Source organism: Xiphophorus hellerii, chromosome 21, assembly GCF_003331165.1.
Source record: "Xiphophorus hellerii strain 12219 chromosome 21, Xiphophorus_hellerii-4.1, whole genome shotgun sequence".
Classification (NCBI taxonomy): Eukaryota; Metazoa; Chordata; class Actinopteri; order Cyprinodontiformes; family Poeciliidae; genus Xiphophorus; species Xiphophorus hellerii.
Window position 1 is genome coordinate 13455475 of NC_045692.1, and position 52722 is coordinate 13508196.

Genomic DNA, 52722 nt, shown 5'->3' on the forward strand with positions numbered 1-52722 from the left:
ATTTCAAAAGTCTGGGGAATGATAAAGAGAATGAATGGAATTAGAAGGGAATATGGATATCCAGTTCTGAAAGATGGAAATGTTATTGCTGTGACTGAGGAGGAGAAAGCAAATATGTTAGTTAAAAAATTTGTTAAAGTTCATAGTTGTAATAATTTAAGCGCAGAAGAAAACCGCAGAAGAAATTGTACAATTAATGAAAATGTAAATTTATTAGAAGAAAATGTAAGAAATAATGATGTATTGAATAGTCCCTTTTCTTTATTTGAATTAAACAATGCCTTAGGAAAATCAAAAAATTCATCTCCAGGAAAAGATAATATTTCTTATATTATGGTTAATAAGCTTAGCAATTCATCTAAGAAGGTTTTATTGGAATTCTATAATAAGATATGGGAAGTGGGTATTTTACCTGTGGCATGGAAAGAAGCAATCGTAGTTCCAATCTTAAAGCCAGGTAAAGATCAGTCAAATCCAGCAAGTTACAGACCCATTGCTTTAACTTCTCATATTTGTAAAATAATGGAGAGAATGGTAAATGAAAGATTGAGCTACTTTGTTGAAAAGAGGGGATATTTATCAAAATGTCAAAGTGGATTTAGAAAAGGGAGAAGCACTATGGATCCTTTATTATGTTTAGAACATGAAATCAGAAAAGGGCAAGTTAACAAGGAGAGTGTAGTGGCTGTTTTCTTTGATATAGAGAAAGCTTATGATATGATGTGGAAAGATGGATTTTTAATTAAATTGAAAAAAATGGGAATTAATGGATCAATGTTTTATTGGATAAAAGATTTTTTACAAGATAGATCAATACAAGTAAGAATAGGACAACAATTGTCAGAAAAGTTTTTTGTTGAGAATGGTACACCTCAGGGAAGTATAGTGAGTCCTTTGTTTTTTTCTATTATGATTAATGATATGTTTGACAATTTGGAAAGTGGAATGGGGTGTTCTTTATTTGCTGATGATGGAGCAATATGGAAGAGGGGGAAAAATTTAAAGTTTATTGTTAAAAAGATACAAGAAGCAATTAGTATTATAGAAGACTGGTCATTTAAATGGGGATTTAAAATTTCTATAGACAAAACAAAGACTTTATTTTTTACAAGGAAGAAAGCATCTGAAAATTTAAAACTGCAAATATATAATCATGAATTAGAAAGGGTAAGGGAATTTAAGTTTTTGGGTTTATGGTTGGATGAAAAACTTACTTGGAAAAATCATATTCAAAAAGTAGTGAACAAATGTAAGAGAGTTTTAAATGTAATGAGGTGTTTGGTGGGAAGTGAATGGGGTGCTGAGAGGAAGGCATTGAAATCAATATATACTGGGTTAATAAGGTCTGTATTTGATTATGGAAGTATTGTATTTGGGTCAGCATCAGAAACACTATTAAAAAAATTAGATAGTATTCAGTATCAAGCCTTGAGGTTATGTACAGGAGCAGTTAGAACAACTCCAACATCAGCTTTGCTAATAGAAATGGGAGAGATGCCACTTAATCTCAGAAGATTACAGTTAAAGTCCAATTATTGGTGTAATTTAAAGGGCCATGATGGAAATCATCCTTGTCAAGACATTTTAAAATCTAGTTGGGAAAAAGAAAAGAAGAAATTAAATTCTTTTGGATGGGAGATAGAAAATGTTATAAAAGATTTTGGTTTATCTGATATAAACATTAGTCAAACAGTTCCTCTTTCACCAGTTTATCCGTCTCTATTTCATAATAATGTTGTTGATTTAACTTTGTTGGAGAAAAGGAAAGGAGAAAACATTTCAGATCCATATTTGGTTCAATCATATTTAGATAGTAAGTACTATGGATATGTCCAAGTTTTTACAGATGCGTCTAAAAACTCAAATAGCAGTAATGGGGTATCTTTCATTGTTCCAGAATTCAAAGTTAAAAAATGTAAAAGAATTACTGATGGAGTATCAGTTTATACTGGAGAGATGATGGGAATTATTTTAGCTTTAGGATGGATTGAGGAAGTCCGTCCATTAAGAAGCATAGTATGCTCTGATTCAAGTTCTTCATTATATTCATTAAAAAATAATCATGCTATTAGTAGACTGGATCTTTTATTAGAAATTCAGTTAATAACATATAGAATTCAAGCAATGGGGTTATTAGTTATATTTACATGGATACCATCACATATAGGAATAAGAGGGAATGAGTTGGCTGATAAATATGCAAAACTAGCTTCAAAATATAGTGATATTGATATATTAGTTCCATTTAGTAGAGATGAAATCAAATCTATTATTAAACAAAAGGTTAAGGAAAGATGGCAGAGACAGTGGGAGGAAGATAGAACTGGTAGATGGCTGTACAGTATTCAAAGAAAAGTTGGTGCAATGAGGAGAACGGGACGAAATAGAAAAGAGGAAACAGTTATATCTAGGCTGCGTTTTGGACATACAAGGTTAAACAGTAATTTATTTAAAATAGGAAAACATCGAACTGGAAGTTGTGATTTTTGTGGTCAAGAAGAGACAGTAAAACATGTTTTGTTGTTCTGTACCAAATATTCTGTTGAGAGAAGGAAATTAGTTAGCCGGTTACAAGAAAATAAATTACAGTTAAATTTACAAGATATTTTGGGAAAAATTTCTAATTCTAAAGATATAAGTTATTTAATTAATTATCTTAAGAAAACAAAATTGATAGAAAAGATTTAAGTGTTGTTATTTTATTATTATTATTATTATTATTATTTTTTTTTTTATTATTTTTTTTTTTATTGTTTTGTTTGTTTTGTCTGTTTTGTTTTGAGGGGGGTGTATATAGTTAGCGTCCCGATCCACACTCCATTCCAGTAGATGGCGGTAATGCACATCTAAAAGTTGCTTGCCAACCGCCATAAAAAAGGAAAAGAAGAAGAAGAAGAAGAATCAGCTGTTCTGGAATAGAGGCACAACTAAGACATGCAGAGCAGGGGGGCCTGAGGACTGGAATTGAGAAGCACTGGTTTAATGAGATGCTTAGTGGCCAACAATATTGAGCCGATGTCCCATTGCTTAAATATAGAAATGTGGCGCTAATTTCAGCAAGACAAGATCTTGAGAATGTGTTGCACAGCTGAGTGCTTAGGACATCCCTTGAGGCTATAAAAACAGCACAAGTGGGCAAGCTATAATCTGAGTTGGGAAAATATGCCACTTTGGCTCAGTAAAGCTGATGTCCAACTATTCAAGGCTTACTGAGAGCTTTAAAGTAATAAGAAGAGAAAGAGACAATCATTACATTCATATGTGTTGTAACCTTTATATGATAGAGAAAAGATTAAATAACTGAAGTGTTTAATTTTAAAGCCAATGTGAATATGACACACTTGGTACAAAAATACTAAAACAAAACAAAAAAAGAGAAATTGATGTAATCAGGCTTTAAATACCTATGAGTTTCAATAGGAACAGATTATTACTAAAAGCAATTTGCTTGTGGTTTGTTTGAATTTTATGCAGTATCGTCAGACAAATCCCTGCAGATTTCAACTATTGTTCCTGTTTGAATTCAGCAAATGTGTTTCAACTACAATTTAGTCCCTGAACAAAGTAGAATTTCCTGCAGATCTCACCCAGAGGATGCTCCAGCTATTACTGACCACGCATGCAAACATTGAGACACTTCAAACAGCAGTCCCATTTATTTTATTCCTCATCTCATCTTCTGTTTTTTCTGTTCCATTTCTCCTCAGTTTAGTTAAGTAAAACTAGCATAATAATAATATTAAATATTCTCTTGAAAAAAGAGAACTTATCATTTTCGGAGATATAACTTTTTTGTCTTTTTGAAGAACTAACATTTTACTTCTCTATATCCTAAATAAAGAAAAATAGAAAACCTTTACAACTTTTTTCTCTGTAATATTGCTGTTTATGAAAACTAATGTAAATAAAGCCCCTATTTTTCTAAACCTTCTGAGAAGACAAACAAAAAAATAGTAAAAAATAGTACTGTGCTTTTAGTGTCATTCTATTCCACTGGTAAAACATGCATTTATAATTATATTTAAAGAAAATCTTAGTTGATTCTTTGTCGTTTTTAGCCAAAGTTTTTAAGAGCCATTGTAGAAGGTCGAGAGAGCACCAGGTTGCAGACCCCTGCGCAAGTCTGTAACCGACCAGAAGGGGCAGTGTTGCAGTTTAGTCTCGACAAAACACAGAAGTGTTGAAATATTTCCAAAGAAGAAGAGCTTGTTTACAATAATACTTACATTAACTATTTAGGTGATGATCGTGTCGCACAGCAGTCTGTACAGCGTTCCTGCTCTCACCATGTTGTCCCTCCTGTTGTCGCGAGGTTTCTGTCAGGCTGTCACTGAAGTCAACCGAAGGTCTTACCCGACTGTAGCTTCATTTATCCGGACTTACACGACAACCAGCCCAACATGCGGAGGAACATACGACGACGGTAATTTCACAAAGAGAAATTACGAGTCACTGCTAAACCCATTTTTATAGGGCCTACATACACAAATGTGACAGTAAGACTGGACACCTTACTACCTGGTTTTAAGGCTGATAATTTATTTCATGGCATGTCTTTATCCTTCAAGACACCTAAAACCGCTTAAAATGGTTCGTCCTTCATTTTAGGATTCTGACATCTTTGGTTAACTTGGAGAAACAATGGTTCAGATAACCTACTGTAATGCAGCTGAGGCTGTTGAGTCATGAGTTACAGTAAAACTGAATAAGTGGTGCGTTTTGACACCGGTGTAGTATCTGGTTTAAAGTTTCACGGTTTTTTTCACTCCATGGTGGGTTCAAGTCCGCTTGTACACTAGACTATTTTGACAATGACAAAAAATATACATCATGCAAAATCCACTTGGACTCCTTGATATGTTTTACGTTAAGTTGTTTTTTTTTTGTAACAGCTACTGTGTATTTAAATTTCATGACATTTAGGCAGGGTGTATAGTTTGCATTTCACCTGCTTTTTGAACTAAATTTTTCAAGTTGTGTCCCTTCCTCATTCTTTTATGCATTTTCTGGCACGAAATAAAATTTTATCCATATTTCTGTGTCAATTTGATCCTTCTTCATTCTTTTGTGTTAACATATTGCAAAAAAATGACATGGTTTTTGCTTTCCAGTATGTAATCCATGTTTCTCATTTCCAGCACCTTCTTTTGAGCAAGGTGTCCTTGGACGCTTAATTTATATGGAACTCCAGCAAGCACAACAACTACAAGCACGGTTTGTTCCACTGTCTGCATTTTTCTATTTACTCCTTTACCCATTTCTTCGTAGAAGCGTCGGTGGTGAGCCCCTCACAGCTGAAGGCCATGCTGTCAAACCGTAACGTTCAGCTTTTTGATGTGAGGAATCCGGATGAATACCAGGGTGGCCACATTCCTCAAGCAGTCAACCTCCCATGTAGGTCACAATACATGTGCAGTCTAGTTCCGAGCTGTTCATCTGGAAATTTACATTTCCTTTTCTTTTTGTTTTGTTTTTTCCTGTGTGACATTACAAGTGGATACCGTGGAGGAGTCTCTGAAGCTGCCTCCTGAGAGCTTTAAGCAGAAGTTTGAAGTGAAGGCTCCTGGAAAAGATGACGATAATATAGTGTTCAACTGCAGGACCGGCGTTAGGAGTGGCGAGGCCCTGGCCATTGCCCGTCAGATGGGATTTCACAGGTAAAAACAGGCAGATTTCTGTTTGCAAGAAACTTGACAAACTGGATGTTCACTTGGAGGAAAGGCAGGAAAAGAGATTATCTTTTTATTGCATGTGTCTTTTTCTCAGAGCAAGACACTTGAAAGGAGGGTATGTTGCATGGGTCGAGCAAGAAGGAAATTGAAATCATGCTAAAATCTACTTCCTGTGAGATTATGTTTTTAAAATATATAAAATCATTAAACAGAATGTCATCATTGTTCACTTTGGCAGCTTGCAGTGTTTAGGCTGTTGAAAGTTAGCTTTGCATGCTTCTTATTTTAGTTACTGAATTTTATTAAATTCAGAAATAAAATTCAGAACTAAAGTAAATACAGCAAGTGTCCTTTTTATTCAAAATAAAATCATTGGCGGTGTGTTAAATTTGAACAAGTTTCATGTTAATAAAAGGTTTTAAGTAAAAAATGTCTCTTTCTAGTCTTTTACTTTGAGGGAATCTTACAGGAGTTTATTGTAAGCATGTTTTGTTTCAGCTGTTGAAAACTACATAATGGTGCTGAAGGATTTGAGAATGACCTGCAGGACTTTGCAAAAGTATTCATATGCTTTAAACTGTTTATGGTCTAAAGTGTATGACGTTTGAGATTCTCACATTAGAACCACAAAGGTCACTATACACTATTTTATGTTGGTCTATCACATTAAAATTTAAAGTTATATTTAGATCATTTGTTTAACCCTCTTTGATAGACACAAGAACTAAGTTAATTAATTTGGTCTAAGTTGTGGCTTTTCATAAATTGTCAATTTGGGGGGAAAAAAGTGAAAAAGAAAAGCTTTACAAGTGTAGAAGATTCTGTATTTACCTCACTGGGGTTTGTAATGGAAAATTTTATAATGTGCTCCTCACCCCTCTTCTGCTTTAGGTTGTCTGCATAGTCTTATCATGAGACTGGTCAAGTTGCTTTCAAGAGCTCTGCACTGTCATATAGCAGCAGGGGAGAGGTCCTTAGTCCTGGAGACTATCTAAGTCTTACTTCCCCAACCTAGAACTTATCTGCCCTCCTTAGCATCAAAGAACAACCCCTGTCCTTAACAGTAGACAAATGTCCAGAACATATGAGTTGGGCTCCAAGCAATCCCTGGTACATCACAATCAGGGATTCACACCTATAGTCCAATCAACTCCCTCTTCTCTGACCAGAACCTATAAAAGGAAGCCAGAGCCACTGTTAGTCAGAGCTATTACGGAATGGAGGAAGTCAATGTAAGACAACTTGGTAGTGATACCCCGTATGCCACTCGTAGCTTTTAGGCCAACATTAGCATTTTGGCTAATTTTAGCTTATACACTGATTTTAAGTCCATGTTACTTCAACATGCTTGTGACTCTCCACATGCTATTGAGTACATTGTAGTTTACTTTAGCATTGATGCTAATTTTTAGCATCAGAAGACTGAGTTCCAACCAACGGGCACACTTTTAAATTTCTTCAGAAATTTTCTAGTTTTGTCTTACTATGCTGAACTTATGTAGGAGAATCATTTTTTGAAGTGCAAGTTTAATCTTTTGATGTCTTCTGTGCCTATTGCAGTGAAAAAATTCAGGGCTGTCCAAAGTTCAATACACAAATGATTTGATAGCCACAGCATAATGGAAGTTGACCTTTCAGGCCCCAGTGGCAGTGCATTACAAAACTTTTCATTTTAGATCAGCCACGTAGGATCAGGGGTACTTCAGAAAACCACTGTCAATCATCATGTTTCAGCACAAAGTCCTGGAAATGTCACCTGAAACTGGATCAAACAAGAACAAATCCATATATCATCTCAAGTGGAAAGGCATAAGTGCTCTACAGGTGGACAGAAAGAGTCTATATCTGATTGATGATCAAATGAGTCAAAATTTAATTGTGGACAGTATCCATTGTGGCAGTAATGCTAAAGGGACATTAGAACACTTTTAGATTAAGTTGCCCAAGGCATTTGATTCACTCACAATTTTGCCTAAGAGCAAAGTCATGAATAAAGAATTTGATGTTGGCAAACCGAAAATGTAAATTTTTTGATCAAACTCTACAAATATTAATCCAACTAGGAACCTGTCGACTCTTTGCATATATATTTATTAAGACTGTTGTGACATACCATGACAGTACATTGTAGACAGATAATCTGTGATAAAGTCTTCACCTTCTACCAGCAAGATTATAATGAAAAATGCACCGCTCTGGTTAAAAAACAACCAATCAGAGGCAGGAGTGTCTGACCGCTATCGATCAACATCCCTAGCAGCCTGCTCAGTGTGCTAATGGTAGAAAAACAACTTACTGAAACCTTTTATCTGCTGTCTTCAGTGGCTGTGCTAACTAGCCTTAGCTTTGGTGGCAGGCTGTGTTGTAATGAACCAAAAAGCAAGTGGGAGGGGGTGAGCATGTGAGTGATTGACAGCACTGAGACCCCCCCTCCTGACTAATTGGTTGCTTCTGACTGACTGGTGTATTTCTGCAGTTAGTACTGGGAGCACTGGGAGAAGACAAAGGAGCTTGAGTTTTTTCACAGATTATGTATTTTACATTATACTGTCACAACATAAGGATAATTATATCAAATATGTAGAAAACATATTTTTAAAATAAAAGTCACATCCTGCAGCTTTAATGTTTTCCCAATAAAAGTTTGTAAAACTTCTAAAATGTTTTTTATTGAATCTCAGAATACCATACAATGATGCAGAAAATATGGTAAAACTATATCTTTGTCTGTTTAAAAACTTTTATTCATAACGGTGGTGTTTGATAGATAGAAAATAGTGTTTCAACCAATAGATGGCAGCAACGTGTAGGCAGATTTAAATACACAATCCCCCCCCCCCCCCCCCCCCTGCTCCATTCCTTTATTATTCTTGCAGCATTGTTCTCTAAGGCCTGACCTTCCCACCGTCATTATCCCAGACAGATATAGATCCTGACAGTAACGGCTCTGTGAGGAGCTATCAGGGGTCTGATCTTCACAAGGTCCCTCCTCATTCAGGTGGACATACCTTCCTTTGTCCCAGCCCTCTCCAGCCTCGTACTTCCATGAGAACAGTAGGAAGGCTGCCAATGGCCACATTTAAGGTAATTAGCTGGGAAGAGAATCAATTTTTTTTGCTCCCGTTTTAAATGTTCAACTCATTAAGGGAATAGCAAGTTTAGGACAAGTTGCACACTTCCACTGACTCCCACTAATGGGGGAGACTGGGATCGATCTACTGAATGTTGCATGATGTACCAGGGCGGAGTCAGAGTTTACTGGATACCGGTTTCCAGTGTTAAGTTCAACTTAAGCACGCCGTATGGGTCTCTAACACCACCACTTTAAGATTCACATTCCCCTCTGCTACGGCACACATTAGGATTCTTCCCAGCTTGCAAAGTTGCTGTTGAAGAGGGTCATGTTTCCTTTGAGCATCAAGGACATTTGGACACTTTTACATTAGTTAAATCACAAACTCGTGGGCAGCTCGAAGTGAAAAATGATCTGCTGGACGTAGTTGCCAGCTACTGCTGTTACAGTCCATCAACTTCCTGCTGCTCAGTGCTTTTTTTGAATAAAAAAAATGCACTTCACTCTGCCTTTGTAGTGAAATGTAGACCTTGACTTTCTGTTGACTAAAACTGGAAACTTGAAGCTGTTAAAGAGCTGAAAAAGTGCTTGAAAGACTGAAATTGTGCAATGAGAAATTTGGTCTTAGAATGGAAAATAACACTTTCTAATAACACTTTTAATCTGGTTTGTTCCAGGTTGTCCTGATGCTTAGCCAGAAACTCCCGAAGTATGGAGATCCAAACGTGCCACTGTTCAATCAAGACATAAACAATATAAGGTGTATTTTAATGTGTCAGTGATTAGTTAAAATTGAACACAAATATGCATAATCAATTAGATATACAAAATACATGCAAATATTTTCTTTGTGACAAATTTGCATGTGAGAAGTTTAATATAAATATTGTATGTTGTGGGGCATTTTAAGGATAATTAATGAAGTAAAAAATGAGGTGAATAATAGTGTTTTAAATTTATCGTAATGATATAGTGATGTACAAAACCATCAACATTATGTGAGATAGGTACTTGAAAACACAAATTTACAAACAGGTTGTTTTAAGATATTGCAAAAAGCTCTGAATGATAACCTAATTTTTAAATAATCTCAGTTCTACAATTTTGAGGAAAAAAAAAAAAAAAAATCCAGAAAATCAGTTTTTTTTTTGGTCTGTTTTTGGTTTGCTGTAGCACCCAAAGTTTATCAGTGCCCCATAAATATCTCACTGCTTCTTCTGATAATATTCATTGACACCAAAGAGAGTGAGATTTGGGTTGATTTTGAATTTCTGCAGCTACCAAGAGATCATAAATTTTACTAACTGATCTAGGGTCCAAAAGTTTATTTTTTTAAACAATTTCAGCTGATTTTTTCTGAGAATGTTTGTCTTGATAAGAGCCATTTGCGAAATTAGTCAGAAGAAACTTTTCAAAATAACCTTGCATACTTTCCATTTAGTCTACATTTCTGTATCAAATACTTTTTTTTATTAATTGCAATATTTTCATCTTAAAGGTGTGCTGTCATTAGCTTTACGTAGAAAATCATCATCAACAGAGATAAAGACTTGAAACATCGGTGCAGTATTTCTACATAATTGAGGTTTCACTTAATGAAATTAGTTACTGAAGTAGATAAACTTTTGAATAACATTTTAATCAATTGACAAGACTACGTATAAGCAACCACCCTAGCAATATTACTCCCAATCCACCACCCCTTCTTTGGCAACCCCTTACAAAACATTTTGGAAAAAAGGTGTGGCAGTCTCAGCATTTTTTACCCCCATTCCCAGGCTGACCTGATTTGCGCCCTGTCTGCCTGGTCCTCTCATTTGCTTGTTTAATGAGGCCAACATTAGGCTATTTTCGTTTGGACGCCTCTTCCAGCAAAGTACGACCCAGGCAGGCTGAGGGTCATGAAGGCTACTAATCTTGAGCGAGACAATAAACTAGTTTTTCTTTTTTGTCTACGTAAAAACTATTCATTTACTTGCACATAATATCTGCGCCTGCTACTCCAGTTACGCGCCTCCACTACGCCTACAAAAAAAAAAAAAAAAAAAAGGAGCAGAAAGCGTGTGAACAGCTGCCTCAGAAGCGCGGAGATTTCGGTAGAGATGAAGTAACCAGCTTGGTTTCTCACAGAGCTCCTTTCATTTACATCATCCACCCTGCGCGCAATGGCACGGAGCGCTCCTCCCGCTGGAGCTGGAAGCTGTGACCGGACAACTTTTATTTCAGCGCGGATAAAGCGGCTCCACGATGGCATCTGATGAAACCTCCACTGGGAAACTGTAACAGGTATGGAAATGTGTGTGCACTTTTTGTTTGTGTGGGAGGAAAACGCACCAATGACAGCATCATGAAGCACTGAAAATGCTTAAGCTATATTCCTCGCTGTTTTGTGTCTCAAGTTGGCTTTGCCACTCAATCATATGAACAAATAATTATCGCTGATTCATTTGACTTTAGCCTTTTGCCAAAGTCAGAGTCCAATTCCCGATTAGGCGCTCCAATCTCAAAAGTTTATTATGGCGCTTGCAAATTAAGATTGGATCAATCTCGCATACATTTAACCCGGAACAAACAAATTCGGTCAGCGAGGTTTTGATCGCAAATAAATAACTTTTATGAAATAAAAAGAACCTAATCCTCTTGTAGAATTCAGAGTAAATCAACTATGAAATGAAAGGTTTGTCATTGGGGATGCAGATTGTTTTATGAACCAAAGGCTAAAGATGAGCATCATTTTCGAGTGTAAATAAATCCTTTAATGCTTTCAAATTAAAAATTAACGTTTGTTCACGATCTTACATTCCATGCATTTTCACTAAAATGATTTATGATTGCCATTTTGTGTAGCTGTCAAACATAATTTTAGGTGATAAATTCACCAATGCACTCCAATTAGGAGATTTGAAGCTGATCTGTCTCAGTGTCTCATCTTCCTCGGCTTCTTCAGTAGACATCAGTGTGATACTAGATCCATTCAGGAACAGACTGGAATAATAGACCGAGGAAATCTTCAAAAACCTGGGTGCCATCCAGGTCTAAATCCGATCTCTCTCTCTCTCTCACTGTCTCTCTCTCTTTCTCTGAGAGAGAAGAGGAATGAGATGGATCTGCTTGTTTAGCACCTACAGTAGATATAAAAAAAAAACCCTTTTAAGATGACAGGGTTTTGTGATATAAAAAATGTGACCATTACAATGTGGCATTTATCCTGTGTAATATAAAATTTATATGAAAATGTAAAAGTGTGTTTGCACAAGTTTGTACGCCTTAATTAAATACCTATCATCAGTTTTAAACTGTTGCTAAGACCTGATCAACTGTAAATTCTGTAAATTAAATTAATCCGTATATATACAAATAGATAGTTTTAGAATTGTAATCTAGATGTAGGTTGAACGATGGCAGCAGAAGAAATGAATGAAGCCATTCAGTCCATGTTGTCCACGCTTCTAAATATTGAATTAACATAAACAGCCGAATAGTTCTGCTCAGAACTTCTCTCTTCGCAGTGAAGGGTAGCTGTTTACAGCGCAGGCCATTTCCAGTAAGCCAACTGGCGCATTACATACATCATGGGCAAACGTTAGCAATTGGCTAAAATTTAAAACCTCAACACTGTCCATGACTCCAGGAAGCAATCGTTACTCAAAACCAAGAGCCCAGACACTCTGTATGAAGCAAATAGCGTAGGGCAATGGACTGGCTCTTAGCAGGCTAGAAGGCCAAGCATTTATCCAAAAATGTCATAAGATTGACTTAATTTGAAGAAATTCACAGTTTTGGAATGGCTGAATTAACGTTCTAAACCAACTCTGACAGAATATTTGCTGCGTTTTCTGAAGAAAGCTGTGGATAAGAGATGTATTAACAAGATGGCGGAATTGGAGAATTTTTACAGGGCGAGGTGGGAAAGTCTTATCAAGTCACAGTTTGGGAAGTACGCACAGGTGTGAGCACCACTACGAGTCTGACATTTGGCTTGAGGCCATGCTGGGAGGTTTCAAGAGTAATGAGAACGTGGGACTGGAGCCAACTGGACATCTCAGAGATGCTGTTTGGACTTGTGATGTGCCAACCTCAGACACTGCTCTAGAGCATGCTACTACATCCACAGTAAAACAAATCTCTGGTTTAATAGTTTTACTACACAATATCTGAACTACAAGGAGGGAAATCATTTTTTCATATGCAGGACTTTTGCTGCTTTAAGCATTTTTTTGTGCTGTGTCTTTATTTAGGTAAATGTACCTCTCAGAGGCACAAAGGCTGACAGTATTGCTTCCATTCCTCATTGAGCAGGAAAACTGAAACAATGTTGCATGGAAACAGAAGTGATGCACAGAAAATAGCATTTCAGCTGGGATTTCAACCGTTACATTTTATTTATCAGTTCATCTGACTGCTGTTGCTAAGAGGCAGTTTTCCCAGAAGGTTTTTTGTTCTGTGCTCTCAGCATCAGAGGACAATTATGCTGTACTTATCTGACTAATGAGCTGTTATATGGAATATATTGTCCATGTTTGCATGGGAATCCAAACAAGAAAATGTTTTGTGACAATTGGGTGGGCACTAAACAATGCTCCTTTTATTTGTTTGGACAGGTTTGCCAAATATCTCACCTCCCATGTCACCGGGAAAAACCCATGGCTATGTTTAGCAGCGCAGACCAGCTCTGGAACGAGTCGGACCGCCTCGGATGGGATGAGAAGAACGAGTCGGATGCATCCGGGAGGGATGAGGGGGAGCGCAACTACTACGCCATGCTGTACTCCCTGCTCATCCTGGCCATCGTGTTTGGGAACGTGTTGGTGTGTCTGGCCGTGTTGAGAGAGCGCTCGCTCCAGACGACCACAAACTACCTGGTGGTCAGCTTGGCTGTGGCTGATCTGCTGGTGGCGTCACTGGTCATGCCTTGGGCCGTATACCTGGAGGTGGGTACCTGGCCTGGTAAATGTGCAAACCTACTGGAGTATTTGTATCTAGGAATGAGCCCAAGCATCTCTTTGTAGTGGCAAGAGGAAGTATTTGCCTGTCACTTTCAAATGTTTCTAATAATAAAACAAATTTGATATGAAAGTACCATATTCTAAGTAGAAACAAAGTGCAGTTTTTAAATTGTATTACTTATCAAGTGAAAAATGCTATCCAGCTCAACCTGACAATATATCTTAAATTACAAATGAACTGTGATTACACAATCCTTTTGGTTCAGATGTCATGTTTTTTTTAGTTGGCTTGGTTTTATAGTTTCTACATTACTATACTTCGTTTTCCTATATGCACAAATACATTTGTGGCTTCTCATTTCTTGATTAATATTATTATCTCTTAATTTGCTAAATAATTACTTAGTGATTTACTGGCTTCGGTGACGCCTTGGTCCTAATTGGAGATGACTAATCAACTGTGAGAGCTCCGGAGAAGTAAAGGTTAAATAGAAAACGGCTATTTGTCCTAATTAATCTTTATTTACCAGTTAATTGTTAATTTCCTCAGCCCCTCACATCATGTTATTCGCTGCTTGGCAACCCCAGTTTGTGTTCAGGCAAACATAAGCGTCAAGCATCTATATTTCATCAAAGAAAGACTGCACTCTAAAGACGAACTGTATTACAGTCATGTCTATATTACACAAGCACCCTTGAAGTGACTAATTGTGTTGCTTAAGGATGGACTTAACAACATGTGGTCTGATAATCATCTGGTTTAAAGTGTGATTAAGCTTAGTAAACAGGCACCCCACTGGATAAAGTTTGGTCCACATCCTGAGAAAGTAATTGGTTTTCAGAAAATCCAGCCGCAAGTCAACTTCAGGGACACATACTCAGTGAGAAAAGACTGACAAATCAAATTTGATCACCTCCTGTGGACAGTAAATTTAGTTAGGTAAGACCCTTAATTGGGGCCAGTCATGAGTTTTAACTTCCATGTGTGTTGTTATGCTTTCCAAGATTTTTTTTTTTTACATGACTTCATTTTGGATTGAAAAGGAGAGTGACAGAAAACATAACAAGCTTAACACTAAATATCATAAAAAGATCACTAAAACTGTCAAAGTAAACACCATCAGCTGCATGGTGAAAAAGACAGATTGTGTTATTGTGACCACAGGGTGCCTGGGTAGCTTTTCTAAGACAGTTTCTGCAAGAAATGTGATAATCACTCTCTCCTCTGTGGGCGCGAACAAATCATGCGCCCCCTCCCATGTCACCTTATCCTTGGATGGTTGAGTTAAGCTACGACCTCTACCTTAGTAAAGTGGCTGTATTGGCATCAGGGAACGAGCGCTCTCCTTCCACAACTCATCCTGAATGATGCTTCTCAGCGTCTGAGAATGTATGACTTGTCTACTGCAACAGCTCTATTTTAAGAGCACTTGGAAAAGTATCCACACCCTTTAAATATATTCACATTTTGTCATGCTGCCCCCACAAATGTTAATATATTTAATTGGGATTTTATGTGAAAGTATAAAATTTGGACCAGAAAGAAATATGTTTTTTGAAACATGTTTGCTGTGAATAGAGCTGCATGTCTGTGGTGTGATGTCCTCTTCAAGAACAAAACATTTTTCCATTTCTTTAAACATTGTGTCAGACTAATTGAAGGGTATCTCAGAAGAGCATTCTTTTTAAGTGTTACTAAAGACTTCCAATTGTTTTATAAAGTGAAAAAGGCTTTGAAATACAGACTCTGGTTGTATGTTAAGGTTTGAAGATCAGCCTTTGCCCAAGTCTCGATTCTTTTGCAGCCTCTAACAAGTTTTCATACAGCATTGCCCTTTATTTAGCTCCTAACATCCTCCTGTGCGCCTTACCTGTGCTTGCAAAAGAAATGAATTTGACACCAGGCTGACACCATGATGGGGATTTTGTGTGGTTTACAGTGTTAGTTTTCTGCTGCTCTGTGCCCTATATGGCTTGTATGAAATTGAACACAGGACTGCTCGGGGCTACTTTTCAACCATGATTTTCATCTTGCCACGTTTATGTGAACTCCAAATTTGTGGAGTGAACCATGATCCTCTTGGCTGCTCCTCTGAATAATTGCTCTCATTGCCTTTTCTGTCAGTTTAGGTGGACAGACACTTTTTGCTAGATTCGCAGTTGAGCCACACTTTACATTTTCAGATAAGAGACTGAACAATCCTCTTTGAGATGTTCAAATCGCGGGATACTTTTTGCTTTAAGCTTCTTCAAAACCTTACATCTCACCTTGTCTTGGTCTTCATAACTTTAACAACCCTATATATTTAGATTTATCTGTTTGCCAATTAGAGAAATTCTGAAGGCAACTGGTTCCTCTATATTTTATTAAGGTGATTCAAAGCAAAATCGGGGGGCTGAATATTTTCACATTTTCACACAAACCTTTTGAAAACAATGCATAATTTCCATTCATTAGACTTTTTATTATTCACTACTTTGATGTGATTTCACAAACTCCACATAAAAGATATTTCATCTTGATGTTATAATGTGAGCAATGTGAAAACTTTCAAAGACTCTTCCCTTTATAAGTATGAGCCTAAAAGTTTAGTAAGGTTTAATTTTTAATATAATTCCTTATTAGTGTTTGATCCATCTTAATTAAAAGCATAGATTTATAAAACTTTAATCTTATCAGTTTATGTCTGCGTAATATGTCATAACAAAAGCTTTTTTAAAGGAACTGTGGAACAAAAAAAGGCCATTCTTTTGCAATACCGTGCAATACCATGCAATTTCATTAAAAACTCAGGGTAATTTCAATGTTATCCAAAGTCTAACATTAATCAACTATGGTGTTTATGAGTCCACCATTTCAGCAAGACTGAGTAATGATGGTGTGTATTGGCAGGACTAGAAGGAGAAAGCTACACTTCTCAGAAAAGATCTCTGCTGCCTGCAGCAGTTTACTGAACGCAGCATGAATGAGGTGGAAAGTTGCTGAAAAATGTGTTCTGAATGAATGAAACTTTTGGTCACAGTCAGAGTTTCTCCTACTATTCGGTACATCATTGTGAAAGGGGCATTGTTCAGGCTATCTTTTGCTGCATCAGGGGCCAAAGTGACTCATCATTATCTCTGGCTTCAAATAAATTTGGTCTGTAAAACGAAGCAAGACGTTTTATCAAAGTATTATCAAAGGAAATATTGGCAGTGTGGTGTGCTGTAGTTGTAAGACTTGACCTTAATCCCACAGAAAAAAAACCCCAAAGAAAGAATCTCTGAATTTGTGTGAGGACACACAAAAGGGAGAGTGAAAGCTTTTCTGGTGAATGAAATGACTCAGCTTCTTCACATCTTTCATGTCGGACTGATCGATTCGCACCCAGTAATGAGGGAACACGCATTCACTCGAAAACTTTCCAAACATTTTTCATTTATTCAACATCTTTTCAAAAAGGTAAGCAAATGTTCAAACATGGTATTTGCTTAGATGTGTTTCAGGGAGTTGTTATTTTTTATTTCAATTTGAGGCTTGTACAAACAGAAAAATCTAGTTTTCTTTTTTTATTGATTTAATGCTTAAATTACAACCCAAATCTTTTCATGTGAATGGTTTTTTTTTTCACCTAGAAATTTACTATCTACCTGCCAGACCACTATTTCCATTCCCGCTGTGTCTTTATACTGAGACATGTTGAGCACCAACTTGCTGACAGCATAGATAAAATGTTCTAATGCGGCCATTGCGAGGCATCTGCTGATCCTCACTGAGTCAACATGTCCCGTCACTGGACACTTATCAAATATGTACAACAAGGTTTCTCAGTGTTGTGGTGTGATATGGAAGCTGTCAACCAAGTTATGTATTGTGTACTATATATGGGTGTTTAGAACAAGATTTAAAACCAAATGTTTTCAGAAAATGTGATGATTTTCAAACCTTCTGTTTTAAGAGAACAATGTCTGGAATGCATCAGGTGATGAGACTTCACAAAGATTTGTGAAAACATTTAATGTACGTTGAACTTTTTCACATGTTGTAACATTGAAACCGCAAAATTGAACATGTTTTATCAAGATTTCTAAATACTAAAGACTGAAAGAAACGATATACATAGTTTCTTCAATTTTTTAAGACAAATAAAATCTGGTCAATTCATTCCAATAATATTAACATGTTTGAATTCAGTCACATAGATTCTAATTCAATCATGGCTATAAAACAAAGCAGTCAAGTTCAGTTTAGCGTCAAAAGTTTTCTATAAGGAATCCCGGTCTATTGACTGCAGCATCTCTTCAATATCTCCTCCTAAATGAAAATTTGGTGGAAGTTGAAAGTTTAAATTGCATGTTAAATCTGACCATTGAGGACAATTTGGAAGTAGAAAGCCATAAAAGGCCAAAGGATACAAAGCAGACACATGGACATCTGGTTAGATGAGACCAAAGTAAAGTTTTTTGCCTGCATGCAAATTGTTAAGCGTGACAGACGACTAACACTACACACAATCCTAAACACACCTTTACTAGTGTTGAACATGGTAGTGGCTACATCATTTTGAGGAAATGCATGTCTTCAGAAGGGCAAGGAACATGTTCAGAGTTCATTGAGTGATGGTACCAAATACAGGACAATCCTAGATGAAAACCTGTTAGAGGCTGGAAATGACTTTAGACTGGGGCAGAGGTTTACCTTCCAGCGGTACAATGACTGAGCATGCAGCCAGGGCTATAGTGGCACACTTTAATTCATAGCATGTTCTTCAAGAACTTTTCTTCTGAAATGCTCAATGAGAAAATTTTAAATTCTGCAAAGCTCGTAGAGATTCACTTCAAAATACTTGAGGCTGTAATTGCAGTGAAAGGTGATTATATAAAACATTACTCAAAATGGGTTGAACGCTACTCTTTTCACATTTCTCTTTGGAAAAAAAAAATCAGGAACCATATATCCTTTAAGTCTCACTTCACAGTCTTGCTCTACTTTCTGCTTGTTTGCCACAAAAGGATCCCAGTAAAGTACATTTGAGATTGTGGTTGCAATATGACGTGAAAAAGCTCAGAGGTTAATAGTTTTGCAAGGCTGTATACACAGCATATCTTAATATCTTAATTTGTATTAACACAGGGCTGGAAACAGATTAAGTATCTCATTTATTAATTACTAATGGCATGGGTCTGATTTACGGTCTGAAGGATGGAGAAAAACTGAGAAGAACCCGGATCATGGAAAACTGAGGCAGTGGAGCAGAAACACTGCAAACAAAAAAAGGCCAGGGAGTAATATTAAGAATACCAGCAGAGCAGCAAATCCAAGGTGTTGCTGAAGCAAGACAAACGGTATCAATTCCAGCTATGATTTGGCAGCAAGCTGAGTGGAGTGCAGGGGCCTTTTGTTTGAGTTTGATAGTAGATTGGCTGCAGCTGGATATCCAGCTTTCACACAGGTGTTTCCACTCCTGCAATTAAGGCACAGTGGGGCAGGACGTTGAGGCTCTGCTGAACACGAGTGGGAGGAAGCTGTGGTGTGTTTCAGTAAATCAAATTTATATATAGCCTGGGACAAGACAGTGTTTCTGAGGCTCATTTGCAAACAATAATTTGTGTAAGTTGCAATTTAGTGGCCTCAATTTTATTTTATTTTTTTAATGTTCAACTGAATTACTGAAGATCAATGGGCAATGCTCTCATTGAACATTCGGTATTAAATAACAGCTGAGTTGATCAGACAGAAGGTCAAACTGTCATCATTTCATGTATTTAGCATGAAAAAAGCGAGAATCTTCATCAGTGCAGACAGAGCGTCTGCATTGTATGGCATAAGTTTAGGTGATGTAATTTTTAGATAATTGCTTCAAAATTTTAGTAGTATTTCTATTGCTTGGTGCACATGTTCGGTATTCATGGCGTCTATGAACTCTTTCAAATTAATTTCAAAATGAAATGCAAAATGTAATCTCATTTAAGAGAGCTTAAGAGAAGACAATCCTCTTAAGGCTGTGGTTATTTATGTTGTTAGTGTACATTTTTACCACCACACAAATTTCCATTAGTATTTTAACTGCAGTGATATAGAAACAGCCAACTTCTTTAACAGGTAGATGTTTGTGACTTGTCATCTTTATGTACAGTAGTGTGTCGAGGACTCTCTTTTCAACAACTATTTATTAAGCAGACTTTCTAATGATTTTGGAGGCCATGCAGTAACTGTCCTTGATTTTTTTTGTTTGTTTATTATCTTAGAATTTTCCAAAAAAACAGTTTTTTGGGTTTTATACCAACTGTAGCTCATAATATTCTAACTGATTTCTACTTAAAGGGATATTTCAGTTGATTTTTCTAACTTGGACATTTTTTTTTTCTTGAACTAATTGAATGCATGCTCCAGCTCACTTTTTCCTCCTTATCACCAACCTTTTCAGAATACATTCAAGCTTAATTTGTAGCAGCCTGGACAAAGTCTTTTGTAATGTTCAGCCTGTAATGCAACAGCATACGTATCCTGAAGTACGCTGCTTTATTGTGTCTAAACATCTGTTTTCCAAGTCTAGACTGCTTTGAAAACTGGGAAGATTGGTTGCAAAGCATTATTTAAATTAAATAGGTTCAAAATATGTGATGTTAAATAGGAAAAAGAAAACATTTTTTTAACCAAATATCAGTAACAGTAAATGTGCTGTTACTGATATCTACTGTCAGTAGAGCCCAAATCTGACCTCATGCAGATTTCGAGAAGCAGTTCACTACTAAATAATACAAAAACAAAACAAAAAATAAAGAAAAAATAGCCTAAACATACATTTTTGATGAAGGTTCTGCAATTTTCTTTTCTCTATTGTCTCTGAAAAAAGAAACTGAATCATGTCATTATTGGATCATTTAAACCAACCCTAAAGGACACATTGTTGAAGGAATAGAAATTTGATTGGCAGCTCGGTATCTCAACAAACCACAAAATTACTTAAAAGTAATGTGAGTAATTGTAATGTACTCTGCACGTCAGATTAAGAAAATTATCAAACAAGACATAAGAGGATAAATAAAAAAAAATCAGCCAAGCATATTTAAATTCAGAGTGGGAGCCCCAGATTAAAAACACACTCAGTGACAGTTAGTTACATGGATAGATAGGGGAGGATGTGGCTTACACATCCTTGGGCTCTTTTTACAAACCCCTACACACGGATTGCAAAAATTGAGGGTGCAATTTATAAACTGTGAGAATCGATTTCTGCAAGCTCCATTTTTTCCCCTGCTGCTGGCAAAAGCTGAGCTCCAAATTCATGAGAGGCAGTAAAGGTACAGCAGCCTGTCTAAGCCTAAACCCAATAGTTTTTTTTTGTCTTTATTGTAGAAATTGGATGTGCAGTAGTTGTGTTTGGAGGCCAGTAAATTCTTTGAATGTACTTCATTCACTTCATCTTTAAATATTTATCAATTTCTTTCCTGCCTGTGCTACATTGGGGAAACATCACAATGAAATTTGTGGTTTTCTGACATGCTACTGCATTTTAACCAGTCGAAAGAAACAAAAAAGTGGAAAAAGGGGGCTCAGATGTTCAGACCCCATGTGACCCAGTTTTTTGGCAAACCGCTTGATAAGCAGCGCCATTTCTTTCCCTCTTGTTAGTCTGTTAGAAGAAAATACTTGCACTCACAAATCTTGTGCTGCAAGTAAGGGAGAGATTTCTGAGTATTTACTCTGTTATCTGCACATGATATTTTGGATTCCCACGTGTGCCTGCCACCTCTCTGTACATGAAGTACTGACTCGGAAATGAGGTGAAGGCATTTGGATCCCATTTATCTCTGTCAGACATCTATTACAGACTGGGGATGAGGAAGATGAGGGTCTTGTTGGTTTGGCTTGTTGTTTGTCCCCTTTTATGAAAAGCAATGAGAGCAATTTAAGTCAGTGATGCAATGTCTTAGACACTTTTCTTCCTCCAACTTTCTTTTTTTAGGATCAGAGTCATCGCTCACCTACATATGATGCACTCGGCACTAGAGTGTCACTGCTTTGTAAAAGCATTCATACTCCTTTAACATTTTTCACTTTCTATCTCAACATTATTCAGTAGATTTTACTGGGATTTTGTGCCTTAGTGGTGCATAATATTAAAGTGAAAGGATCAAATAATGATCTGAACGAGCCAGCAATTTCTATTTAGCCTCTCTCTGCTCTTTAATCTAGCACCACTAAATAAAATACAGTGTAATGAAGTCCTTTTAAAAGTCACCTAATTATCAAATAGAGTGCACCTGTTTGTAATGTAATCTCTGTGTGAATCCAGTTTCAGAGGTTTGCTACGAGAACAAAAAGCAGCATGAAAACTAAGGAACACAGCAGACAAAAGGGTTAGAGGTTAATCTTTCCAAAGGACGACAACCTTAAACATACCACTAAAAATATGTTGATATTTAGATAAAATTATGTCTGTGCTATTTGCTCATTCAAAGTCCAGATCTCAATGACCTCCACAGATGACCTCCATCCAATCTTGACTGAGGAGTTTGAGTTAGTTTGCATAGCAGAAAATGAACGAGTTATAAGATTTGCTTCTATGATTGCAGCAACAGATGGTTATGCAAAATATTGACTAAACGGATAATAATTTTTAATTAAAATGAATACATTTCAGTTGCACTTCCTATTCATGCACTACGTTGTGGTGGCCTATCACATACATCATCATTTTGAAATAATATGTGGCTTGTGTTTGTGACGTGAAAAGCATAACTTAGCCTAGTTGATAAGTTGTAATTGAATAAAAGTGAGACAAAGTGCTGTAGCCCTGGCCTGTTTTCTTTGTGCACTGCTGGTTAAAAAAAAATAAAAAAATAAAAGAAAAGCACCTTTTGTGTGCTTGGTTTCCCTTTCCCCTGACCTTCTGTCACTTGCACGACTGAGTGCATTCACCAGTGAGTCACACTTCATGGTGATGGAAAGGAAGAGAAAATGGGCTCTGTTAATCAGCCTGTCTGTCCTGTGCAGGTGGTCGGCGGCGCCTGGCTTTTCAGCAGACTCTACTGTAACATCTTCGTCACGCTGGATGTCATGATGTGCACTGCCAGCATCCTCAACCTGTGTGCTATCAGCATTGACAGGTGAGTGCTGACCTCCTCGGTGCATTGACTGTGTGTAACGCCCACTGACGACTCTCCGTCCCCTGGATGTTTTGAAGATTGCTGCTGGACGGAGACGATGTTTGTGACAATGTTTTCTTTAAACTGCTTGTTTGGCTCATATGGAGAAAACCGAGCAGGTTTTTCCCACCTTAACGTTCTCATTCAGTTGTTCCAGGGGAGTTGTGTTAAAGTTTGCTGTGGATGTGCATTACATATTTACATTACTTATTTGCTTAGTTTTCTTCTTGTGTAACAGTTAATATTTAATATCTCTCCAAGGTCTTTGTACCTACAAGTCTGAGGCATCAAGAGTACAGTAGAATTAGTAAAGGTCTACTCAAGACCCAGAGGTGCTGAGGGATCTATTTATACAGCTTGTATCAGGGAGCGGGTTAGCGGAGCTGCTGAGGAAGATGAATGCTCCCATGAGATTATATGACAGTTAATGTCCCATTAGTCCCAGGTTTTGCTGTGCATCTCTTAGTTTATGACAATAACCCCCTTCATTATCGATGAATAGTGAGTGCTTGCCTGAGTGTTAAATGTTGTTTAAATTTAAGCGGTTCTTTTCCCCAGAGCAGAATTGATATACAGCAAGCAGGTTAAAAAATAAGAAACACATGCACAAGTTCAAATTGATTGGAAATTTTCTCTAATCCACAAAGGCTAACAATGATGCAAACAGGCTCAAATTTAAACACACACCCAAACTAATATTTAGTGTAGTGTCTCTGTTCATTTTTCAGGGGAAGTTCATTCTTTTGATAGCTGTCATCAGCTGTGACGTAATTCTGGTTGAATATTTAATCACTCTTAAAGGGGGGAATTGGTAAAGCTCTGTCTGTTCCTGGGTTTTAAACATAGTCTACATTCTACATTCAAGTAAGTTGAGGTCAGGACCATGTTGAAATTGTTTCTGAATCATTTAGCTGCTGATTTGAGATAAAGTAAAAAAAAAAATTCAGATACTCACTTGTGCATCTGACCAAGTCCTCAGTATGGTGCTACCACCACCAGGCTTGAACCATTTAGTCTTAAAGTCTCCTCCTTGTTCGTTTTGCCAAACAGTTCAATATTTGTTTCCTCTTACAATAAAATATATCTCCAGTAGGTATTTAGCATGCTGGAAAAATCTGTTGCGCATAAAGGCATTGATTTTTTGTACTAGTTCGTTGCAGAACTCAGCTTCAGCTCAGATTAGCAGCTACATAGTTGAAACTTGGAAAGCTATTTCCAACTTTCAAACTGACCTAAAGCTGAGACCTGTTAGGTCAGTTATCCCTGACACAGGTCTCAGCTAGTTTTGGACTGAATAAAGTATGCTAACTTTAAGCTAAAAGAATGGGCTTGATCTTAACCCTGTAGACCAGATTTAAAAGTATCAGTCAGAGTTTATGTTTGTAGTTGAGTCTGTGTATAATATTGATCCTCTGTGGTGTCTATTTATTCAAACTCGCTGAACTTGTTTGCTGTAAGGTGTAATATGGCTCAGCTTGGGATACAGACCTACATTTATGCAAAACCCACCCCTGAAGAATTAAAAAAAATAATTAAATATTCTTTTATAATAACTTTCTTTATAGATTATTACATACAAACATTTGGACAGGACCTTACATGCTGCTATGTAGTCTGACATTTTAAAAATGAAAAATTTTCTAAACACACTGACAGGTTCCCTTTTTAATCATACAGGAATAGTTTTTGAGTCAACATAAGACAGACTATTGGACAGGCTGAAAGGTAAACCATTTACTTATGCTGTTTCTCTGTCCATGATCATGCAGTCTCAAACTAAATATGATCTTTCCAAAATGGGCCCAGCTCATTGTTTGGTCCAGAAAACGTCTCCTCTTGTCTCTCATAGAATAAGTTTCCAAAAATACCTGATAACCATAAGTTTAAAGCTCCATTTTAGGGTTTTGCTCATGAATTACTCTTTTAGCTTCTTTTGTTAGTGTAATTGCATATTGTTAGACACCCGCTTTCCTTACAACAAGCTAATTTACACCACAGAGTGTTTATATTGTTTAAAGCCATTTTCTGTGATTGATTACAACGGTGCTCTTACAGCTCACATAATTATGAAGTTTTACATTATTAGGAGCATTTGTTGCCACTGGTCATGAATAGTGTGCCTGCATTACCTTTATTACCCCATTGTTTATTTATGTGTTCATAACAATGGGTGCTCTGTGCCCCTTAGACAGAAAATGCCCAAAAAAAAGACATAACCGCACAAAATGAACTTAGAGTAGAGAGATTTTTAGCTCAGCAGATCAGCTTATTGTAAACCAAAAAGTGTAAACCGTGTGCATTATAATTTACCATTACACTCTTTAACCTGACACAACCTTGTCCTGAGCGGAACAAAAGAATAAAATGGAAACTAAGTGGCTTTAACTCTTCGTTTTTTTGCTCAGAGCACATCCAGAGTAATTATTCGCATGAGAATAAACAATGGTGGCAGTTATCTGGCTCTAAACAACACAATGCCACATCCACTTAGGGTTGAAGTCCTGCATAATTGCAGCTTCTTCACTGCTAAACCCTTTTTTTTTAAACCCTGAGCTCATTATACACTCGTGGCACATATAGTGAACTGATTAACCATTAAATCAAAGCCATTCTAGAGTTCTTGCTGAATACTCAACTTGTTTCTAAATAGATGTGGTCTAGAGTTTAGTCTTTATATCATCCATCCTCTCTCTGACTTCTTGGGATGCAAAAAGTCCAATGTTTTTCCTCAAGGGCTATTTTATCCTCCTTTTAATTGCTCTCATTTATGGTCCTGTATCAGCATTTTCAGTGCCACATCCTTATCTCCTGCATGCTCACACTTTTGGCTCCTCTGGGTGTTTTTATGTGCAGGTACACAGCAGTGGTGATGCCCGTCTTGTACAACACAACCCACCGTTCGAGGAAGAGAGTGTTTGCGATGATTGCCACTGTGTGGGTCCTGGCATTCACAGTCTCCTGTCCCTTGCTGTTCGGTTTCAACACAACAGGTCAGGACGACAACAGAATCCTACCTTTGCTTTTATGTCCAGATGTGCCCTAGTTTTACACGCACAGCGGAACAGGATGCAAGGCACAACATGACACTAAGGTTTAAAGTCAGTGTGTTTCTTGTTTAGGGCAGCAGGAGATGTGATACATAAACTTGGACTCATGAGCAAAGCAAGGCGAGTTTATTTTTATTGCACGGTCCATAAACAAGCCATTTTAAGGTGCCTTGAAGGAAACCAAAGAAACAAAGGTAAAAAAAAAATACATTAAAAGGAAGAGTAATAGTGATATTTAATCATTGCAAATAAATATATGTATATAGGCACTTAACCCCAAATTGCCTACCGATACCGATCTGCGTATCGGTATGAAGGGGTGAGCGTTTGTGTGTGCGAATGGGTGAATGTGACTCTAGTGTAAAGCGCTTTAAGTGGTCAAAATGATTGGAAAAGCGCCATATAAGTTCAGTCCATTTACTATATGATAAGAGATGATGTAGTAGTCTGAAGGCATGAAGATATAAATAAAGTTTTTGAGAATGAAGCCTTGCAGAACTCCATATGTGATTTTTGCTCAGATTTATGCTGTAATTACTAAATGACAAACAAGATCTGTAACTAGTTTAGCACAGTCGCTGTGTGCTGCTCTGAGACTTAGTTATACCAAAGGAAAAGTTCATCCCTGCTAAGACGCATGCAATTTAAAACCACTGCAGTTTCAGATATTCTGTGTGGTTGAAAATCTGTATGAGAAGTAGTTAATGGTTATGTTTTTTAGAAAGAGATGTTGATTTGTGCATAAACTCCCTTTTCCATCATTTTTGCCAAAATGTTCTATTATTTACGATCCTGTAATTTGTTAAGGCTTTGGATTCTGTCTTCTTTAAAGGATTAGAGTTGTGATTAGCTTGTAAAAACATTGTCTGCCCTCTGTGAAAGCGTGCTGACCTTTGTCTGAAAACATGACTGCAGATTGTGGTTTTGATGTTAAATAAGAAGCTTCAGTTACAAGATTATGTGTTCACATTGCTGACAGGATTTAATACAGTGTTAATGTCATGCAACTAAAGACATGATTAGGAGTAAAAGAAAGTGTGGAAGAACTGATCAATCTTTAAATTGTTTTTCAGAATCTGAGGGTCTGATGAAATAACCCCAGCTTCAGGAAAACAGGAACACATCAGCTAATTTCCTCAGAGCTGACACTACTGGCAAGAACCTTTAGCACCATTACTATCAATTTAACTCATTTGAAGAGAGCAACTTTAATAATTATCTCTTGTAGAACAAGCACTGAAGCACAATATGTTATTTCAACTCTGCATAATATAGTAAAACCGCATTATCAAAACCTCCATACTCCTTTTTAACATGTTTTCACATTTTGACCTCAAACACTGTCATTTTACTTTTGTACCACAGATGACCCTTTGGTGTGCTCCATTTCTAATCCCGACTTTGTGATTTACTCATCCGTGGTGTCCTTTTACCTGCCGTTCATCGTCACTCTGCTGGTCTATATCCGCATCTACGTCTTCCTCAGGATGAGACGGAAAAGGATCGCCTTCGGACAGGCCAGCGGAAAAGTACAGCCTGGCTCTATTCAGCCTTCAATGGTAAGTTCAAAACATCCTTTTCCCTTTGGTTTTCTTTTTTAGGGATGTTGTGTCTTTTGCAGAACTTCAGAATGATAATATTTTGGAAGAAGCTGAAAAAAGTATTCATAAATAAATATTGAGTTAATAGCAAGGGAATAGAGTTTGCTGATAGTCCTGTTTTGTCAAGTCTTGATTAAATAAATCTCTGACTTCTGACCTGGTGGAAAGGAGCCTCAGAGCTATTTCAGACAAAGTTCACCCATTAATGTTTTAATTCATTCATTAACCTTGATTTTTATTCATCAACCACTGATAACTTATTAAAATACCTTATTCATTAATAACTAAAATATGAAACTGGAGACCCTTTTATCTTTGATCATCAGTCACTTTTACAAATTTTGTCTTCAGTGTCTGGTATTGAACAAATTTTTACACATGCAGTTGGATGATATTCTATTTTATTCTATTGTAGTAAAAGAATAAACAATAAAGATGGTTTTATACTTGATTTGCGGACTTTCCAGTGTCCTGCGGTCATCAGGCTTGCATTTAGGTATTTTTGTATTAAACCCCTAATATAGTAAATACAGTTTGGAAAACAGAAAATATGGTAGTAAAAATTTAACAGAATACTCATTATATACTGCCAAAATAATGTGTCATTTAATTTAAGAATTGTCAAACTGTGTCCTTTTTAAATGTAAACTAATGAACTGACACCAACCATGCTCCTCTCTAAACCTCCATCCATCCATCCATCCATCTTCTTCCGCTTATCCGAGGTCGGGTCGCGGGGGTAGCAGCTTCAGAAGGGAGGCCCAGACTTCCCTCTCCCCAGCCACTTCTTCTAGCTCCTCCGGGGGAATCCCGAGGCGTTCCCAGGCCAGCCGAGAGACATAGTCCCTCCAGCGTGTCCTGGGTCTTCCCCGGGGCCTCCTCCCGGTGGGACGTGCCCGGAACACCTCACCAGGGAGGCGTCTAGGAGGCATCCTGACCAGATGCCCAAGCCACCTCAACTGGCTCCTCTCGATGTGAAGGAGCAGCGGCTCTACTCTGAGTCCCTCCCGGATGACTGAGCTTCTCACCCTATCTCTAAGGGAGAGCCCAGCCACCCTACGGAGAAAACCCATTTCGGCCGCTTGTATCCGCGATCTCGTTCTTTCGGTCATGACCCAAAGCTCATGACCATAGATGAGGGTGGGAACGTAGATCGACCGGTAAATCGAGAGCTTCGCTTTTTGGCTCAGCTCTCTCTTCACCACGACGGACCGGTACAGCGCCCGCTTGACAGCAGACGCTGCGCCAATCCGCCTGTCGATCTCCCGCTCCCTTCTTCCCCCATTCGTGAACAAGATCCCGAGATACTTAAACTCCTCCACTTGGGGCAGGACACCCCCCCTGACCCGGAGAAGGCACTCTACCCTTTTCCGGCTCAAGACCATGGCCTCGGATTTGGAGGCACTGATCCTCATCCCGGCCGCGTCACACTCGGCTGCGAACCGCTCCAGCGAGAGCTGCAGATCACGATCTGATGAAGCCAAAAGGACCACATCGTCTGCAAAAAGCAGAGATGAGATCCTAAGGCCACCAAATCGGATCCCCTCAACACCTTGGCTGCGCCTAGAAATTCTGTCCATGAAAGTGATGAACAGAATCGGTGACAAAGGGCAGCCCTGGCGGAGTCCAACTCTCACCGGAAACGAGCCCGACTTACTGCCGGCAATGCGGACCAGACTCTGACACCGGTCATACAGGGACCTGACAGCCCGTATCAAAGGGCCCGGTACCCCATACTCCCGGAGAACCCCCCACAGGGCTCCCCGAGGGACACGGTCGAACGCCTTCTCCAGGTCCACAAAACACATGTAGACTGGTTGGGCGAACTCCCATGCACCCTCCAGGACCCTGCCGAGGGTGTAGAGCTGGTCCAGCGTTCCACGACCAGGACGAAAACCCTCACTGCTCTTCCTGAATCCGAGGTTCGACTATCCGACGGACCCTCCTCTCCAGGACCCCTGAATAGACCTTGCCAGGGAGGCTTAAGAGTGTGACCCCTCTATAATTGGAGCACACCCTCCGGTCCCCCTTTTTGAACAGGGGGACCACCACCCCAGTCTGCCAATCCAGGGGAACTGCCCCCGATGTCCATGCGACATTGCAGAGTCGCGTCAACCAACACAACCCTACAACATCCAGAGCCTTAAGAAACTCCGGGCGGATCTCATCCACCCCCGGGGCCCTGCCACCGAGGAGCTTTTTAACCACCTCGGCGACCTCGTCCCCAGAGATTGGAGAGCCCAACCCAGAGTCCCCAGGCTCCGCTTCCTCAGTGGAAGGCATGTTGGTGGGATTGAGGAGGTCTTCGAAGTACTCTGCCCACCGGCCCACAACGTCCTGAGTAGAGGTCAGCAGCACACCATCCCCACTATAAACAGTGTTGGTGCTGCACCGCTTCCCCCCCCTGAGACGCCGGATGGTGGACCAGAATCGCCTCGAAGCCGTACGGAAGTCTTTCTCCATGGCCTCTCCAAACTCCTCCCACGCCCGGGTTTTTGCCTCAGCAACCGCCCGAGCCGCATGCCGCTTCGCCCGCCGGTACCCATCAGCTGCTTCCGGAGTCCCACAGGCCAAAAAGGCCCGATAGGACTCCTTCTTCAGCCTGACGGCATCCCTCACCGAAGGTGTCCACCAGCGGGTTCGAGGGTTGCCGCCGCGACAGGCACCGACAACCTTGCGGCCACAGCTCCGATCGGCCGCCTCGACAATGGAGGCACGGAACACGGTCCACTCAGACTCCATGTCCCCCACCTCCCCCGGGACGTGTTCGAAGTTTTGCCGGAGATGGGAGTTAAAGCTCCGTCTCACAGGGGATTCCGCCAGACGTTCCCAGCAGACCCTCACAACACGTTTGGGCCTGCCAGGTCTGACCGGCTTTCGCCCCCACCACCGGAGCCAACTCACCACCAGGTAGTGGTCAGTGGACAGCTCCGCACCTCTCTTCACCCGAGTGTCCAAGACATACGGCCGCAGATCCGATGAAACGATGACAAAGTCGATCATCGAACTGCGGCCTAGGGTGTCCTGGTGCCAAGTGCACATATGGACACCCTTATGCTTGAACATGGTGTTCGTTATGGACAATCCATGGCGAGCACAGAAGTCCAGCAACAGAACACCGCTCGAGTTCAGGTCGGGCGGGCCGTTCCTCCCAACCACGCCCCTCCAGGTCTCACTGTCATTGCCCACGTGAGCGTTGAAGTCCCCCAGCAGAACAAGGGAGTCCCCAGGAGGAGCACTCTCCAGTACCCCCTCTAAGGACTCCAAAAAGGGTGGGTAATCTGAACTGTCGTTCGGCCCGTAAGCACAAACGACAGTCAGAACCCGTCCCCCCACCCGTAGGCGGAGGGATGCTACCCTCTCGTTCACCGGGGTAAACCCCAACGTACAGGCGCCGAGATGGGGAGCAACAAGTATGCCCACTCCTGCCCGACGCCTCTCACCTTGGGCAACTCCAGAGTGGAAGTATGTCCAGCCCCTCTCAAGGAGACTGGTTCCAGAACCAGAGCCGTGCGTCGAGGTGAGACCGACTATTTCTAGCCGGAACCTCTCGACCTCACGCACTAGCTCCGGCTCCTTCCCCACCAGAGAGGTGACATTCCACGTCCCAAGAGCCAGTTTCTGCAACCGAGGATCGGACCGCCAGGGTCCCCTCCCTCTGCTGCCACCCATCCCACACTGCACCCGACCCCTTTGGCCCCTCCCACGGGTGGTGGGCCCATGGGAGGGGGGGCCCATGTTTCCTCTTCGGGCTGAGCCCGGCCGGGCTCCATGGGTAAAAGCCCGGCCACCAGACGCTCGCCATCGTGCCCCCCCTCCAGGCCTGGCTCCAGAGTGGGGCCCCGGTGACCCGCGTCCGGGCGAGGGAACACCAAGTCCAAAGTTTTCCTTCATCATTGGGGTCTTTGGGCTGCTCTTTGTCTGGTCCCTCACCTAGGACCTGTCTGCCTTGGGTGACCCTACCAGGGGCATGAAGCCCCAGACAGCATAGCTCCTAGGATCATTGGGACACTCAAACCCCTCCACCACGATAAGGTGGCAGCCCATGGAGGAGCCTCTCTAAACCTTAAAAAGCTAATTTTCTGAAGGCTGATAAAAAGAACGCTATTAGAAACTGTAAAAACCCACAGTGTTAAAGTTCTTGGTCTGAAAGGGAAAAAAAGCTTTTAGAAATCTACAGATAAAAGGGTTCAAAAGCAATGTCAAGTACATGTGTGCAGTATAAAATTATCCGGGTGACATCAGACTGCTTAATTGTAATTTTGTGTGAGGCAGCTTTGTAAATGTAAGCGAAGTGCTGCAGAGTGTTCAGAGGAACAGGGGTTAGAGAGGAAATGTAAATGTAAAGCACAGTTTATTCACACTGGACACGGCTGTCTGTCCAAATAAAGCTCCGCTTAATTAAATTGACTCGTCAAGTTAAAAATAGTATGCTTAATCAAGAAGGACTTGATAATGTGCTGACTTCTGTCTTTGAACTAATTCACAGTATAGTGTGCACACTAATCAGGCACATTAAAAACAGTAATTTAATGGTCTGTTCACAATTTTGTTTTGATGGAGGTAAAAAAAAAAAGAAAAGGAAAATTTAGAAGATCTGAGTCATTTCAGCCAAACTGTGATGACTGAGCAATGCTGAAGTTGGCATGCAACTTGTATTTTCCAACTGAACAATTTTTCTTAATGAACTGCTGAGGTAGCAATTTCAGTTGCTTACTTCAATGTCTTGTTATTTCACCTGAAAGATCAAAAAGAATAAAATAGCATGTTATGAATTTATTAGATTCATTTAATGTGAAAGCAAGACAACTTGAATTTTGTCATTATTCTTATTCTGCTAATAAATCCACAGACTTTCCGGAGAAAAGACATTTTGATGGTTGTTTATCGTACTGTCCAAACATCTGAAGTCCATTCCTAACTGCTTTAAGCTTTGCTTACAACGACCTAAAGAAGCTGTATTGAGTATTATGCTTACGGATTTTCTCACTGCAAAAACACAAAGTCTAGTTTCTAGTGCAGATATATTAGTTATTGGTATTTGTTATTAACTTTGAGATTAGACAAGCTGCCTTAAAAGTAACTTTTCAGCGAGATATCAAAGCTTGTTTTTGATCCATAATTCTTATATACTGATAAAAAGTACTAGTTCCACTGGCAGATTTTTTGGCATAAGACATTTTTCCCGTTTTAAGTCCGGTCTTAGCCCTGTCAATCATGCTCGTGTTCGCGCTGCTCACTCTCCCCTTCACACTCTGTAGCATTACAGTTCCTTCCCCACAGCGAAGGCTGCAGCAAATACTTAATACGGTTAATAAGCATGGCATGGCTGCCGATGTCGACAGATAGTTTTCCTGTAACAGTAAGTTGTTTCTCTGCCATTAGCATATCTGCAGCAGCAATCTTAAGCAGCATGTACATGAGCATGATTGACAGCGACCTTCTGCCTGGCTCTGATTGGTTGTTTCTGGCCAGGAGCTGTGAATTTCTGCAGATGGCAGTAGGACCATCTACCAAATTGAGGAGGTCAATTTTTTCACACATTGTTCATTCAATCAATCAATCAATCAATCAATCAATCAAATTTTATTTGTATAGCACATTTCAGCAGCAAGGCATTTCAAAGTGCAACTTATTCCTGGTTTTGTCTTGATGTGCCACAATTGCTCCTCAGCTATAGCACCAAACGTTGGGGCTTTTGTATCAAACAAAGCTAGGCAGAAGTGATATTTAGGTAACAAGGCCAGAGAAAGCTCAAAGCATGAATAAATGAGACAAACCAGGAAACAGGGAATGAAAAGTAAAGAAATCATAAGTAAGAATACAATTGGAATATGATGAGACGTATCCACCTACCATGATAAATGTTTTTTCCAGTTAACACAAAGGAATAGAACTTAACATTCAAACCATTTTTGAATTTCAGATGATAAAAAGTTGCTTTACTTAAATCATATTTAAAATTAAAAAAGCTATTTCTGAAATGAATGCAGTTTTGCTTAAGAGTTTAGTACAACACTAATTGATAAGACAATCAAAGTATTAAAATGCATTAAAATCTATATAGTTATATTTATCAAATCATTTATCTGCAGCACAATTAAAATTTTTACTCAAGAAAAAGCCCCACACGAATCTTTATAAGAAATCAGCATATTTTCACTGTTGATCAGTTGCAGGAAGTATAACATCTTGAACTTAAAAAGATTATGAAAATATGCAAATGTGTGCCCTTATTTCTTGCATTTCTCATCTATTTCTCATACAGTAGTAGGTTTGGTAGCATAAAAGCAACATTATATCAATAAATAAAAACTGCAGTGAAATCAAGGTTGTATTGTTCCTCTCAGGGAACGTTTTTTTTAGGTCAGTCAATATTTTTGTTAAGACTGGAACGAAATTCTGTAACGATGATTATTTAAAAAAACTGAAGAACTATTGTCTGTTTAATTCGAAATAGTTCAGTACCAGAAAACTTTTTAGTTTTTTCTTTTGCTGAATATTGTATTTTATGTAGGTAAATGCAACATTCTTGTTATTTTTCAATAAATATAGAGTTTTAAATATTGCTTGTTTGCTATATGTGGATCCTGTACTTTTGCTATGAATTGTTGCTCTTTTTGTTGTTTACTTTCTTAAATAAACTAAAAAGCAAATAATTAAGCAGATTATAAATTCTTCTAGTTGGGATTTACGTCTTTATCTTCTCTGCATACTAAATAGTGCAAATCACCAAGTTTGTCATGAGCTCTAATTGAGTTGGCTCAAGAGTCAGCCTGCGTGAAAACATACTCGACAGGAAACCTAATTTCCTTGATTTGTTTTGTCCCTGTCATGAATTCCATTAAAACTGTCCTCTGAAATGAGACGAGCTGAATCATTGGATTTTGTGCAAATGCAAGAAAACAGTTCTGTCTGTAGACTGATGGGGTTTTGTATGTTCATCTCAAACTGTTTTCTATATTTACCTTCTTTTTGTTTTCTTAGGAGACGTGTCTGCAGGAAGAGACTCCCAGGGCAAAACATGACTTATCGCCTATAAGGATTAAAGTGGTGAGTGATATTTTTCGGTAGAGATCAAATGCAACCAATTGAATCTTGTTAGTGACAGTACCAGTGTTGTGATCTGGTGACTGTGCAAGGTGCTTCAGTTTTTATCGTTTCCTCTATTTTTTTTTTTTTAGTCTATTGAGTGGTTACAAGCCCAGAGGTCAAAGAAGGAGTCTAAAATTGTGATTCTAAAGCGTGACTTGTTTCTTTACGTCACCTGGTCGCTTGTCAACTAAGCAAAGTCTGTGGATGACGCACTGCAGCACCTGCACAACCTGCAGGCTGCTCGAAAGCTGAACCAATAATCTCATTTTGCTCAGTGGAAAACACAAGATCAGATAAATCAGAATAAAATGCAAAATATTTTTGGTTTTTGGCCGCACAGCTTGAAGCCTGTTAATCACTATTATTACTCATGAAGGAAGAAGCTAATTAAAACTGCTGGTGAAGATTGAGTTATATGAGAGGTTTATGAACCATGGTGCCAGAGTGAAAGACTGTATTCACTAATACACATAATACACTTCCTGATGTGTGCTGTAGTATGAAAAGCTTGGTGCCTCTCTGAAGAGCATGAATGTGCTGCAAGGTCCAATTTTTTAAAAAACCCTATTCACCACTTTGTTGGCTTAGTGAAGCAGCACTTATCTGCTAGTATGCTCCACATGAACCGAAGGAGGATAAGCTAATAGTTTCAATTGGCTCCACATTCGAGGTTTGAGGAAACCAGGAATGAAAGGCTATAGAGTGCAATTGCTCAAAGATAAAAGCTGAAATATATATATATATATTTTCAAAATCAGGGCAGTAAGCATAACTGTAAGCACAATTTAAAACATAATTTCATCTATTTACATTTAAACAGGCAGCTAATGTTACAAGTGCATCTCAGTAGATTCGAATGTCATAGAAAAGTTAATTTATTTGACTAATTCTGTTCAATAAATGAGCTTCATAAATCATACAACTTCATTAAGACTCGAGGTGATATATTTCAAGTGCTTGTTTATGTTCATTTGGATTATTATTATTATAGCTTGCAGGTAATGACAATTAGAATATCACAGAAGACCAATTAAAAAGATGTTAATAATACAGAAATGTCATCCTACTTAAATGCCCCTGAGTCAATTGCATGAATTCGGCAATCAATGCGAGGCGGTGTGGAGGGAATCAGGATGTGACTCAGCTGAGGTGTTCAGGAAGCCCAGGTTGCTTTAATAACGACCTTCATTGCCTTGTCTGGGACTTAGATCAAATTAATTTGCTGGCCAGTCAATGACAGTGATAACATCAGATAAGATACAAGTACTTTTGTCAGAGTAGGTATGTGCCAATTTTGCTGAAAAATGAAATCTATTAAAGTTTAAACCAACTTTCCAAAATAAATAAAAAACACTTTCTTTTGAAAAGAAAATTTAATCCACTGAAAATGATTCAGGCCTTTTTTTTCAGAGACTTTTGTTGTTTTTTCTGATGCCAAAATGACTTATTAAAAGGAAAGCTACAGATGTAACTTGTGACCGGGAAATATCTGGTGTGGTGGATCTTGACGCTGTGACTCTCATGTTTGGGGTTTGAAGAATCTTGAAGTTTGTGACTTATTCGCAGATGGTTTGGTGCAGCTTAAACAATCAGCTAAATATCCACACTGACTGATAATCCTTTGTTCACATCAGCAGAGTGTGGAACCGTTGGGTCCATCAAAACCCAATCTGCTCTCAGGGTGCCTGTGGCGCAAACGCCCTAAAACTGGACCAGTGGAGAACTCGATGCTGCCCCCAGTGGACACACAGAACTACTGCAGCATCAGCCACGCCTCCTGTGGACGCACCGAGTTGGATCTGGAGCAGAACCAAGCGGGGCAGGATGCAGAGGACAATGACCAGATGGAGCTTCCTCCTGTCAGGATGGGCTGCGAGGTGAAGGATCTGTCAAACGGACGGACGCACACATCACTGCGGCCGATGTCTCATTCTCATACCAGCCAGCGATTCAGGACCATGCACGCACGGGAGAAAAAGGCAACTCAGATGTTGGCTATTGTGCTTGGTGAGTCAAGCTTCTCATAATGGGGATTAAATAAGGGAACCAGAATGTAAATGTCAAAGGAACAAATCATGGAGACACTTCTGTTAAGGTGGCCCTGTTCTTTAATCTACTTCATCTTCTTTCACATTTTCCTGATGAACTTTTCTGCCACATGTACCTGATCACGCAAGCTCTTCTTTGGTCATGATGGCAATATGGCATTTGCTTAATTTGTGTGCCCGGACCACACTTCTTGCAGTAAAAGCTTAAATGTCACAGAGAGGTCACACTGGCCGCAGGTTTGCAGTGTGTGCAGCCCCTGACACCTCGTCCACACACCTCACTGACCAGCCAAGTTACTTTAGGCACGGTCCAGTTAACTCTGGGACTGCAAATGTCTGACAAAACTCTAATCAGTGATGCTTGATTACATTACACTGGTGTCTGTAATGAGAGCCCTGCGCATACACACGAAGATCTCGGTTTCAGCGACCTCAACACATTTTCCCTGTAGTCTTCAGAATCGAGTTATATAGAGCCTAAACTACGGTTTCTCCACAGCCTTTATCTTTTATTGTCTGTACATCACTAACTACATCAAAAACAACATTGATATTTCAACATTTTAATTTTAAATTTTAAACCTGTCTTCTTTCTACATGGAAAATGAGTCACAAAAATATTCATACTTTTTTCAACATACTTTTTTCCCATTTTGGCACATTACAACCTCAAACTTCAATGTATTTTTTATAACTTGTATGCAATAGACATAGAGTACTGCATTAGGGAGGGAAAGAAAACTGATACTTGGCTTTGGAAGAGTTTTTACAAATGACAGACTATGTGGTCTGGGAAGCTTTTTGTCATATGTACTTGGTGGAACCGTATTTGATCACAATTACGGCTCTAACTCTTTGGGTTCATCACTACCAAAATAGCTCAACCTCAGCCATATCAGATGGAATCTCCTGTGACTTTTCAATTGTTGCCTCAGATCATCAGTCCTATTTAGCTCTGCACTTTGGGCCACTATAACACATGAATCTGCTTCGGTCAGAAGCTGGAGCAGGGTTGCATCCCAACATGGCAAAGTGACAGTATCTCAAAGACAAGAGTTGCAGACTGATTTAAACCACTGCATTGTATGTTTTTGTCATCCAGCTGAAATGGTGAACCTCTGTCCCTGTCTAAGTCCTTTGCAGTGTGTAACAAGTTATTTTACAGGATTGTCCTGCCTTCAATCCCCTTTATCTTCTGACCATATAGCATGAATGTGTCAACACATTTCATGGAAGGTTGGTCTGTTCAGGATGATGTGCAGTATTAGTTATTCAACATGCATTATGTTTTAGTCTTTTATCAAGGGAGCTTCAGAGTAAAGTGTTCTGGAAACAAAATGCCAAATATCTATGGATGTAATGTGACAAAATGTAAAAATGTCCAGTAAGTCAGTTTGCAATGAACTACAGAACACTAAATAGTGAAAGTGGAAGATGGCCTTGTATTTAGGAAAATATGATTTCCGGTTAAAATGGATTGTTGCAACAGTGGCAGGTTGTCATCCCCAGATCCAAATTCTGACTTCCTCAACAAATCAATCACAGCGCAAATTAATTTTGATGTCTTTTGGAGTTGCTGGTCTGGGAAAGTAAGGAACCATGTACTGAGATCATAATTAATTAATCAATCTGTTTTCTTTCTCCTTTTCCTCATTTTCATTTCTATGCCCTAAAACTAACTCCACAAACCATTTCTCCTTGTTCCATATTCTTGGTTTTCCACCCGTTTTCTCCACCACTTTGTTCTGCTTGCCCTCTCAATTCCCTGTTCTTCCTCCACACTGCTCCACTGTCTTCCTGCTTCAGGGGTGTTCCTCATCTGCTGGCTGCCTTTTTTTGTGACGCACATTCTGAACACCCACTGCCGGACGTGCTATGTGCCTCCTGAACTATACAGTGCTTTTACCTGGCTGGGATACGTGAACAGCGCCCTCAACCCCGTCATTTACACCACCTTCAACATCGAGTTCAGACGGGCATTTATCAAAATCCTCAGCTGCTGAACGGAGGGGGGAAAAAAAACATGTCAGGAGATTAAAATGGAAATCAGACTGCAAGCTTGTGCAATAACTCAGGCGTTGCGCATTTGGTAAACTGTGACCCCAAGAAAAAAGTCGGTGGAGGAACGCATACAGCAGGATGAAGGATACAGGGAGCAATAAATGCATATAAAAGTTGTTTTTTCTAACAAAGCTGGGATTTGATTTTTAACAGTATTATTGCCTGTACAATACTATTATTGTTCATGCACACTATTTGGAGAACAGCACAAGGTGTTTTTTTTTATTTCTCATATTTTGGGGATTTGTATTGTACAATGTATGTACTTTTCATTGGCACAGCTCCTCAGTTCATGACTTGGGTCGATATGAATCTAAAACCTCTTAGGAGCCCAAATGGAGCTTTAAGGCTGATAAATGGATGCGTGGGCCTCTTCATCCGAAGGCCCTCTTCCTCTGCATCGTGTGGATGAACTGACGTTACTCACCTCTCCTGTTTACCCCCTCCTTCATCTCCATGACCTTCAGGTATTCAACAGCGCATACACAAATCAAAATTCACAACCATGTATTGGAAGTGTGCCCAAAGGATCGTGTTGGTCCCTGCCAAGACGCAAAGCCGTTCTGGAGATTTTCATATGTATTGATGTGCAGCCGTTGTACTCAGTGTGGATTCATTTGAATAAAAAAGTGAAACTTGGGTGTAAAAACCTTTTTATTTTATTCCAAGAGGACCACATTAAACGGCAATCTCTCCAGTGATTTAGAGCAGCCTGCCAGCTGCTCACATCGGACTGCAAAGCTTGAGCAGATTTGTTGTGGACAAAGTGGCCCAGGCAATGCATTGTAAATAAAATAGAATAGAAAAAAATCAAAACAATTATTTGTAGCCTAGCGTTTGGATGTGCAAAATAGATTGCATAAGTAAACAAAAACTAAAGAAATTAGTCTTAGAAGCATTTCCTTCTTAACACTGATGCAGTTAAAATTTAAAAAGAAAATAGTATAAAGTGTTACCTTTCAAATGTAGGATTTTATAAATATAAGATTTATTTATGCTCTAGAAATGCTGACAGTAAACATCTTGTAATGATTAAAGTAAATGACCAGAATCGACACAAACAAGGAAGTTTCAAGTTATTTCATTGGCTTCACTAGCAAGTAGTGTCAATTGGGTTGGGAAATATTTAAATATGGATCCTGAAACATATTTATCAAATCTCACGGACTTGTCCAAATTGATCATACTAGATGTATAAAAACTGAAAGTGAAACTGATGGTATGACCTACTGTCTGATTAATTTGGGTAATTAGTCAACCCCAGGGGAGCATTCATAAAGAACTAAAATGAGTTGCTCCTTAAATGTAAAAAATGAAAAAGAAATAAATAAATGAAATGAGATAAATATATAATGACAAAAGCATCACATCCTTTCTTGTCTGATTAGAACACTGTGAATCCCACACAGTAAATAATTGCATATTTCAGTACACATGCAATGTTCAGAATAGAGACACATCAAATGCAACCAACATACTTCAAAGACATGACTGGATACTCCAAAAACAATCACCCTTTGACCCATTTGCTATGTGTTTCTAAAAAATCCCAGGATCCATGGCAAGATAAAAAGCAATGTCATCAATTCCTAGGATCATTTTTTCATACTTGGAATAGTAGATAACTGGAAGTTGACTTATCATAATGGGGACATTTCGTTATTTTTATACTTTATTGATGTTTTTTCATCCCATTAACTATTTACAAGTGGAACAAATAATAACAAAAAAGCTTATTAATAAATGGAACAGGACAAAATATTGAATCCAATTATCTTCCCAATAGCAATGTTTGCAACATCATCATTGCAAAAGAGTGCAATATTTTAGTAGATGTATTTCTGGTGTTATGCATTCTAATAAAATATTCATAACATTGTTGAGTTGGACGCTCTCTAATTGCCACTAATGCACACAGTATGGATATTTCTGTTGATGAAGTACTAAAGTTGCCAAAAAATAAATTGTACTGATAGAAAAGGAAGAAAAGAGTAATATGTATGTAAATCATAGTCAATATTGTCATTGCAACATTTGCCAGTCGCATCACTGCACTGTACCAGAATTTTTTTCTTAATAATGTCAAGCCCTATTTAAAAAAACCCAACTTTATATAATTAGAACTATATGTATATGTACATCAAAGTATATGTTACTTTGATTTTATAGAAAAGTCTGTTCAGTAAGAAAAATCAAAGTTAAGAGCTTCTGTCTGAGGCCGAAAAGAAATGTACAGACAGAGCCAGATCACTTATGTCAGTAGGAAAGCAATGTGGAAGATAAACTGTGGAGGCTGTGTGAGAAGGAGCCACTTCCTTTGACCATACATCTCCTTATTTTTTGGTTAGGGACAAACACCTGGTCCCCTGACAGTTTGTGCCTTTGCGTCGACTCAGCCTTGTTCAGCTGGAAGTGCTTATGAAGATGGCACACCTTGTGCATGTCTCCCCGTATTCCTCCATGCTTGATGTTATTTATGGACGCATGCTGTAATGTGAGCGGAGCATTCCGGTTGTGACCCCCTTAATGTAAACATCAATAATACATTGCACAGATTTATGTTTTCCCTCTATTGAAAAGTCTGTCTTCTTGGAGATCAAATCGATACATAATTCATAGCTGGAGACGTAAATAGTTGCATATTTCAGGGGTACAATCAAAACAGAAATGAAACTGAGTCTGGAATGGGGTCAGATGAGAAATAAACTTTATTATTTGTTAGCACAATTCAAATTAAAGTGAATAAGGAGCATTTTTAAAGGATAAGTGTGCAGCTGTGGTCAAGTACCACCACGATTTTCTCCAGCAATTCAGCAAGTGTAATAATACTGATATTTTAAAAAGACCTTTTCACCTTTTACTGCGAGATAATTTTACTGGAAGATGAGGTAGCTGGAGGGCTGAAGCATACAGAGGCTATGGTTGTGCATTTTTATCAGCTGTGATGCTAAAAATGTTTTATTTGTCCTTAATAGTTGCTAGAGGAAAGGTGAACGGGTCATTTAAAACTAAAGGATTTGGCCCTTTGGGATCATGTGTGTTCTCGGTGCTCATCCAATTTCATGGCAATCTGTTTTCATATAGAAAGGCATCCTGCATGTTGACATTTTCCTAAAGGCAATAAAAGCTCATAAAGAGCTTACTGAGCAAAAAAAAAAAAGGATACAACTGCATTTACACAAAGTTATTTTTTGCAGGAAACAATGGAAAAAGGATTTGTCTAGGATACTGCGATACGTTTTGCACTCAAGCTCACACACTGGTGCTCCCACCCACCACCAATAAGTTAAGATTTAAGTTCTCACAGTGTTCAGAGTCCTGGCTGCTAGCCTCCTGCTGGTTCTGGGAAAGACCTCACGGAGCTGCACTGCAGGGTGCTGCAGATCTGAAGTCTCTCATTTGGACCTCTGTGTGCTCCGAACCCTCAGATGAAGCTGCATGCCATCTAATGTTAAGAGTTCTTCTGTCAGACCGTTCCTTCTTGCTTCCAGATTAACTCCCAGTAGTAGCAGAGCTGAGCTGAGGTGGGAATGAGGAAGAAATGAAACTGACTAATGAATGAGAGTTTTAATGTAGTAAGATCTGAGTTTCGTAGAGGGAAAAAATAAATAAATAAAAAAGGATGAAAGGAAATTGAATCTTGGTGGTGAGCAAATGGGTCAGTCAGCACCAGCATACTATGAAGCAAGTCTTTACTATAGCTTGATTTTGGGTGAAGTATATTCTCTGGAGAATTTAAGGTATATTGGGGTCATTAAGTCTTACAAATATTAACATTAAGATGATAAATATATGATGAAAACAACATAATTTACTTAAATATTAGTTTTACTTTTTCTGGTTTTACACTTATACAAATGTAGCTAGGGAGAGCCATGATGATAAACTGATTATAAACCTTTTGAAAAGGTAAATCACTAAATCCTTCACTCTCTGGGAAGATCATAATTAAATTAATATATAAATCTCACTAATACATTTCCCCTTGCATACAATTAGACTCTAATTAAACAAAAAAAAAACAACATTTTGAAATCCAGTCACAGCATAAATATATTTTCTTTGTCACAACATGGTAATTTAATTAACTGCCTGTCACTTAATTATGCCAAAACACCAATAAAGCAACATTCAGCATTCTCATTCAATGACTATTTTTTCAGTCATTTTGACATGCCTTTATCTGGCACCGAGATAAAAGCATTGTTTTCTCAGTTGATGAGCAATTCTCAACATAACAGCACATGAATGACTGAAACCTTTTGTGTGGACTCCCTTCTGTAAATGTTCTTTTTCACATTTACTAATTCAAGTATTTAAAGCCACGTCACATAACTTTTGCCATAGTGGTGAACCACCTGTAGCACAGAAGAGAGCAAGAGGCAGGATGTGAGCAGTGCATACATGCGAGTGATTGACAGCGCTAAGACCCTCCTCCTGGTTTCTAATGGAGCAGTGTATTTATTCAGATGACAGCAGGTCCATAGGAAAGAAGCAGAGGAACAAAAATTTTTTTTAACATATTTTGTGTCTCATACATAATATGAGACCCATAATACAAAGTAGTGATAGTTTTAACAAATACATTAAAAAAAGCATTTTTTTAATAAATGTTAACTAAATTAACTAAATGCTAAATTAATTTATCTGGTTTTTTTTTATGCACGCAATTATTTATTCACCAGATTAAAAACTACAATGGCAGAGAATTATGGGAAGAGCACAAAACCTTAGCTCTTTAGCTACAATAGATGTTGAACATTTACTAATGTTAACAAGTTAGTAGAGCTGCTTTTAGTATCAATAAATTATATATCACAATGTAAAAAATTTATAAAAACCACATAATACTTACTACAACTGTTTTTAATACGTCAAGTAATACTTGTACTATGCAGCAGCTGCACAGTACAAGAACAGGTAACTTTAGGCTAAAGTATATTAAAATGGAATACCAAAATATGCTTAATAATTTTTGACCCAGAAAAACTACACTGAAATTATATAACCTATATTTCATCTATTGACTTTGGCATAAAACCATTAATACTTGACCATGTAAAATGTAGTAGTGAGGGAATTTCATGACTTTAATGCCTACCTGCTGGGTTCTATACATTTGTGATCATAGAAGTGACTAGAACACACAAATCCATATTGTATATTTTATTATCAGCTTGCAGTTAGTTTCGTCCCCTTGTATAGTATTTATCAACCTCTCCAGGTTTTCCGATTTGCACCATGATTACGGTTGATTGACTGTAACATTATTGCTTTTTCTGACCCACAGAGTAAATGGAGCAACGTGTTGTTGTAACATGAATTAAGCAGCTGGTCCGCTGCTTACTGGACAAAGGAAGACATTTTCAAAGCTATTAAATGCTGCTACATTTATGGTGGGACAGCTGCTGTAAAAGGTGATTTCAGCTTCCTGCTTTGCTTCATTTATATGAGACAAATTGATATTATTATGCGATGCAGATATGCCTGAGAGAACACATGCCTTGCCTGGCCTGCAGGGATAAAACTACTTGCTGATGTATGCATGTCTGCGGAAGCACAAACAGGTGCTTTCTTTCCATGCTTGTGCATTTGTGTGGGGTAGAGTTTTTCTAAATAGGCCTAACTGAGAGGGGGGGATTGTGAGCAAGAAAACGCCTCCATAAGTAGAAGGCAGCGGGATGGTTTGACTGAATTGACTTTTCATTTTTGCCATAGCATGGAGGAAGCAAAAGATGAATGCAAAGAAGCGCTCGCATGTTTATCTGCAAGTCTTAAAAGGAAGAGGATGCGCCTCTAAATAAGTATGAGGGGCCGTTTAGGACAAAATTTACGTTTTGTCTCTCACACACTACCAAAAAGTCTCGCATACTCCAAAAAAGTAGCCACGCACACTCCAAAAAATTACGTTTTGTCTCTCACACACTACCAAAAACTCTCGCATACTCCAAAAAAGTAGCCACGCACACTCCAAAAAATTACGTTTTGTCTCTCACACACTACCAAAAACTCTCGCATACTCCAAAAAAATAGCCTCGCACACTCCAAAAAATTACGTTTTGTCCCTCACACACTACCAAAAACTCACGCATACTCCAAAAAAATAGCCTCGCATACTCAAAAAAATTACGTTTTGTCTCTCACACACTACCAAAAACTCTCGCATACTCAAAAAAATTACATTTTGTCTCTCACACACTACCAAAAACTCACGCATACTCAAAAAAATAGCCACGCACACTCAAAAATTACTCACGCACATTCAAAAAATACTCAAATTGCGTATACACACACTACTAAAATGTCACACACACACACACAAACGTTAACTTTCTCGCTCACATACACTACTATCAGCTCGCTCACATACACTGTACTAACAGCTCGCACATTCACAAACGTTAACTTTCTCGCTCACATACACTACTACCAGCTCGCGCACATACACACAAACGTTAACTTTCTCGCTCACATACACTGCTAACAGCTCGCACACACACAGACGTTTATCTCTCACATACACAAGACTAAAGTTGAACACACACACAGTACTAAGACTCGTTTTATGTATGTGTGAGAGCGAGACTTTTTATGAATGTGTGAGAGCGACACTCTTTATGAATGTGTGAGAGCGAGACTCTTTTTGAATGTGTGAGAGCGACACTCTTTTTGAATGTGTGAGAGTTGTCACGGAAGAGGCGGGGCATAATTTTTGGATCAAACTGCGCATGCGTAGATCCTAAACTATAAGCTTCGATTGTTGACTCACTGTATGTTCTATTACTTAGTATATTTGTGCTTTTAAATATATATAGAACGTTTAACTTTCTTGTAGATTAAATGTGCTATAGAAATAAATGAATCTGATTGATTGATTAAAAATAGCAAAATTGCTGTAGTACAATCTGTCCACTGGGTGCCAGTATTACAGGAATTATTAACCGGCGCCAACTAGTGCCGAAGAAGAAAGAGTTTGCTATACCGAACATGGCTAACTCTAATTCGAAACGAGAGAGAATTGGTCAGGCAGCTGCCATTTTAAACACCATTCTATCTTCTCCGGAGGCAACCAGCACTTTGACAGGCGCATTAAACGATTCAACGACTGCCCGCAGTGCTACAATCTGGCACCCAGTGGACAGATTGTACTACAGCAATTTTGCTATTTTTAATCAATCAATCAGATTCATTTATTTCTATAGCACATTTAATCTACAAGAAAGTTAAACGTTCTATATATATTTAAAAGCACAAATATACTAAGTAATAGAACATACAGTGAGTCAACAATCGAAACTTATAGTTTAGGATCTACGCATGCGCAGTTTGATCCAAAAATTATGCCCCGCCTCTTCCGTGACAACTCTCACACATTCAAAAAGAGTGTCGCTCTCACACATTCAAAAAGATTCTCGCTCTCACACATTCATAAAGAGTGTCGCTCTCACACATTCATAAAAAGTCTCGCTCTCACACATACATAAAACGAGTCTTAGTACTGTGTGTGTGTTCAACTTTAGTCTTGTGTATGTGAGAGATAAACGTCTGTGTGTGTGCGAGCTGTTAGCAGTGTATGTGAGCGAGAAAGTTAACGTTTGTGTGTATGTGCGCGAGCTGGTAGTAGTGTATGTGAGCGAGAAAGTTAACGTTTGTGAATGTGCGAGCTGTTAGTAGTGTGTATGTGAGCGAGCTGATAGTAGTGTATGTGAGCGAGAAAGTTAACGTTTGTGTGTGTGTGTGTGACATTTTAGTAGTGTGTGTATACGCAATTTGAGTATTTTTTGAATGTGCGTGAGTAATTTTTGAGTGTGCGTGGCTATTTTTTTGAGTATGCGTGAGTTTTTGGTAGTGTGTGAGAGACAAAATGTAATTTTTTTGAGTATGCGAGAGTTTTTGGTAGTGTGTGAGGGACAAAACGTAATTTTTTGGAGTGTGCGTGGCTACTTTTTTGGAGTATGCGAGACTTTTTGGTAGTGTGTGAGAGACAAAACGTAAATTTTGTCCTAAACGGCCCCTCATAAATAAGAGCTGCTCCCGTGTAATTATTCTTGTGCTGAAACTTATGAATAAACTCTAACTTTATTTCCATATTGTCCAACATTTGTAGACACTCAGCTGATAAATAGGCGTGTCCAAACTTACAAACTTTGCTGTATGTGCAATACCAGAGGGAGTTGATGATCCCGGTTCTCACACAGACAGCAGTTCTCCATCTGGTTCCCTGTTTTGTCAAGCTGGATTTTAGCAGGCTTTGTGCCTGTCTGTGGGTGGACAAAACATGCCCTGTGATAGGCACTTACAGCATTTAACAATGGGTAGCGATGATGGATGGATCAAGATGTTGATTACAGTCAGTAATGGCAATGAGCCTTGAGACTGTCGCAGCCTTCTTTCATCCAACTCTCTTCCTCCCACCAGTGTACCAAAGCAACACGGTAATCATCCTCTCCTCCCTGTCGTCGGCGTTGCCTCACTGAATGCTTGATGCCATTTTGAGGTTGCATGGTCACGTGTTAGAACGGGACTAATCCAGCAGTGCTGGCAAATTAGTTCAAGCAGGTTGGCAGGGATAATGTGTTAACATACGGTCACACCTGTGACACACCATGTGATTGGTTTTATTTTCAGGTAAATTATGCTAATTATATGGGAGCAAGATAAATTGCAGGAGCTAATCTGTTAGGGTGGGGGATGTCATACCATGAATAATGTTTCTATTTATGTTTTTTTTTTTGTATATTGTATGAAATACTGGCCAAAATAAAAAAAATAAAAAAGGTTCATTAAACCTTTTTAATGTTGTATGTTTTAATAGTGTCTCTAAAAGAAATCTGACACTGACACCTCTGAGGTAGAATGAAGGCAGCACGGTTTGAAGATGGAAAGACACGGAGACAAAGTAATGAAATGTCTTCCTCTCTCAGCTCAGGAATTGACACACTTTTTCAAAAGTCAGAAGAACTCATTATAAAAAGATTTTCCCCCACCAAATCTAGTGAGCCTCCAAATTAGGTGGTAGAGTTGTGTTCTAAGAGTTGAGGAGACTATCATCATGAGACAAAAAGTTTTGCAAGGCTCTTTTAAAAAAAATAAATCTAATTTTAGCTCCCAGCAGGTGACTAGAAATGATTAAAAACAATTTATAAATAATCTAATTTCAACATTAACACTAGAAAATCCCAGGATGTAGCCCTACTTTTTCCTCACATCTACTCTACATTGAACAATTATTATAGCGTGTGGAGAAACCAAACATAGATGGACTTTGCATCTTTTTTTGTATATTTTTCAGCTTTCATGCTAACTTGCTGATTGCATGCAAATCTTTCTCCTGCCCTGACAGCGTCTTAACTTCCTTTCGCAAACTAACCCTGAAAGGTGCAGTCATGCCTTGAGCTCCCTCCAGTCTCCTTCATGTTCCCTCTGCCACATTTATCTCTCTCCTCTGATAAGGTATAAGAGGAACAAGTGGGGGAATGGAAGCCTCAAGAGGACATTGCTCTTTGTGTGGTTCGTGACCAACATTCATTAGCAGCGCCATGGTTTCGAAGAAGTGATTTGGAGTAATTAAATGTAATTAGTTCTAGATGGTTAGTGATGTGGCATATTGGTAAATAAAAGGGAAATTGGGGATCTTTCAGAGGACTTTTCAAAGTTAGTAGATCTGTGCAAAGCTGTAGAAATATGATGCCAAGAATCTGTTCAATCTCTAGCAAAGACACACACAAAATAAAGTGGAACGTTATCGGCACTGTGTACACAAAGATGTAGCACAGCATCAAATTAAGGGTTTGGTATGTTCCTCTGTCTCACAGTCATGGCTTAAAACATTTTCACGCCAAGATTTCGGTCAAAAACAGTTAAAATTTTACATTCTTGGGTCAAAATGCTTTAATTTGATGCCAGAGATAGAGCAGGAGGGAGCGAAATTGTCAGAGTGTAGCAGCACTGTATCTGTCCAACCTACTGCTGCACACTGCACGTCAGCTGGCTGAAAGGAGGCTACTACACTTTGGTCATTTGGATACTTTTTTGTAGCAAAAAACCCCCACAAAAAGCTGCCCTAAGAAAATCAAAGAAGAACCACCAATTCTTATGATATGTGTCTGGAATCTGCAGATGATGAGCTACAGTGCCTGTTTAGCAATTACCTGCTGATAAGCCCAATAATTAACCGAATGTCAGCTTCATATAAAGAGTAAAATGGCAAAAACATACAGCATGCTGTAAATTTTTATAATTTGCTTTAAAATTTTTACAAAATGTATTCCAAATATCTTGATTTAATTGACATATGAAGATTAGGATCCCAATTTCAAGCAGCGTTAATGCAGTTATGGGTGTGGCATGTGGTGACGGGGGGAAGTCTTCTAGTAGTGGATTTCTTTGCATTTTGTTCATTTACATACTGCAGCCACTCACGTGTTGCGCTTAAAGACTGAGTTTGGTGAGAGTCTTCAGAACTTCCAGGTTGAAGCTCCATGTCTTAGGAAAGTTTTTTGGGGAAAAAAAACTATTTATCAAAACCACAAAAGATGAATAGAAAGTCTAAGTTCTGGGAAGCAAAATTATAAATACCAAATAGACAGACTAGGTGCTGCACTTGCATGTGCAATGCTACAGTACAAGTCAATTAAAAAGTGGATTATTGAATGAAACACTTATTACATAGAGCAAGCCCAATTTCCTTCTCATGCACGTAGACATGTAAATGTGTTTCAGCCGCTCTGGGTGATTGCGCTAAATATTTTCCGAGATCCACTTTTGTGCAAGAGATTAAAGGGTAAATGCTGCTGCCCTTCGAATTACCATCACAATGCGGCCGTCTGGTTATTATCTCTGCACTGAGTGTCAATAAGGGAGCTACTTCAGGAGTTAATGACCAGTAGAGAAGTAAAAAGACAGTGTTAGGGTTGCCACAATTCCTTCATACCAATCAGGATTCATCTGACTGGGAAGTCTGCCCATTTGTTTCCACAGGAGAATTCTCAATGAAAGGAATTACGCTTAATATTGATTATCTTTTGTTTCATCAAGAGAAAGACAGCAATCCATGAAGACAACAGTAGCTGTTTTTAACTCTTCAGGTCAACTGTGATGATTTCAATCATTGATGTATTTGGAGTTTCATGAATCCAGAAGTTTACATTCTCACCCGGAGTACACATGTAATAATTTTCAGGCCTTTCTTGAATCGTTCTTCAACAAATACATTTAATGAATTTCAAAAACAAGAGTTGGATCCACAAGCTTGAACTCAGATTTTCTCTAATTCACATGTAGAGATAAATATAAGTTCAGACCTAAGCTGTGAATATCTCAGTAAATCATTGGTCCTTTACTATTTGCTTTCCACTCAGAGTAGATAGAGTTATTTTAAGTTAGTTTGCTGGGACGGACTTCATTCTTACTCTTAAATTTAGTTTCAAAGATTTAAAAAGTCACTGCCTTAGCTTTTTATCTGGTATTACAGTAACTGTACTTACAGCTTGGTGTCAGGGTTTTAAAAATGTTTAATTTATAAAAATTTTTTGTTTTGCTTTATTTCTCAAAAGCTTAGACAGGGAATGAGGCTGAAGCTTAGCTTGGAGTTGAAATCGGTATGAACAATATCCACTTTCTACTATACTTATGGAGCAACGTTCACAAATCTGAAATACACAAGGCCACCAAACATGTAGCAAAGTCTCTGCTCTTTATGCCCGATTGAAAATTGCTGCTTGTCACCGTGAGTTTATATAAAAAGACCATAATCCATATGACTGAATTGTAACCCATGTTTATTTTTTTATTTTTTTGTTACATTGCAACTTTAGGTTCATGAGAGTCATCACACTGAGCTAGTATTATGTATATGGTAATTATGTATAGCTTTCAAATCCCCATTTTTCTTTCTTTCTTTCTTTTTTACTATAATAGCCACTTTCTCTGTAAGTAACTCAGTCTGTGCATGGTCACATTTTGTCTCTGTGGACTGTTGGCAGCTTGTTCAGCGATTAAAGTGGGAGGTTTCAACCACTTTTGCAGGAGCGATATCCGTTGTAATGAGTTTATGTAATAAAATATGCATCCTTGTTTCTGTTGAGTTCCACAGCCACACTTTCATGAGAGGAGATAAAGGCAGACAAAAGAAGACATGTGTTTCAATCCTGTGGAAGTTAAAGCACACACAGCATCAAATGTTGTTTACTTTTAGCACATTTAGGTCCAAACTGCCTCAGTGACTCATTAATTACATCCTGTGGTTTGGTGCTTGTTGCTCATTTTAAGACGTTCTGCACCAGAGCTGGGAAATGCAACCAAAGAAGAAAAAATATATATCTTCTTGTCTTCTCAGTTTCATTGTTATTGGGAAAATGTGCCTCACATTCAGGGTCTGTATCTCCGAATTATTTACCCCATCCTTCCAAGCACCTGGATTCAATTGATTACATTAATCAGCTTGTAGACGCACACTCCATCTCTCTGCTCTACCAGCAGAGATCTGCACTTTTCTTCCCTCTTTTCTCTGTGTTTCATATCTGCTGCTCTGCAAACGGGAATCTAGTGACAATTCGGATTTGCATTCTCACATCCAGCATTCTCATTTACTACTATCTCTCTCTTCATGACAATCTGCTTTGCAGTTGGATGTGTGCTTTCTTTGACACCATGCTGGTTTATATGAGACAGAGGCCATTTACAGCACTGTGGCTAAATGCTTTGTGAACAGTTAAAACAAATCTTAATGTAACAGCTAATAGTTTTGGCTTGACAGAGATTTCTTGCTTACCTGCTCCAAATGATCTTGCTCCATCATACTCCAAAATCAAAAAGCTTATAAAGGATTAACAGGAGATGGATAAAGCTTCCACAGACTGGATTAAAATATAGAGTTGTTCCTTTTAAGTAGTTACATTCAACTCTTTATCATTGCTGACACTGTTGAGATGTTTAAAATAAAGGTAATATTATTATATAAAACCAGATTTAAGGCTCTTTATTTTCTTCATACATATATTCATGATTTATTTATTGTTTTTATTATATTCTAGAGATAAGGATTTTTATCTCTAAAAAGTGCTATAAAAACTAACTTTGCTTATTCCAACTGCTCAATAATGTAAGTGATAATATCAGGTAAAATAAACGACTACTTTGAGTAATCGCAGCAAAAAACCTGCTGACTCCTTAAGTTTTTATTAAAGTTTGTGTTTCATTTACGAAAATAATCCTTGGGTGTCGACCAGATTGCACTGTGCACTTCCAAGTAAAATCCCTGAAAACAAAACACTGTGCTAACATTTTTGTTTTGTTTTACAAAAGTTGTTACAATTTACACCTTATGTGAATGAACTCAATTAAAAATCCACCCGTAATTCATCTGTACCTGTTTATTCTGGAACAATGACAGTCGACCACTGTCTATAACCAGTGGCTAATGGGCGAGAGATGGGGTAAACCCTGGACAGGTCATCCAGCACAGGACAAACACACACTTCCACATGTTCAAACATGAGGGGAAATTAGAGAGACCAATTAAGTTAAATCTTCATGTTGTCTCCAGAGTACCTGGAGAGAATACCAGGGAGAACATGGCAACTCTTTTTTTGCCCTACTATCTAGTCCCGAATTTAAAAAAAATACACTATTTTTATTCACACTTGCTATACTGACAACTGTGGTAATAGATAAGAAGTTCGTTACCTACTTGTTATATTTTTTTGCAATGTAAATTTTTTATTTGAATAAATATAATTATTGTTATTAACCTAATTTCAGCCAAAACCATTAGCAAGAAGTCAAGAAAAAAAATAAAGTGTAAGCATTAAAATATGCCCCACTGTATGTTATAAAGTAAGAGGTGCATTACCACGAGAACACAAGGGAACATTTACAAAAACATAAATAAATATGTGGTAGGTAAGGTTCTGGTGTTATCTTAATCACTGTTCTCACTTTTGCTGGAAAAATGTCTGTCAGCAAGCAGAAAATGTTTCATAATCTGTCAAAAGCATTTAGTCCAGCGATATGTTTACAAATGTCAGCTATTCACCTTGAAACTCTG

General features: G+C 38.5%; 2 protein-coding genes across 3 annotated transcripts; both read left to right on the top strand.

Annotated features, from left to right (window-relative positions):
- The first annotated feature begins 4191 nt into the window (after positions 1–4191).
- LOC116712321 (thiosulfate:glutathione sulfurtransferase) lies at positions 4192–6102 on the top strand. Its single transcript, XM_032552198.1, has 4 exons — positions 4192–4423; positions 5269–5394; positions 5495–5657; positions 5767–6102. The coding sequence occupies exons 1-4, from the start codon at positions 4243–4245 to the stop codon at positions 5819–5821; spliced, it is 525 nt and encodes a 174-aa protein (XP_032408089.1). The 5' UTR covers positions 4192–4242; the 3' UTR covers positions 5822–6102.
- Positions 6103–10339: 4237 nt separating this feature from the next.
- Positions 10340–40558, top strand: drd3 (dopamine receptor D3). 2 transcript variants are annotated; one of them, XM_032552140.1, is made up of 8 exons: positions 10340–11031; positions 13347–13676; positions 22672–22784; positions 25677–25813; positions 27236–27429; positions 34459–34524; positions 36204–36573; positions 38421–40558. In XM_032552140.1, exons 2-8 carry the CDS (start codon positions 13389–13391, stop codon positions 38615–38617), a joined length of 1365 nt encoding a protein of 454 aa, XP_032408031.1. In that variant the 5' UTR covers positions 10340–11031; positions 13347–13388; the 3' UTR covers positions 38618–40558. The 2 variants fall into 2 exon arrangements, with proteins under 2 accessions (XP_032408031.1, XP_032408030.1); XM_032552139.1 differs by having other exon boundaries at positions 10343–11031; positions 36201–36573.
- The last annotated feature ends 12164 nt before the right edge of the window (positions 40559–52722 follow it).

Excerpts from the sequence above, each read along its gene's own strand:
- LOC116712321 (XM_032552198.1), top strand. The coding sequence starts at position 4,243 with ATGATCGTGTCGCACAGCAGTCTGTACAGCGTTCCTGCTCTCACCATG. Across the intron at positions 4,424-5,268 it reads CGGAGGAACATACGACGACG|AAGCGTCGGTGGTGAGCCCC; the intron begins GTAATTTCACAA and ends ATTTCTTCGTAG. Across the intron at positions 5,658-5,766 it reads CGTCAGATGGGATTTCACAG|AGCAAGACACTTGAAAGGAG; the intron begins GTAAAAACAGGC and ends TCTTTTTCTCAG.
- drd3 (XM_032552139.1), top strand. The coding sequence starts at position 13,389 with ATGGCTATGTTTAGCAGCGCAGACCAGCTCTGGAACGAGTCGGACCGC. Across the intron at positions 22,785-25,676 it reads TGTGCTATCAGCATTGACAG|GTACACAGCAGTGGTGATGC; the intron begins GTGAGTGCTGAC and ends TTTTATGTGCAG. Across the intron at positions 36,574-38,420 it reads GATGTTGGCTATTGTGCTTG|GGGTGTTCCTCATCTGCTGG; the intron begins GTGAGTCAAGCT and ends TTCCTGCTTCAG.